The following is a 53,355-nucleotide window of genomic DNA, read 5'->3' as shown; positions in this document are numbered from 1 at the left end:
TATCTGTCATTCTGCCTCTCTCTCAAGCTTCCCTTGATCCATCCAAAAGTGGTAGTGATTAATGTTTTGTGTTGGCAGTCTAAAATGTCAGTTTCTCAGAGAAGGGTGACCAGTTCATAAAGGAACGGTTGTGGTCTGTATTAAAGACGTCTGTAAAGCAAGGCTGGCAGAGGATTTGGAAGTTCATCAGGAATTTTAGATGTTGGGTTGCATAATGTTTGACGGAGATGTTGGCTTCATTTACATACTCTTCAGGTTCTCTGTATGTATATGCATACTTGTGTGCATCTGAGTTCATCTCATTGTTGTTGTTGTTGTTGTTGGGTTTCAGTGGACACAATGAAACTAATCTCAACTCTATCTCCCTGTATCTGTGATTTGAAGCCCTTATCTTAACAGTCTCTGCTCTGTCAGGATTAGTCTTAGGCTCAAACATTCATGTCAAGATTTAATCAAAGCAGCAGACCTTGATTGCAGTGTTGACCATTCATAAACAATCAATGTTCACTACCAGCCATTCAAACTCACAGATTTGTCTGTTCCTTCTGTCTGTGGTCATTAGGATTATGTTGCTCGCACAAATAAGCAGACTTCTCAACTCGTTGTTTCAACTCTTGAAGCAGTAATCCCATTTATGAGAGCAGCTTTGGGGCTGTTATTTCCAAATCTCTTCACTGTTATGACTAAATCTTTCCACTGTTCTCTCTCTACTTCAGCAGATAAGTTTTACACACGTTATGAAAGCTTGATTCATGATACATACAGCAAAATGACAAATACTGCAAAAATATCTCCTTTAAAGTTACATTAATGATGATGACAGGGTGGTTTGTTTATGCTCCGATATCAGGTTAGGAGACTAGAATAGTCAATTTAAGTCAAACTTTATTCATATAACAGATTTCATACATGGGGAAACATGATGTGACAATACAATCGCAACACAATCATAGACGTATCTAAATATACAAAACACACACACACTGCAAACCTGCTGTTAAGTGTTCAGTCTTCAGGCAGGGCGTTTCATCTCCCTGGGACATACAGTAGATATAAGGGGCAGGCTCCCCTGCTTTAGAGTTGGTACAAGGGTTTGTGTCGCCTCACGTCACTTGAACACACCCCAAAGACTACAGCCGACGGCCAACAAGTAAGAACCTTTCTGCCAATACACCAATTATTGTTATGATTAAGCAGCATTTCTGCTACCACTCTTGCTAATATAGCCACTTCTAATCGAGAATAAAATACAGGATAATAATGGGAAACCATGCTAAATGGGTGCTTAAAAGGGAAACTTCTTAGTTCCTCTGAGACACCTACAGCCACATTTTGAATTACCTGTGAAAGACCATTACAGTAGTCTAATATACTTGTTAGAAACACATGGATTAATTTCTCAGTCTCCTTTTAAGAAAGCTCTTTCGTATCTAAGATGGTAGAAGGTTGATCTTTTGAGATAATCAATATGGCCCTTATAAATTGAGATTCCAACCAGATTTCCGGCTTCACTTTTGCTCTTCAGAGAAATTGCAACACTCTGGGGCCAACAATCAGTCATGATTTTCTTACACAACTGAAATAGGATGGAGGAGATCAATTGTGTTGGTCTGACACACAGACAAGATCGATAGGTAAACATACAGTCACACAGATATACAGATGTACACACTTAAAAAGACAGATATATATACATGTGTGCAAAGACCAGCAGATATGCATGCGTCCACGCTCATATACGCACACCTGATGCATGCGTATGTGTCAGTCTGCACATGTGCACACATATGCAGAAGAAGTCTTCATATTGTTTTGTCTTCAGATATAGTCTGTTTAAAATTCATTGTTAACTGCAGTGAACTGCACTTGCATGCATGAATGAATGAACTGCATAAAGGTTTTAGTTTTGGTTCCCACGTTACAAAAAAATTGCACAGTTTACTTCCTTTCATCAAAGCAAATGAAAACACCAATAATGGAGAAATCAATTCATATAAAATGAAACACGGAGGATATATTTGAAGAAAATAATAACCTTACAAAAAAAAAATCTTCTTTTAAATATTTAAGTTAAATATTCAATCTGGCTTCGGGTTCTTCGATTATATTGAACAATTTCTGCCACTGTAAATCAATAAACTTTGACCATATAGACCATAATAGACCATAATAGACCAAATAGACCATAAGATATTGTTTTGCCGTTGTGCCAGAGGCCGTGGGCCTCCAAGAACACACAGGCACAACACGCCCTCCCCACTTTCTTGGCAGTCGTGGATTGTGGCAGAGCCGTTGTTGCTTCACCTCTCCTCCAATTCCTGTAAATCTTCCCTGTCCATGCACGCTTCCAACAAGCCATGGGAAAAACCTCTCTGAGCCAGCATGCTCATTTTTCTGGTTTAACAGAGAACACACACACACACACACAAAAATAGTAGTCAGGCATGCAGGCACACACACAAGAATCCCTCTGCAGGCTGGATTATTAGGTCTTGTTTATTCCTGTAAACTTCCTTGGAAGCTTGGAATGTTATCTACGAATTATATACGCAAGTTGGGCAACTCTGTAGCCTCTGCAACACTAATAGTGCACAAGTAAGCTGACAGAGTTGGCTTTTCAGAAATATATAGGCTGGGGGACTATCACTGGTAGATAAATCCAAAGGTTGATGCCATTGTTTTGTTTGATAATGATTTAAGATGTCTCATGGATCCCTGTGTGCTTCAACAGGACCACCTTCTTACCACAAACATTTCACAGGAAATCCCTGTCATTAAGGTTTAATCAAACCTCTTTCCTCATACATCAGATCAGTCTGTGCAGCTGTGGAACTCGAGCCACCTAGAAAGCAAGAATCAGTCAATATGCACAGAAAGCACAGTGATTGACTAGATCATGAACAATTGTGTTTAACTTGCTGAATACATCTTGTTTTTATAGGAAATCATATTGACTCCTGACTCCACTCAGCATACGAGTTAAATAGGTCGCAGACTTTAACTATGATACCAACATCAAGCAAAAACTGGCTGGCAGCTTAAAAGGAGTATGAATTGTAACGACTCAAGCAAATGCCTCTCCGACCACAATCTGCTAGATATGGTCATTGGCTTTTCCACTATTAGATCATACAACACATTTATCACCTGTGTAATCTGACTAAAGAGCTGTTGCTATTCAGTGATACAGAGAAAGTATGAGCTCATCGCTGTCTGTGGCCTTCTCCCACTTTCTGTAGAACTCACTCCTATAAATTATATTATGGCTTACATTTCTGTGTAATTGAGGGCATTATGTCTTGCTGTGCAGTTAACTGTACTATCAGACCAGAGCACAGAGACAGACGCTGGTGTTTTGGAGCTTCTGGAGGAATAAACACCCGGAGTCAAGGAGAGCACAGAGTTTCTTTTTTAAACTTTAAGGGATTAAAAAGTGGATTTATCTTCCGTCTGGCTTCTCAACCTGTATGTAGCAACGGGCAACTGTGCTGCTGAAATCCACTGTAACATACTGTAAGTCTCTCTTATTTGACTGCTGAACAGAGGGGAAATGTACTATACTTCATGAATGTACAGAGAAGAGATGGCAAAAAGAAAAGACATTACCGGTTAACAGACAGAACTGGAGCCTCTGGTGAGTGCTGGCTTCAGTCAGAACCTTACGTTAAACTGAATACAAACACAGACACACACATCCTCGGTCCCTGCTGTTGGTCACTATATTAGGGCTAATTTAACTTGAATAAACACAAATAATACAAGGCGATCCACTTCTCTTTCTATTTAACACAGTTAGGTTGTTAGCCTCAACTAGCTTGGTAGCTTGGAGCTGCTTCAGCCTGTTCAAGTAACTAGGCTTCATTCCGCTCATCTCAGCTCCACCCACGCTCCAACTCTTTACCCATTTTTGATTAGCTGGGAGTTAGCCAATGTCTCACTTAGAGCTTCATTCCATTTCTCCAGAAACCTGAGATTGTCTTGTTATGCTGAGATTTGTTTCTCAATAAAACAAAACACCATATCATCTTAGTAAGAATCATAAAGAATCATATTGTGTCATGATGACAGACCAACTCATCTATAATTAAAGAAGATATATTGAATTGAATAAATCATTGTTACATTTTTGTATCTTATAATAGAAACAGATACCATAATCAACAACCACAGTTATGGTGACCCTGAGAGCTCAACGCACTGCAGCTTAAGAAAACACAAACAAGTTAAACAACATCTTGACAGCAGTGTCCATCTTCAGTCTTTAGCTTTTTGCGTCTCTGAAGTCACAATGTAGCTAAAATGAAGCAGTCATTTAAAGTGACATGACCACAAGTTGAACCCTGCAGGGGCATTGATTTCTGCCTATCCAAAAGTCCAATCGGGTTAGTGCTGAAATTCACATAGTGTGTGCAGGTACATGTGTGTGTGTGTGTGTGTATGTGTGTGTGCGTGTGTGTGTTGCACGGACATGCCTGCTTAGATTTGTTCTGTTTATGAGTGTGTATTTATTCACAAGTTATCCTCAGTGTACGTGTCTAAATGATAATAAAACAGGACTGAACATTTGTCAATCAATTGAGAGAGCACGACCACAGCAGTGAGTTCACACAGAGGTCACAGATGAAAGTGTATCAGCTTCAGTGTCCGGCTCAATCAGGTCTTCATGCGAATTGTGTAACACAAAGGTCGGCGTATCTTTTGGTCACTCTTGTTAGCTTCCGTCAAATAGAAAATAAAAATCTTTTTTTAAATTTTTTTTTCACTCCTCCCCTTTGACCATTAAAACGAAAAGCAAATAACCACTTATTTTTTGTCTCTAAATAACCGTTTCTGAAAAGAAAATTGACCATTAATTTTAAAAAATTAAAAAGGGCACCAGCTGTGTGCGGTGGGGCATTAAAGCACAGAAAAGTAACTGGTAAAGGCACCCTAGACGGCACTTTATCATGCAACCAGGGTTGGCGATTAGACATGGCAAAAAAAGGACTGTCATTCGCAGAACTGATAATTTCTCCATATTTCAAATGTCATAAAAAGTCCATAGGAGGTTAGAGGAGATTTTCAATGTAATCCTGCTTAAAATGACACTGACTATAATCGTATGAAGTTTGGAGATATTTTACTGTAGAGTATGTATGAATGTTATAATGTAATTGGAGATGACTTACCCACTTTTCTCAAGAACTGTACAGAAATATAACTCTAAATGTCACATGGTTTTAGTCAGGGTCATCTACATCTTAAAGAAGAAAAAAGGGTTAGGGTTAGGGTGTGTACATGTGTGTGTGTGTTTGTGTGTGTGTGTGTTTTTATTTCATAGACTATGCTTTAGCAGAAGGAAATTACAGAAGGAAAGAAAGCGTTAGAATGCTCTTAATGCTATACCTTGAATTGTAAACCCACATGATTATATATGTCGTCAAGAATATCTCTCTCTCTCTCTCTCTCTCTCTCTCTCTCTCTCTCTCTCTCTCTCTCTCTCTTCTGTCTCTGTAACTCAGTTGCAACCCCACCGGGTGTAAACTGCTTAGCCCAGCACTTTGTTCCCAGAGACATTTAACTTTAAATGCCATTTAGTGACACTCTGATGCAACATGTGTGACAGCAGGCAGTAAATGAGAAGTTTAAGCCTGATGACAGCATAATAGGTCGAACTCTGCTGTGTCAGTCAGGGTTAATCAGTGATGTTTCAGAGAGAGTGAGGTTTCCATTAACCTACATACAGAACAAGATGCATTGTGGGACTTAGAGGTTAGAGGAGACCACAAGCCAGAACTTGGTGACATGTTTAAGAAGAGACTTCCTCTACATCGGGAACCGCACTTCGTGAGTAATTCAAGTGTAAAGATGACGTGTGATAAGACAGATGAAGGACTTGTGCATAATTTCTTTCTGAATTCCCTGTAAAAACAAAAACATCCCCCATGGAATTAAACTGAAACCTGTTAGTATGTTACCAAATTTTTAAAAAGGCAAAAACAGAAAAACAAAGGCAATCTACAACTAACACCACTTTATTTTACCAAGGACTTCATTTATTCCTCTATGAACCATTGAATATTGTTCGATTGAGGATTCAATGACAATCCTTTTTTTTTTTCACAGCTGTAAAAACCACTGAGTATTACAAATGTGTCCTTGCTTAACATGTACATAACTATCTCTTTATCCCACCCCCCTCCTCACTTCCCAGGGCTTTACATCATGTTAATCCAATGGCTGCATTGGAGAAGGGGATGCCAAACTGATGTTGAACTGATCTAGTTTGTTTAACAGCAAGAACTGTATTCTCTCCATGAGAGAAAGTTCTACTTTTTCTTTCAACTATAATTTAAAGGTTAAATTAACATTTAACTATTTGCTAAGTAAAGATATAGTGGACTAATGGCGTCGGCCTGTGTATGTTGTGATCTGAGCTTCTCTGTTCTGTTTCGGTAGCCAGGACAGCCGAGCATCTATGTTAGTGCATGTGAGTCTTTATCTGTTGTCACCGCGTCCGTTTTCAACATGGTGGCCTGGCGACAGATGATCTCATCTTACAGCTAAATAGCATACTAAAATATGGTTCTAAAAACATTTTCAGTGAGAAATACACTATGCAACAACAGATCTTGATTCATATTTGATCAACACTGCCTAATTTTACAGTTTGATCTGAATGAGTGTCCAGATTTCTTTTTTTCTTTTCAACCTAATCGAGTAAACGATGCACAGATTTGTTTCTGGTTGGAGATGTTGGTGCTGTAATGTGATATCTAGCGGCAGTAAATGTATATTCCAGCTTGGAACCTTTTCCAGATAATACTTCCAATGACTTAGGTGATCTTTGAACATTTCATCTAGCGTCCACCAACAGGTCTTATTTAATGAACAAAAACCTGAAAACCATTATGCAGATTACCCATGGCTTTGAAAATATGTCACTAAAATAGTTGGTTAAGGGTTTGGGTCTGGGTTAGTGGTTCACTTGGACAAGATATTAGTGAGCAGCTCTCTCATCAGGTGTGTAATGAATGCATGAATGCGTGGAGAAGCTGTGGTTGTGGACTCCTTTACCTTTTCATGTTTTAGTGTTTTATTAGATATCTATAGAGAACCATATCTGTCCCCAGGAGCAGTCTCAGCAGTTTTAGACCAATAAGACTCGTAATTCCCATCATCAACTCTGAGCACATAATTTAAGAAAAGAATGTATCTGTGGCACACATTCAGATTAACAGACTCTGGTGTCCTGCCAAAATCAACCTGACTCTCAGTAAACTGAACAACCCTCACTTTTGCACTTTAGACCAGAGCAGGCTTTACACAGCAGCAGCCAAGGCCGGCGATGTGCTCCCTGTCCACTCTGCTCAAGCTGTGCAGTCTTCTATGGACTGCAGTAAAACCTAACAGGTCTTTCTATAACCTATGTTGCATCAGTGTACATTGTTTTACGAAGTCCTGGTCAATATATAGCTTTTTCACAGGAGGTGATGGAGGAACGATCTTCGTCTGTCTGAATTACTCACTCAAGGCAGCAGAAACCAAAATACAAAAAATCAAATTCCATTTTAGGTGGGAGTGGGGCGGGTTTGTGTGTTTTATTTTTTAGTAATATCTTTGGAAAAAAGAGTAGGAGCTGACTCAAAATGTCAGTTCAACAATCGTCCTCCTCAATAAGCAAGTCAGAACAACAGGTAGTAAAGAGATATCGTTTTTGACTTGTATGTATGTTTAAATAATGCAAATGCAAATATGTGCAACTATAAGCTTTGTTGATCTATGACCCAAGGAGAATCGTGACCCATTTTAACTTTGAGTGGTAGTTTGTGAAACTTTCTAAATGAGTCATCACCATCCCACTGCACTGTCTCTCCGTGTGGGAGATTCCACCAATAAGACCCACACCATTGTGTACCATCAGTATAGTTTTAGTTTGTAAAACGGTGTGCTCATTTATTCAGTCAGACACACAAAAACATTTCCCAACAAAGGTCATAACACTAAATCTGATTTCACACTTGAGGTTAAAAGTCAGCGTTATACAGTATCCTTCCAGCTCTGCCTGTTCTGCTGCCATCTCACGTGTTTCACGTTCAGTACGCTGGCATGAGCCCAGTTCAAATCAAAGGCCAGTGGTAGTGACCTGTTTCTGCTCCACACACTTGAACAACACTAAACTTGGCATAGGTTGCGTGGCATGTAATTAGGTTACAGTTCTTCTCAGTTTAAACTCATAAATATCTTTGAGAAGTGTAGTGATGTTTGTGTAAAACCAACTAAGAATCATTTTACAGCTGCTTGTCAGCTCGGTCACATCAGTGCTGATCTATGCTGAAATCCTCTTGCGTTGCAAAGTTTAATCTGGGTCATCTGTGCTGGAGATTCAGCTTGGCACTTTTTCAGAAAATGTAGTCCTTCTTATAAATGTGTGCATAGCCCCGTAGTGCTGCAGGCTGTGGCGCACAGAAGTTGAAACTATCTATTTCAGCAGAACTGACAATTCAAATATAAAATGAAACCGAAATGTTGCGCTGCAAGTTGTGCAAGACAAGAGTGTACAAGTTTCTATGTGCAGAATCCAACATTGATAGACAGATTTGTTAATATTCTACCAACCAGTACTGAGATAAATAAGATTAGCTGACGTGGCACTGGACATGTGCCACACTGGGCCCCAAAACACACAAGAAACGCAGCATATTTCCATCTCTCTTAAAGTGATTATTTCACTTTTAATAGACCATTAGAAAAGTATCTGATAGAACATAAGGAAATATCACTGGATTAGTTATTATGAGTTATCATGCCAGTAAATTCAAGTTAAAGGGGAACCCCTTATCAACCTGTAATCAGTTAATTTCCTGTGTGGTAAATCAGTCATTATCTACTCACACCTCTGCCAATGGAGAGCCAATTTACCTTTTCTTTCTAAAACAAGTCCCCATCTACTTCAGTTGTGTAAATGCTGCAACGCTGTTTTGCTGTGAAGCTCCAGAAATGTTTTGTGGACTACAAAACTTTACCTTTGTGACACCAAAGGACATAAAAACACATCAGAAGCATTAAAGGGCTTCATAAACTTTCCCCAGCGTGGGTGACGATGATGTGTTGATGACGCTGGATGATAATCATCAAAACTCAATGAATTACCTGTCAGTCTGTATGACTTAATGTTAACTCCTCTTAGTTCGCTTGGAAAATGTCAGTGTGAACGGGAAGTGGGCCAGACCAGATTAACTGAACAAGATGATGTCATTTATATGTTATAATGGCTGAATTTTCACTTTCTGGGTTGAACTATGCCTTTAAATGATGCTGTTGCTTTTTCCTAATTTGGTTTGGTGAATACTACACACATTGACTTACTGCATGTATTAACATAATGACTATTGGACATCTGTTTACCCTCCACAGCCAACACATCTGTTTTATTTGCACATTGCACATATTGTTAATACTATGACCACTTTCATACTCCTCATTCAAAATGTTGCTAACCTTTCATTCTCTTTGTTTTAATCACTGTAGAATACATATTGTATTGTATATATTGTTATTCACCTTAACACCTTAACACAATAGTAAATTCACTGTATTTGACAACCTACTTGTCAGTTTCTGATTCAGTTTTTTTAATGTAAAGCACTTAGTAACTATTTAGAAGTGCCATGTATATCGTTTGTTTTGTCTTTACAGAACAGATAGGATTGTGTATTATTAGTAACGGTTGAGCAACCTTTAATACAAAGCGAAAACACTTTCTTCGTGTTATAAAACCATTATAAAACCCACACTCACTCTCAGGAACGAGGCACATTTATCCTCAGACTCACTGAGATTAAAGCAACTTTGCAGTGGAAGAGAGCTGCTGTTTCATAACTAAGCTACACGTTTCGGGTGTATCAGCAAGTTTGGTAATGTGATTACTTGGTGAACTGTGTTATCGCCAGTAACAACGCTGCTATTAAGGTCAAGGGGGACTTTAACATTGTTTTGTTTTTTTAATTAAAGCAACACATTGCAATGAGTAAACAAACAACTAAATAAAATGCACATGAATAATTATGTTTCAATAATAAACATAACCATCAAACTTCATTAAATGATGGAGATTTTATATAGATCATAATGCTATTTAATGCTTGATGGCTTTCTTAGTAGTAGCACAAAGAACGGTTAAGGGACAGGATGTAAAAACCAAAAGTGTACGAGCTTTAAGATATTGCCTCAGAGTTTCACGAAGCAATTCAATCTGTTTCCCTAGATTAAAAAAAAAGATAGATAGATTTTCAACAGCTAATCCAGTATGAGGAGTAAAAATCCTGAAGTTGATATGATGAAAGATCAGGGAGCGCAAGAAAACAAAGAGTGGAATAAAAACAGTAAGGTTGAGAGATAGAACCAATTAACAATTTGCTCCACGTGCTGTGGAGGCACAAGACTCCCATGGTAACGTCAAGTCTAACGTCAAGAGCCGTAAGTGCTGTATAAACATGAACCACGGGAGCAGCTTGTACTTCAAATTCCAAGGAGGCTGATGTCTGTTCCCGCAATAAACACTTCCTGTGCACTGTGACTGTCAGCCAAAACAAGAGGCAAGAAGGGTCTTTTGGAAAACTGTGACAACTTTGCATGCCCATATGTACAATGACACTAATCATTCATCCTATTTGTTTGGGCCGTTTGAAGTCAATTCTACTCAAAACACCTTAGATAATTAGGTGATCTGACTTTGTTTCTTGGAAAAATTAAATGTACTTTAGTAGGTCCCATGTTATTATTGATAGTTTTATTTCATCTGTAGAAGATTTGGCAATTCAAGTATGCCCTCTTGTTTCTGTTGTAGCACGTTTTTGAAATGATGTGTCACGTGTGTCACACAGATTTGTGGGATATATTGTAGACAAAAACATTTTAGACTGAAGCTAAATGTCCAGTGTGTAGGATTCAGTGGCATCTAGCTGTCCTCTCACCCCCCTCTATGGTGGCCAAAACAAACGTGAAAATGTAGTGAACCTCAGTGAAGGTTGTGAACGCAACCCAGGTAGTCCAGCAAGACTCCTCCCTTAGCTCCTCCCCCTGCCCAGGTGCAATATATAAGGCCTCAGCTGGCTCAGTTCACCTTGCTGGTCCCTGGTGGTGATTGCCTGCTGAAGGTGGCTCACCTGCTGCTGTTCTGCTTTACTTTTGTTTTTGTTTTTGTTAGGAAGTTTCTTTTTGTTTCTTTCTTTGATTTCCAGTGTGGCCTGGGTGTCATCAGGTGGGAGGCTACGCACTGTGGTGAGAACCTCAATCCTGTTGCATGCAAGTAGGCACTGGGGCACTTTTAGTGCACGTTTTGTTTGTAGTTTCTGTAGTGTAGTCTGCACCCCAGACTAGTGAGAAGGGGCACTTTCCCAGTAGTCTGCCTCCCACTGAGGCCTCAGCCCACTGATTTTAGTTTTCCATTATAGTCATTAGAGTTTTAGTATTGTTATAGCTGGCTTTTTAGTTTGTTTCTGTTAAATAAATATTTTTTCTTATACTCACCTTGTGTTTGAAATCTTTTTTTTTTTCCAGCAGTTCCAGTTTTTCTCTTTTAAGGTTCAATCCTGATTTCTTCATAATATTTATTAAACAAAAATATTTGCTTTATTTATCTACTGTCTCTGCCTCATCAGTCTTGACCCTGTGCCCTTATATATTTTTTGCATCATCCTGGTTTATTTTAGTTTTCATACCCTGGGGTGCAAGTCCCCAGGTGGCGTTGTTGGTCCCTAAGTTAGTTTCCTTCCCTCCTTAGTTGTCTCTATTCCTCTATTCTATTCTATTTGGGTTTCACTATTTTGTATTTATTTTGTGTTATTTTGGGTGCTGCCACACGCATAAAAAACTTTGAAAAAAGACCATCCGTTCTTTTTTGAGTGAGATACAGATTTCTGACGGTGTCTTGCCTGCAGTTTCCAGATGAGCGAGTCAAATTCGGCATCGGTCACCGACGTCATTGACCGATCATTTGAATATTCCCACCCACAGTGTCTCCACCCACCAGGTACAGCATTACCATCTCGGAGATCCGCCATTACGCTATTGAAAGCACCATATTGAAGCGCAACAAGAAGTGTTCTGTTGTTGGTTGTAAAAATCAACATAAGTGCCTATATTCTGTCCCAGCAACAGAAGAATAGAAGAGACAGTGGTTGCGTTTCATTTTTAACGACAACGTGCCAGCTACGGTTCCTGTAAGTTTGTTTGTGTGTGCTAACCGCTTCACATCGGACTGCTTCAGTAATTAGGGTCAGTACAAAGCTGGCTTTGCCTCAACACTGACCCTCGTAAAAGGATCAGTCCCAACCATACGGGACCCAGCAGCTGCACCCGAGCGAGTAAGTGTCGCCACATTTTGAGAGTATTTACAGTTGCCTACGAGTATGGTGAAGTCAGCTTGAAATTGGCTAACTAGTTAGCTCTGCTTCGGTCCGCTATGCAGTGGCGTTTGGAGCGAGTTTAATGATAGTTAAGAGTTTAATAATATTACGAGGGAGCTTGGTAACTAAGTAACATATTCAGACGCACTAACCATTCTGAAACGTCCTGCTGCAGCTGCAGAGTCTGTATTTCTTCAGGAGCCTCTCCTTCTGGGTCCGATTCTGGGTCAAACTGGTATGGTTGAACAACAGCATCTCGGCGAGCAATAGCGATACATCCACCATAAACATTAGCGCATGCTACCGCTAGCGTCAGCGTGTAGCAGGACGGAGCTCATTAGCATTTAAAGGTGCAGGCACAGAAACAGCCCGCTCTCAGTAGAGCTCACTTGAGCGACTTTTAGACAGCTGACATTCAGGACCAGGATGGGTTTGGGGCAATACATTTCGAATACAGTGTTGATGGACCTCTGACAGCTGTGTGAAATTGATGAAAAACAGTATAATGTGGAACCTTTAAAGGTTTGCTCTGAAGGATGGTTTGAAACTAACAGATGTTTCAAAGGCAACAAATGAATTTATTCTAATATTTCTTTGTTTGCATCTCAGTATTTTTCTGCCACTTCCTCTGCTTTTTAACTATAACTTGAGCTTAAGCTATTACATAATCAAATACAATGAAATACAATCATTTTTTGTTGTGGAAGCACCAAAACGTCAACAATGGGTTCTCGGAGAGATAATTACAGTTACACTGGAAAATCAAATTGGAAAAAACAGTTGGTGGACAAATAGGTCACTTCCTGTGGCAATTGTGGTAGCCTAGTTTCAGAACCCAAAACAGACCCATATGATGTTTTGAGGTCTAAGTAAAAATAATAATAATAATAATAATTTTTAAAAAAGGTTTACTTTCATACTGTAGACATTATTCAAACTGAAATAATACAAACAACTTAACTGCAGCAGAATACAAAAGTACTTTGAAAGCTTGGACAACGTGACAAACTACAGGCTCAAACTGCTCTATACTCCATCGCTCGTCTTGATCTGCAGAAGCTCAATGAGGACATCTACTGGGCAGATGAGGCATGACACGTTCAGGTTCTCAGTCATCCAGGTCATGGTAAATCTAGGTGCTGTATTGTGGGCAACTGGACTTGTTTCAGTTTCTTAAAGACGTTTCACCTCTCATCCAAGAGGCTTCTTCAGTTCTAACTAACTGGAGGAGAGTTGCAGGCTTTTAAACTCTGTGTGGAAGTGTCCTTACAGAGTTGTGAAGGACACGTGTGAGCTCTGAGTTTCAGAGTCAGAGTCAGGGCCACTTGTGAATCGTTGGTCAAACCGGCCTTCATGTGGGTTTCTAGGGCTAGGTGAGCCCAGGTGTGAATGGTTGTTAAGCTGTCTGGGGAAGGAACTCAGTACTGCATTGTAGGTGGGTGATAAGTAATGTCATAGGCCACCTCCTGTTCAAAGACGGTCGTTCCAGTTTGACATAGATGGATTCCTTTACTCCTCTTTCAAACCATCTGTCTTCTCTGGTCAAGATGTTTACATTGTTGTCCTCAAAGGAATGATTATTCTCCTTCAGATGTAAGTGGGCAGGACACTGAGATTTAAGTAGAACAGCAATCACCTTTTATTGGTGAGGCATCTTTGCTGGTTGAAGCCAAGTACTCTGTAATGACATACTTCTTTGCAGGTGATCAGTGCAAATGCAGACTATTTGGTGATGAGGCTAACATTTTTAATAGTCTTTATCTCTACTTAGCTTACTAAGATACATATCAACATAACTGGTTGTCAGATTGTGTGAAAGTGTGAACCATTGAGCCCACAGCACTTCCCCAGCTTGTATGAGTAAATAAAGATTCTTCTGCTTTTCTTCTTCTTCTTTCTCTCCTTTCTCTTCGTCTTCTTCACTGAAGGCACACGTTGAAATAAAACAAGATATAACGAGAATTTATTTCAGGTAAGACAAGTTTGACAGCATTTCATTGCCTTAGAAAATATCTGAATATACTATGCAATTGCATTTACACAGGACACATGGGGATGAGGTAAAGTATCTGTCCGTGACTATGTAAGATTAACAACAGAAACATGATGATGCTGAAACACATTTGGACTCCTTATTTTCCTGATCCTTATTTTCATATTTACTCCCAATGTCTATTCTGTTTTTCAACCTCAAGCCCTCACCTGGATGGCCAGTTAGAAAATTTAAGGCAAAAAAAAAGTATTAAATATACAACATTAATAACAGTCATAACTAATACCATTACTGTCACTATCATTAAAATAACACATGCGATGGAGTTACAATGTTCAAATAAAAGTATAATGGCAGATATTTTCTCGAGATTCAAAGAGGCTTTACTCCAAACCTTCTAAAACTTTGGTGTCTCTTTGTCTCTCTGTCTGTCAGCCTTTCGCTCAATCATGCAACTCCTTCCCAGAAGTGGGTCAGAGGTTTTGACACATCACTGTCTTCTACTATCTGAGGGTAGTGATTTACAACATGTCCTAGCTTTACTTCCTCAATTTTTCAGTGATTGTGGTTTTCACTCTGATAATGTCGGGCTGCTCTCCAAAAAACAAAAATCATTTAGATCTGGCTATCTCAATTGTTTTAAACCAGTGTTTGCCAAACCCAGATTTCAAACTAAATGTCTGTTGTGCACTTCTGTCATGGCTCATCTACAAGTGGAAATGCCCATGCCAATGTTTTTGTAAAACTGGTTTCCCTAGAGTTGAAGAGGTCAACACAGATGTCATTGTGCCTCGTACAAAACACAACCATCAGCAAAGACATGAAGTTTGTTTTAAATTTGGTGTGTAAGATTTAGGCAGAAAATCAGCTCATGAAGAAACAATGGATTAATTTATTTTCTAGTGATGTCATCTCAGACTTCAGCCCTCTCTTTGGACTATTTCTCAAATTACCTTCCTCTCTTTCCTGCTGGTGTTCTTTGTGACCAACAGAGGGCGTTTCAGCTCGGTTTAACGATGGCATACCAGCCACTTCTGCAAGTCAACTCTTCAACTTTACAGCACTTTGCAGTTTGACTGCGGTCGTTGGCATCGTTTCAGTTGGAGTTGATCTCTGACAAGACTTCCAGATATTTTTACAAAAAAAAAATCAGTGAAATAAACCAGAAAGCTCACAACTTCATTAAGACAGGAAGACTGACCTTTGTTGACCTTACAGATGATTTTTGATGCACTCACAAGGAAGTCAAGTGCAGTAGAAATGTTGATTGATTTATGATAAATCATTATGATCTATGTATGAATAACCAGTACATTTCTGCAATTGTATATCTATATTTATCAGGCATCTTAAGCAAAGGGATTTTCATTAGATAAATAAGGTTTTAATTTGAAATCCCCTGTGAATGTTGATGTGCAATATCTGTTTTAGAATATCAGCTCATGAGGTACAATCAGCATTGTGGCTATTTTTATACACACTTACGGCTATGTTCAAGGTTTTGTTGCTGGGAAGTGTGAGTTTGTACATACTTGTTTAATTAGGACGGTGATTCCAGTAGAACCAGTTGGAACAGTGTTGTGGAATTTTCCTGTCATGTCATTTCCTGGTTTCATTAGTCCATGACGGACGTCATGTGTGTTTTTAAAGCTTTTTAAACTCTTGATTGGATTCTATTATTTGGACATTACATACTGCTTTGAAAAACATTGAGATTAATGAAGAGCATTTGAATTGATTTAAATGACGTGATATGAGGGACACACACATAAGTGAATGGTCATTTAAAATATCACGCTCAGCTTTATTTTGAAAGGTTGTAAGTCCTATAAATGTAGGGAATCTGACAGATTGATATCACTTCCTGATTGATCAGCAAATGAAGAGATGATGGATGGATATGGAAAAACTGGAGGGACATCGGGCCATACTTCCTGCGTACTGGCCTGATGCTGCAGATCTCTTCTTTTTCTGTCCTTCGTTCTTTGGGGAAGTAGAGTGAATGTGGTGTTTTTTAGTTTTTGCAGTATTAAATGCAACACAGCAGCTTTTATGGTGCCACTAGTTCTTTCAGTTTGGCCCTTCCACTTTCACACTGTTTTCTTCCAAAAGGTTGTATTCCTGCTCGCGTCTATTTTTGTGGGGAACTATTTTCTTTCTACCAAATCCCCACACAGAAGGAAGCATGCACATGCAAGCGTACTTTAAAGTCAGTTAGAAAAGTCTCAGCTGAGGTCCTTTATTAGCTGTCCTTGAGCTTTGAATGATATTACACAATTTTTAGAGTTAAGAAAGTTGAAGAACTTCTTGTCCATGCTGTTTCCATAAACTCAACCTCCAAGTCAACATGGACAAGAAGTTCTTAAAGTGCTCAGAAAAAAATAATTATCCGTAGAAATGTCTGCTTTCTCCTGACTATAATGAAACTAGATGCCACTTGGCTTGTGGAGTTCAAAGTGCTAAAAAGTATACATTTAAAAAATGCAACAGCAATATCTCTTTCCAGAAATGACGACCCTGTTACTCAAGAAAATCCACATAACTTGTTGTGAGCAGTTTCAGGTTGGAACTATTTCATGTGCACATGCAGGCAGGTACTTTAAAGTCAGTTAGAAAAGTCTCAGCTGAGGTCCTTTTATTAGCTGTCCTTGAGCTCTGAAAATTATGACACAATCTTTAGAGTTAAGAAAGTTAAAGAACTTCTTGTCCATGCTGTTTCCATAAACTAACATGGACAAGAAGTTCTTAAAGGGCTCAAAAAAAAAGAAAAATAGTACATCTCATTTTAACTTCTGAGAGACAGCATCATGAGAGATTAAGTGCATAAACTTAAACTTAATGAAGCTTTAATTTTGTTTTTGTCTCTTCCTGATTCAACTTCAGATTCCCAGAAGCACACACCTGAGAGAGAGATAAAAACAGGTGTGCTCATGTTCAGCTGTTAGTGGCTGTCAAAAAAGAATGTTCTGATGCGTGCGATGGGGAAGGGAGATATCGCTATTTAAGGGCCACTGTCACAGTGTCAGCTCATCCTCTGCTCAGGACTCTAGCTGGCTCCAGGAGCTCCCGACTGCAGGTGAGTTTAAGCATCTGTAGCTGCAGCTTTAAACAAAGTGGGTCGTAACTCTTTATTGTACCAACTTTAATAGTATCTCAGTGTGGCTGCTGGCGCTGATTATTTAAATTCTAATGATTTTATTAGTATTTACACAGATTTTAGTTCAGATTGTTGACTTACTGCTTCTAAAAACCAATTCATGTCTAAAGAAATTCATAGAGCTGTTGATAATTATATGATGATGATGATGATGATGATGATGATGATGATGATGATGATGTTTAATGAATTGGTTTCTGATTCCAGTGTTGTCTCTGGACTCCCTCACACATCAGAATGTTTTTCTTCCTGATCTTTGCTGTGCTCTGCACCAGCTCCGTGGCAGCACGTAAGAAACTGACTCAACTGTTGAGACCTTTTGACATCAGTTATATGCTTTATACTTTTATACACAACATCAAGCTTTGAAGAAGATCTTTTTACATGGGTTAGGGTAGTTAGTTAGTCCAGAAGCAGTAGCTTCCTCTTGACCATCACATTAAAGTTGTTTTAACCCCTCTAGCTGCCATGGTGCCCAACTCCTACTCTGTTGCTGTTGGAGGTGGTAGTGGCACGTCCTTCTCCACAGTGGGAACGGGAAGGATCACAGCGGTCAGGGTTTGGGAGATTCCCAACGCTTACATCACTGGGTCAGTCGCATATCCTTCTCGGCCATAGGTGCTTCGGGACTGTACGGAAATTATCAGTGGGTAGAAGGGCTCAAAAAAAGGGAGGGTAGTATGTATTTGTTTTAGCTGAAGGGAGGGTGGTCTGAAATTTTTGTAAGAGCAGGCATTAGTTTTTACTTTTGTTCTTCCCCCACATTAATATTTTAGCCCTCTCTTGACCTACAGCAAGCCTGTATCTAGTAACTGATGGTAGTCAAGACTGTTCAGCTTGGTTCAAAACAGGGTGGCTGGAACTATGATTCAGTGAGTTGTATCAGTTCAATGCTGTTATATTACTTTGAGATATTAGTGGGGATGGTGTTACAGATGATCTTGTAAGGGGGAAGTTTGAATAAAGATGAGGAAGGCATTCATTTATTAAAAAGTGAACCATTATGTTCAGCCACCCATCTCGCCAAAATCATTTTCATACAGTCCCTGAATGCTTCAGATGGTTTCAGTGTTTATCTCTGCTTTCTATGCTTTTGCTGTCTAATTGTTCTTGTTCATAACATCAGTCACAGTATGTATGGCTGTTCCTGTTGTCTCTCTGATCATTCTTCATACATTTAGTGCCTTCACGTCCTGTTGTCGTCTTTGGTGGTTAAGAGTTTCCTCTCTCCTGTGTCTTGCAGTATCCAACTGCGCTATGAAACCATTTGGTCTGCAAGGGTTGGTCGTGCATATAGCAGAGTGCATGAGCTGACCCTCTTTGACGATGAGGTCATTGTTCAGGTGAGGGATTTCACTGATGCTAAAATATAATTAGGTTATGAAGTATGATAAAAACACTGTGCCTCAGAAAAGAAACTTCCAGTGTTAAAATCTTTTTTCATTTATTTAACTATGTTCTTTTATTATCAAACCATCTAAATGTAATATGTATTTAATTGATATACATTTACAAACATATTTTAATACAGGTTCAGAAAATAATAGTTGTAGGGTTAGGGTCTTTTAAATTGGAAACACTGTAAACTGTATCAAACTATATTCACCCATGATTTTGTATAAAATACATTTGTTTACTTACTGAGGATGAACCACCCTAACAACTGTGTTTATGTGCTCACACTGTCTGTCTCAGATCTCTGGTAAATACCACCCCTCCCACTACATCTATCAGGTGATCTTTGTGACCTCCAGAGGGCGCTCTCTGGTCGTTGGCCAGCCACAACAGGTCTTTACCCTCTACCCTGTCCATTTGTTTCATTTATCGATAGTTATACTCATGATCATGTATTAATTGTTGATGCTGTGTTACAGATATCCTTTAACATGTACACAAACCACGTGGACTCAGAGCTCAGACTGCTGAGTGGCCGGTACAATGGCAATGGGATTACCTCACTGGCGGCTCACTGGGGAGTGCTCTACATGAATCAAGGCAACAGCAGCAGCACAGAATGAACAACTGAAATGATGTTTCTACTTGATTAGTGCAACATGTGTTGACAAATGTGTACTGGAACAATGATTTATTAACAATGATTTAAAAAAACAAAAACAAATTAATGGTGAGTGCTAAAGATAAACTCAGTTTGTGACCTTGGGTGATGCAGTTAAACACAGGATCTACTCAACATGCATATATCATAGCCAATACTTTTCATGTATCGAATGAAGGAGCTTCAATTAAAGCATTTTGCACATCTGCAGCATTGAAGGAAACAAAGTGATGATTTGTCGCACTTAATCAAAATCACACATACTCTGAGGAATGCTAACTGAACATCACCTGTGAATGTTGATGTGCAATATCTGTTTTAGAATATCAGCTCATAAGGTACGATCAGCATCAACACAGCAAAGAATAGGACATGCTGAATGTATATGCTGTATAATTCAATCAATAATAAACAAACCTACTGTTGCCATGATGGTTGTTTGTGAATTTTTCTTCTTCTACTTTCTCTCTGTTTGTAACTATTTTTTTACATACTTAAGGTCATGTCCTGCTGGGAAGGGTGAGTTTGTACATACTTGTTTAATCAGGACGGTGATTCCAGTAAAACCAGTTGGAACAATAGTCTGGAATTTTCCTGCCATGTCATTTCCTGGTTTTTATACTGTGTCACGCGTAAGTGAATAGTCATTTGAAAAATCACCCTTAACCTTGTTTTTAAATGCAAAAGAATTCTAACAGCACTGAAAATTAATTTGTAGAAAAAAAACAAAAACATTTGTCTTCTCTGATACACCTTTGATTGCATATTTTAACGTGTTTGTTCATGAGGAGATTTATAACAGTTCACTGGTTAATTTGTCAAATAGTGACACATAAGTAGAACTCTGATAAGCAGAATTATGTTATGCTTTGTGTTCCAGGATGTAAGTCCTATAAATGTAGGGAGTTTTGTTTTGTGTTTTGTGTGAAACCGCTCAACATACATCAACACCAATGTGGCCACCGCCTCAGCACAGAAAGAGTATGAACAAATCAGAATAAAACTGGCCACACAGACAGTTGCAGTTATGTGAAAGGGTAGTTCATCAGTTCTGTGAGCAAGCTAATATAGGGGACCAGCTTTATAATGTTTAAGTTATGGGTTTGGGGACCGTCCAACGAGACAATGTCACTAACTGGACTGTTGGGTGAGTAGTCCTTATAATCACGTAATTTCAGTCTTATATTTCATTAGTTTTATGACAAACTGCGACCTTCTCAAATTGTCTTTTAAATTGAAAAACGTGTAATTCGCGGCACAGTCCAAATGGGATCAAAAGATTATTTGTCCCTCACCAATTACCACCATACATATTTCTACCGAAATAAGGTCCCATGGTGGCCCACCGGAAGGGGCGTGACTTCAGCTCTCTATACCACATTTGAGTTTCCCACCCTGAGTGGGATTTCAGAGGAAAATGGCTGCCATGTCAATATAGTCCATTTCGTTGTCGTAATATTTTGTTTAATTGTTTTTAAACTTGACTGGTGGCAAATTCTGAGGTCTTTGCCAATTTAATAGCATAACTAAGAAAACGTTATCATTTTTTAGCTATTAGGGGCCAAAATCCTCTGGCCAATCAGGCAAACAATCATGTTATGTTGTTGTCCATTTACGATCAGCATCATATTAAATTTTTTTTAAAAAAAGAAATGGGGGTTGATTCATGTCCTTTCAGTCTGCCTCCATCAAAGTGGACTACCCTGACATAGACAACTACCTTATTGAATGTTCAGCTAATGTATTTCTGTTATCTGTCATTTTTCCTGTGAGGAGAGTAGAAAACAGGTTGGTGTTAGCCCCACTTCCTTCATTGAGCTTCTTACAAGGTTCAATATTTGAGGGTAAGTCTGCTAAATCTATGTGAATTATTAATGTTTGAACACCCTTTGCTCCAGGCGGTCTTTCAATTGGACAGGCTGTTAAACCAAACTCCATTCTAAAAGCAGTTGTTTTATTGCAGGTCCATATGTTTTTACAGGAAAAACTGTAGTTACATCTTCTCTAAGGCTCTTTTCTGATTCATTTCAATCTACAGGAACAATCTGCACACATGACATTTACTCAGTAACAACATTAACTAACGTGTGATGAAGTGTTTGTCACAACGGCCCAGTTAACCTTTTTCATCCTCTCTGTGGATGGCCTGAAGCCATAGATCTCTTTTCATGTACTTTCGTCTTTGGGAAAGTTAAGAAAATCATAAATTGGTTCGGGTTTTTTATTGTTTGATGTATTAAATGCAACAAAGCAGCTGTTAGGTGAGGTGCTAGCTTTGTCAGTTTGGCCCTGGCACTTTCACAGCATTTGTTCTCTCCCAAAAGGTTGTATGCCTGCCCTCGTCTGTTTTTTGGGGAAATTCAAGACTTTAAAGGGACAGTTCACTCCGAGATCGAAAATACATATTTTTTTCTTACCTGTATTGCTGTTTATGCATCTAGATTGTTTTGATGTGAGCTGCTGAGTTTTGGAGATTGTTTTGTCTTTGTCTCTTCCTGGTTCAACTTCAGGTTCCAGGAAGCACACACCTGAGAGAGAAATAAAAGGTGTGTTATTGTTCAGCTGTTAGCGGCTGTCAAGAAGGAATGTTCTGATGGATGCGATGGGGAAGGGAGTTGTTGCTATTTAAGGACCACTGTCACAGTGTCAGCTCATACTCTGCTCAGGACTCTAGCTGGCTCCAGGAGCTCCCGACTGCAGGTGAGTTTTAGCATCTGTAGCTGCAGCTTTAAACAAAGTGGGTCGTAACTCTTTTTAACGCTGTATTTACACAGATTTTAGATCAGATTGTTGAGTTGATACTTCTAATAACAAATCTCAGATTGGTTTCATGTCTAAAGAAATTCATAGAGCTGTTCATAATTATATGATGATGATGATGATGATGTTGTTTAATGAATTGGTTTCTGATTTCCAGTGTTGTCTCTGGACTCCCTCACACATCAGAATGTTTTTCTTCCTGATCTTTGCTGTGCTCTGCACCAGCTCCGTGGCAGCACGTAAGAAACTGACCCAACTGTTGAGACCTTTTGACACCAGTTATATACTTTATACTTTTATACACAACATCAAGCTTTGAAGAAGATCTTTGTACATGGGTTAGGGTAGTTAGTCCAGAAGCAGTAGCTTCCTCTTGACCATCACATAAAAGTTGTTTTAACCCCTCTAGCTGCCATGGTGCCCAACTCCTACTCTGTTGCTGTTGGAGGTGGTAGTGGCACGTCCTTCTCCACAGTGGGAACGGGAAGGATCACAGCGGTCAGGGTTTGGGAGATTCCCAACGCTTACATCACTGGGTCAGTCGCATATCCTTCTTGGCCATAGGTGCTTCGGGACTGTACGAAAATTATCAGTGGGTAGAAGGGCTCAAAGAAAGGGAGGGTAGTATGTATTTGTTTTAGCTGAAGGAAGGGTGGTCTGAAATTTTTGTAAGAGCAGGCATTAGTTTTTACTTTTGTTCTTCCCCCACATTAACATTTTAGCCCTCTCTTGACCTACAGCAAGCCTGTATCTAGTAACTGATGGTAGTCAAGACTGTTCAGCTTGGTTCAAAACAGGGTGGCTGGAACTATGATTCAGTGAGTTGTATCAGTTCAATGCTGTTATATTACTTTGAGATATTAGTGGGGATGGTGTTGCAGATGATCTTGTAAGGGGATCGTTTGAATAAAGATGAGGAAGGCAGTCATTTATTAAAAAGTGAACCATTATGTTCAGCCACCCCTCTCGCCAAAATCATTTTCATACAGTCCCTGAATGCTTCGGACGGTTTCAGTGTTTATCTCTGCTTTCTATGCATTTGCTGTACTGTCTTATTGTTCTTGTTCATTACAGCAGTCACAGTATGTATGGCTGTTCCTGTTGTCTCTCTGATCATTCTTCATACATTTAGTGTCTTCACGTCCTGTTGTCGTCTTTGGTGGTTAACAGTTCAAAATTCAAATCAAATCAAATTTTATTTATATAGCCCAAAATCACAATCACATTGCCTCAATGGGCTTTACAGTCTGTACAGTGAACGACATCCTCTGACCTTAGACCCTCGATTCGAGTGAGGAAAAACTTTCCAATCTTGATGGAAAAAAGACCCTTTTAACAGGGAAAAAAAAAAAAGACAATGGAAAAAACCTCAGGAAGAGCCACAGAGGAGGGATCCCTTTTCCAGGACGGACAGTCATGCAATAGATGTCGCATGTACAGAAAGAACATCAAATCACAGTTTACCAGTTACATTGACAGAAAATCTGATACAGTTTCCTCTCTCCTGTGTCTTGCAGTATCCAACTGCGCTACGAATACATTTGGTCTGCAAGGGTTGGTCGTGCATATAGCAGAGTGCATGAGCTGATCCTCTTTGACGATGAGGTCATTGTTCAGGTGAGGGACTTCACTGATACTAAAATATAATTACGTTATGAATTATGATAAAAACACTGCCTCAGAAAAGAAACTTCCAGTGTTAAAATCTTTTTTCATTTATTTAATTATATTCTTTTATTATCAAACCATCTAAATGTAATATGTATTTAATTGATATACATTTACAAACATTTTTTAATACAGGTTCAGGTTTTTCTTTTAAATTGGTCACACTGTAATTTGTATCAAACTATATTCACCCATCATTTTGTATAAAATACATTTGTTTACTTACTGAGGATGAACCACCCTAACAACTGTGTTTATGTGCTCACGCTGTCTGTCTCAGATCTCTGGTAAATACCACCCCTCCAACTACGTCTATCAGGTGATCTTTGTGACCTCCAGAGGGCGCTCTCTGGTCGTTGGCCAGCCACAACAGGTCTTTACCCTCTACCCTGTCCATTTGTTTCATTTATTGACACTAATACTCATTGTCATGTATTAACTGTTGATGCTGTGTTACAGATATCCTTTAACATGTACACAAACCACACGGACTCAGAGCTCAGACTGCTGAGTGGCCGGTACAATGGCAATGGGATTACCTCACTGGCGGCTCACTGGGGGGTGCTCTACATGAATCAAGGCAACAGCAGCAGCACAGAATGAACGACTGAAAGCATGTTTTCTACTTGATTAGTGCAACATGTGTTAACAAATGTGCACTGGAACAATGATTTATTGACAATGATTTAAAAAAACAAAAGCAAATTAATGGTGAGTGCTAAAGATAAACTCAGTTTGTGACCTTGGGTGATGCAGTTAAACACAGGATCTACTCAACATGCATATGTCATAGCCAATACTTTTCATGTATCAAATGAAGGAGCTTCAATTAAAGCATTTTGCACATCTGCAGCATTGAAGGAAACAAAGCGATGATTTGTCGCACTTAATCAACATCACACATACTCTGAGGAATGCTAACTGAAGGATCGGACATGTAGACCAGATTCACATGGCAGCCACTTGTCTCTGATATCACATTCAGGGTGGGACGCTCAAATGTCCTACTGCTGTTTTCTCAGGTGCAAATCATAGAAATATAGGCAATCTGACAAATAGTTATCATTTCACTGCTTCCTGATTGATTAACAACTGTAAAGCAAATGGATAGTTTAATCCTGAGTGACATCGGACCTTGAAATATGGCCAAATATGCCTTCAGATTTTTACTATCCATCATCCTTTCAGTTGCTGATCAACTGGAAAGCTGTAAAATGACAACAATTTGTCAGATTACCTATGTTTATATGACTTGCGACCTGGAGCACAGCAGCCTAACATTATCCCAGCATTCAAGTTTCCCACTCTGATGGTGATGTTAAGGAAAATGGCTGCCGTGTGAATAAGGTCAATTGAGTTTGTCACTGTTCCTTTTCTGTGTTATTATGTAAACAAAAATGAACATATGCTTTGTATTTCTGCACATTTCTAATGGTTGGAGAAATGTTCAATCTGTATCGTATTAAAATTTTGTTGCATGCAACATAATCTTGTATTCGACTTTTTCCTCTTGTGACCTCGCCTGGTGCCCCCACGTTTGAAAAAATGCTGCAAAAGCGTTCTCTTGGATGCCCCTATGGTAGCTCAAACATGTTAAATGGTGCCCTTCCAGTGGACAAAACGTGGTGACGTGCCCTCTCTTAACTATAAATATGTCATGACTTTCTGCACTCTGGTGCCCCAGTGCATATAGCCAGCAGCCCTTTTTACTTCTATCGCCCCTGCCATTCAAACATCCTGAGTCTGTCAGTGGTGTGTATACATGCCCCAAAACATGGAATCAGAATAGAACTTTTTTGACATGTTTAACATGGGTTCACCCACTGTGAAGCATCTAACCTGCAGGGAATATTAATTAATATTGCAGAATTGTGCAGAATTGCAGCCAGCTGACTGTTAATCCATATGTGTCACTGCAGTACATGCAACTTCAAAAATACAACAGCAAACACGCCGAAAATTTTACACTTCTGTAGAAATCTGTCAGATTTCACTTCTTGTCCTCAAAGTCCACAAAAGTTTGTTAAGAGCGAACCCCCCTGTGCCTGCTACAAAGATATTCCAGCAAGATCATATTTACAATTAGGATACAAGTTTAATTGGACTGAAGCCTTGTCCTGGTCTGAAGTCAGATCTCCAGGGTTTCCAGGCACGGTAGCTCGGGTAATGGATGAATTTCTTTTCTAGTGACGTCATCTCAGACTTCAGCCCTCTCTTTGGACCATTTCTCAAATTACCTTCCTCTCTTTCCTGCTGGTGTTCTTTGTGACCAACAGAGGGCGTTTCAGCTCAGTTTAACAATGGCATACCAGCCACTTCTGCAGGTCAACTCTTCCCTTTATACTATTTTTATGGTCAGGGACTATTGTGTTGTCTTGCTCTATTGCATAATAGACCTCAGTAATAATCATTTGTGGATAACAATAATAGTAGTTAGGGTGTAGTTTCATTATGCTGTGTACAGAAGCAATAATAATAATAATACATTTTTATAGTGCAAAACAAATCAGTGAAATAAACCAGAAAGATCACAACTTCATTTTAGACGGGAAGACTGACCTTTGTTGGCCTCACAGATGATTTTTGATGCACTCACAAGGAAGTCAAGCGCAGTAGAAATGTTGATTGATTTATGATAATCCATTATGATCTATGTATGGATAACCAGTATATTTCTATAACTGTGTATCTATATTCATCAGGCATCTGAGGAAAATGAATTTTCATTAGATATATAAGGTTTTATCTTAACTTAAAATCACCTGTGAATGTTGACGTGCAATATCTGTTTTAGAATATCAGCTCATGAGGTACGATCAGCATCAACACAGCAAAGAATAGGACATGCTGAATGTATATGCTGTATAATTCAATCAATAATAAACAAGTTGCCATGATGGTTGTTTGTGAATTTCTTCTTCTACTTTCTCTCTTTTTTGCAGCTTTTTTTTATACATACTTACGGCCATGTCCTGCTGGGAAGGGTGAGTTTGTACATACTTGTTTAATTAGGATGGTGAGTAAAACCAGTTGGAACAATAGTCTGGAATTTTCCTGTCATGTAATTTCCTGGTTTTGAAACTGTCACGCATAAGTGAACACTTTGTCTTGTCTCTGATACACCTTTGATTGCATATTTTATCATGTTTGTTCATGAGGAGATTTATAACAATTCACTGGTTAATTTGTCAAATAATGGAGTTATTATAACTACAGTTCAGGAACTGGACCACGCCACTCCTCCTCTCTGATCTGCCACCCAGGCCCAGCCAATCAAACCACCTGTGTCTCATCAACCTAACCACCTGTGTCTCATTAACTCGACCACCTATGTCGCCCTGATTCAATCACCTGTGAAATCTATATGGGCAAGCCTAGCCATTTCTTTCCATTTGTCTCAAGTTCCCCCCAGACCCTCTCCTTCTCCACTATCCACTCTCACAGGATCACCGGCAGCCCAGCCTTCAACATCGCCATCCCATGGCAAGAGGATCCTCCAGAACAGGGACCCAGGCCATTCCAGCACGGGAACCACATGGGGATGATGAAGCCACGCCAACCAAGACGTGCGCGCATCGAGACGTACCCCCACTCTGAGGCCGTGTCCAAATTCAGGGGCTGCAGCCCAGGAAGGGCGCATTTGAAGGCCAATTACGTCACAACGCTGCGCGAAGGCTGTCCAAATTCGAAGGCTGCGCCACATGCAGCCCACAAATGCAGCCTTCCCCACCCTCGTTTAGGAGGACGCACCGCTACTATCCTTCGCGGCCTCACATATCCCAAGATCCTTTGCGCACCGCTGCTCAGTCCCGAAACAGAAGAGGAAGCAAGAGAAAATGGCGACATCAAGTGGCGCAGACATGACATTTAAATTTAAGTAATGGGTTTATACTCGGTTTTTACTCATTTGAACATCCAACGCCAGATATGTTAAACTTCAAGAGACTATAAAACCTCCAAAGTTTAACTTTCAGTTAAAATACGTGAAGCTGGTAATGCTATGGTAAACATAGTTGTTATTCACCAATGGGTTCATGTTTATTTTGTAATGTTGATAATTCAATTCAGATTTGACACATTGTACACACACAAATAAATGTACACGTTTGATAGATTTGAACCAAAACAGACTTTAATGCATGAACACCTGGTGACGCAACCAGGAAATACTCCGAAGGCTAGACCGTCCCATTTAACAACGGTGGATGTAGCCTTCAAGGTCTCTCCGAAGGCCGCGGCCTTCGTGGACCGCTAAGGCCGCGGCCTTGAAGGCTGCAGCCCCTGAATTTGGACACAGCCCCAGTCTCAACCTCACTGGTTCCTAGACGGTCCAGCCAATCCACAGCCCTACTCAAACCCCCCTCTTCATCCACCATCCACCAACCTCAAACCCTTTCCCTCATCCAACAAGCAAGCTAATATAGGGGCCCAGCTTTATAATGTTTAAGTTATGGGTTTTGGTGACCGTCCAACGAGACAACGTCACTAACTGGACTGTTGGGTGAGTTGTCCTTAAAATCACCTATTTTCAGTCTTTTATTTCATTAGTTTTATGACAAACTGCGACCTTCTCAAATTGTCTTTTAAATTGACAGACATCATATGTGTAATTCGCGGCACAGTCCAAATGGGATCAAAGGATTATTTGTCTCTCACCATTCACCACCATACATATTTCTTTTGTTTTGGTGTGAGCTGCTGAGTTTTGAAAATATCAGCCGTAGAAATGTCTGCCTTCTCCTGACTATAATGAAACTAGATGCCACTTGGCTTCTGGAGTTCAAAGTGCTAAAAAGTATACATTTAAAAAATGCAACAGCAATGTCTCTTTCCAGAAATGACGACCCTGTTACTCAAGAAAATCCACATAACTTGTTGTGAGCAGTTTCAGGTTGGAACTATTTCATGTGCACATGCAGGCAGGTACTTTAAAGTCAACTGGAAAAGTCTCAGCTGAGGTCCTTTTATTAGCTGTCCTTGAGCTCTGAAAATTATGACACAATCTTTAGAGTTAAGAAAGTTAAAGAACTTCTTGTCCATGCTGTTTCCATAAACTAACATGGACAAGAAGTTCTTAAAGGGCTCAGAAAAAAAGAATAGTACATCTCATTTTAAAGTGACACTTTTAAGATTTACCGTATTTTCGTTTTCGGTTCAAAATCATTTTCAATTGCGTGCTAGGGGCAACATTAAGGTAGCATCAAAATTGCTATTTTTAAATCACTAAGAAGACTCGACACAACATGAAACTTTGCTCATAGTATCACCAGGGTCTCTACACATGAACACGAGCATTGAGAACATTGTGTACACAGAGTTTACTAAAAAGAAGGTTTTTGAACAACTCACGCTAGCAGTAGCTTGCTCCGCGTCTTCTTAATGTTTTAAAAATAGCGATTTTGATAATTGCTATTTTTTTTTTGGTAAATCTTAAAAGTGGCTTTTTTTGTCATAATTATGCTTTTACACAAAGGTTTGACTCGGGTTCCTTCACAAAAAAGCCTAGGTTGCATTTTGGCGATAGTTGCACTCTAACTTATGAGAGACAGCATCATGAGCGATTAAGTGCATAAACTGGTTTGAATCAGATATGACTGCCTTTTCTGTAGGCACAGTGTAGAATATGTTCCTGAATTACATGGAGCTTTAATTTTGTTTTGTCTCTTCCTGGTTCAACTTCAGATTCCAGGAAGCACACACCTGAGAGAGAGAGATAAAAACAGGTGTGCTATTGTTCAGCTGTTAGCGGCTGTCAAGAAGGAATGTTCTGATGGATGCGACGGGGAAGGGAGATATCGCTATTTAAGGGCCACTGTCACAGTGTCAGCTCATCCTCTGCTCAGGACTCTAGCTGGCTCCAGGAGCTCCCGACTGCAGGTGAGTTTAAGCATCTGTAGCTGCAGCTTTAAACAAAGTGGGTCGTAACTCTTAACGCTGTATTTACAGATTTTAGATCAGATTGTTGAGTTAATACTTCTAATAACAAATCTCAGATTGTTTTCATGTCTAAAGAAATTCATAGAGCTGTTGATAATTATATGATGATGATGATGATGATGATGTTTAATGAATTGGTTTCTGATTCCAGTGTTGTCTCTGGACTCCCTCACACATCAGAATGTTTTTCTTCTTGATCTTTGCTGTGCTCTGCACCAGCTCCGTGGCAGCACGTAAGAAACTGACCCAACTGTTGAGACCTTTTGACACCAGTTATATACTTTATACTTTTATACACAACATCAAGCTTTGAAGAAGATCTTTGTACATGGGTTAGGGGTAGTTAGTCCAGAAGCAGTAGCTTCCTCTTGACCATCACATTAAAGTTTTTTTAACCCCTCTAGCTGCCATGGTGCCCAACTCCTACTCTGTTGCTGTTGGAGGTGGTAGTGGCACGTCCTTCTCCACAGTGGGAACGGGAAGGATCACAGCGGTCAGGGTTTGGGAGATTCCCAACGCTTACATCACTGGGTCAGTCGCATATCCTTCTTGGCCATAGGTGCTTCGGGACTGTACGGAAATTATCAGTGGGTAGAAGGGCTCAAAAAAAGGGAGGGTAGTATGTATTTGTTTTAGCTGAAGGGAGGGTGGTCTGAAATTTTTGTAAGAGCAGGCATTAGTTTTTACTTTTGTTCTTCCCCCACATTAATATTTTAGCCCTCTCTTGACCTACAGCAAGCCTGTATCTAGTAACTGATGGTAGTCAAGACTGTTCAGCTTGGTTCAAAACAGGGTGGCTGGAACTATGATTCAGTGAGTTGTATCAGTTCAATGCTGTTATATTACTTTGAGATATTAGTGGGGATGGTGTTACAGATGATCTTGTAAGGGGAACGTTTGAATAAAGATGAGGAAGGCATTCATTTATTAAAAAGTGAACCATTATGTTCAGCCACCCCTCTTGCCAAAATCATTTTCATACAGTCCCTGAATGCTTCGGACGGTTTCAGTGTTTATCTCTGCTTTCTATGCATTTGCTGTACTGTCTTATTGTTCTTGTTCATAACATCAGTCACAGTATGTATGGCTGTTCCTGTTGTCTCTCTGATCATTCTTTATACATTTAGTGCCTTCACGTCCTGTTGTCGTCTTTGGTGGTTAACAGTTTCCTCTCTCCTGTGTCTTGCAGTATCCAACTGCGCTACGAATACATTTGGTCTGCAAGGGTTGGTCGTGCATATAGCAGGGTGCATGAGCTGACCCTCTTTGACGATGAGGTCATTGTTCAGGTGAGGGACTTCACTGATGCTAAAATATAATTAGGTTATGAATTATGATAAAAACACTGTGCCTCAGAAAAGAAACTTCCATTGTTAAAATCTTTTTTGATTTAATTATATTCTTTAATAATTAAACCATCTAAATGTAATACGTATTTAAACATGTTTTTATACAGGTTCAGGTTTTTCTTTTACACACTGTAATCTGTATCAAACTATATTCACCCATCATTTTGTATAAAATACATTTGTTTACTTACTGAGGATGAACCACCCTAACAACTGTGTTTATGTGCTCACACTGTCTGTCTCAGATCTCTGGTAAATACCACCCCTCCCACTACATCTATCAGGTGATCTTTTTGACCTCCAGAGGGCGCTCTCTGGTCATTGGCCAGCCACAACAGGTCTTTACCTTCTACCCTGTCCATTTGTTTCATTTATTGACACTAATACTCATGGTCATGTATTAACTGTTGATGCTGTGTTACAGATATCCTTTAACATGTACACAAACCACACGGACTCAGAGCTCAGACTGCTGAGTGGCCGGTACAATGGCAATGGGATTACCTCACTGGCGGCTCACTGGGGGGTGCTCTACATGAATCAAGGCAACAGCAGCAGCACAGAATGAACGACTGAAAGCATGTTTTCTACTTGATTAGTGCAACATGTGTTGACAAATGTGCACTGGATCATATTATACCACTTTTTGGATCAATTTAAAAAATACATTTATCAGGGAGCAATGATTTTTTTAACAATGATGAAATAAAACAAATGATATGATTTGTCGCACTTAATCAAAATCACACATACTCTGAGGGATGATAACTGAAGGATTGGACACGTAGACCAGATTCACATGGCGGCCACTTGTCTCTGACATCACATTCATGGTGGGAAGCTCAAATGTTGTACTGCTGTGTTCTCTGGTGCAAGTCATAGAAAGATGACAATCATGACAAATTGTCATTTCACTGCTTCCTGATTGATTAACAACTGTAAAGCAAATGGATAGTTTAATCCAGAGGGACATCAGACCATATTTCAAGGTAAAACAAGAGGTTTGGTAACAGATTAGCTCCATTCGGCAACAGCTAATGTTAGCATTCAACCACATTCGAGCTAAAGTTACTGTTTGATACAATATTCAGAAATATCATCACACATCTTGGAGACATTTTTTGGAAATGTAGTCTTGGAAATGAACCATACAGGACATAATGAAATGAAATGATTGGTTGAGGGAAATGGCCACCATGTGAATAAGGTCAATTTAGTTTTTTCACTTTTCCTTTTCTGTGTAATGAATAAAGTAAATCTTTTTAAAAATTAACTTTTGATTTTTATTTCTGCATATTTCTAATGGTTGGAGAAATTTTCAATCTGAATCATTAAATTCTGTTGCATGCAGCATACTCATGTATTTGACTTTTTTGACCTTGTGACGATAACCTAAAATCATAAAACAAGAAAATAAAATCAACTTGGTTGTAATAATATTGAAGCTAAACATTTAAAGCAAAACATTTTTTAAAAGGCTGACTCTGGACTTGAGTCTCACAATGTGTATACTGAATTACTATGGATACAAGGACAATATTGATTCAGTCTGACTGAAATCATTCTGATTAGAGAGTCAACCTTTACTGTTTACATCGATACTTAAAAAGTGATTAAAAAAGGGCCTGGGGGCTCCATGTTTGAAAAAAGTGGGAAAGTGCCCTCTTGGATGCCCAACATGGTGAAGGGCCCTCTCTCTTAACTATGAATATGTCACAACTTTCTGTGCGCTGGTGCCCCACTGCATATATTGGCCAACCATACTGACCAAGTCCACCACTGGTGCATATACATGTGTCACGTGGTCCTGCCTGCTGTGAAGTGCCTAATCTGCTACAAATATAATAGAAAAGGTTTGATTTTACCAGCTTTATTTAGCTTTATTTATTCATTCATTTATTCATTCTGTATTCAAAATGATACAGTTTATCTCTGTCATTATTTAAACTGACTTGTCCTCAATGAACTCAGCTTTACAACTGTGTAGTAACTGTGAGTCCACAAAGTTTGTTGAGAACGAAACCCCCCTCTGCCTGCAGCAAAGATATTCCATCACGATCATATTTACAGTCAGGATACAAGTTTTAATTCGACAGAAGCCTTGTTCTGGTCTGAAGTCAGATCTCAGTCAAGATGCCCGGAGAAAAGTCTGAACAATGTCTTGATTTTATTGTCCCTCTTCTGTGGTTTTCCAGGCACGGTAGCTCAGGTAACTACTTCCTGCATAGCACAGTGTGGTGAGAAATGCAAAGAACTGAAGGCATGAAAAGTGGAGAACAGATGAGAAAAGAAGAGCAAGAGGAAGTAGAGAGGGACAAGGAAACAGTGAGAAGGAATAAAAGTGACTTTTAATATGTTAAAAAACATTTAATCATTATCTACTCTCTGCAAGTCAAAGCACTGGTTAAACTTAAATGTCCACATAACACACAGGTAATGCAATAACAGTACATGGTAGCCTACTACAGAAGAACTGACGTGGCAGGTAAATGTCACATGTTTGAACCACTTCAGTCAGAAATGACAAAGTGAACCCTGGAGCTACAGAAGTCATTTGTTATTAACCAGGTGGTAAACAGCTCCTTTTGGTACAATGACAGAATGAGGACATTCCCCTCACTTTAGTAATTTACTGCTATGATGACAAATGACATGTTATGATATTCCTCTTTAAATGTCAATCTTGCTGTGGCATGACAACTTAAAGTTATTGACATTGTCACATCTGGCGTTTTGGGAGCCGTAAATAAAATGTTCCCATTTGTACTTCTTTATTGCTTTATTTGATTTGTTTAGTTTATTTCCAAGTGTTTGTGGACAATCTACACACTAAAAAAGGAACAGAAAATGTGCGACAATCGCAATACCTCAATGGCCATGACCTGACCAATCCACAAATACCCTTTCATTGTCAATATCATGATACAATTCAGGATTTGTGCCATCAGTAACATTCATTCCATCATGACAGGCCACTGACACTGACTGATTTTTATTCCACATCATTACGAGAACAAATTACAGCAGCACAACCCCACCACTGTAAATGTTGTCTATGGCCAACCAAAGCAGTGTTTATGGCCAACCAAAGCAGTCCAGTTTACACTTCACAAGGGATACTGCTCAGCGTGTGAAAGCTGCTACATAATGTTTTATGCGTCACATAACAGAGGTTTCCAAAGTCTGTAAGGTCAGCCTGTCATTATCAGTGAAATCACCTAGTAAAGATGCATTATGGGAAATGTAGAAGCTACATGTGGAGCTACACCCATACGAGACTAGTTAAGGATATCTTTGCTTTTTTATTAAAAACATAAGTCTCTTGTTAGTTCAAAAAATCTAATCAGCTCCAAAAGCCACCATGTCTCAGATCAGATTGTTCTGCTTTGGCACAGTGCAGTCACTTATATGCTAAAATCCCAGATTACACTGTGGTTGTTGTAACAATCCTCTTTTTTTTCTTGTCTTGTCTTGTTGTGTGTTATGTGAACCCATAAAACCTCATTTATATTATTGATACGTACACAAATAATGACAAAAACCTTCTTTTTAGATGAACATTTCCCTCCACACATCATATAAACAGGAGTGCTCTTACTGCAGATGCTGCCCAGCAGTTGTAGTTGTGTCGCCCCCTGATGGCCTGGTTGACTGAGAGAGCATCTACTACTGCTGTCACCAGATACAGAGCAGCAGCACTACAGTTCACACACAGTGACTGGGAGACAGAAGACATGAAGAGTAAAATACAGATAAACAGGACAAAGCAGTCAGACTTTTCTCTAAAACACGAAGCAGAAAACTGATAACGGTGTGTGTGTGTGTGTGTGTGTGTGTGTGTGTGTGTGTGTGTGTGTGTGTGTGTGTGTGTGTGTGTGTGTGTGTGTGTGCGTGCGTGCGTGTGCGTGTGTGTGTGCGTGTGTGTGTTACCAGGGTAGTCCAGGGGATCTGTGGTATCCTGTTGTGGACTCCAGTGAGGTAAACTATGAACAGGCAAATGGTCAGAACCCAACACACGACGGCAACAAACATCACCCAGCAGAGAGCAGACAGCAGGAAATACTCTGTACCCCCGACCAGAATCCACACCAACATACCACACACCTGGAGCACAATAGAGAAATTTAAGACCTTAAAATACCTTTCAATTTACTTCAGAGTGAAAGAAGGAAATGAAAAACAAACGCAGGTAAAAGATAAAACTAGAAACATGAGGTGAAAGAGACAAATGTGGTGTGACAGGTTTTTTTTGGTGTATTTTTCCATTGACTGGAGCAGAAAATATTTGGCACAGTTGTTCTCTATCTACAGTATATGTCTATGTATACGGGTCAAAGCTACAGCAGTTACTGTAGATCTTAGAAGGAGATAGATATGGGAAATTAAATAAAGCATTTTGAGGCAGTTATAGCCAGTAGAGTTATTACAAGAGTTATTGCATTTTTCATTCATTTTTGTTTTTATTTCATTTTTAATGTTTGTTTCAGTTCAGTTTAGCTTCAGAGTGGGTTTGCTTGTTGGAGATTTTTTTTTATAGTTTTAGTATAGTTTAGTATAGTGTTGTAAAAAAAGTACCCAAAAGTCATATTATATCTCACATTTAATGTACATAAGACTCAAAATTATACACTACATTGTATATATGTCGACCAATCATCAGTCTGGCCAATTATCAGTCAATATTCAGCATTTTTATGATCATCAGAATCAGTGTTGTGCAATTAGTTGTTTTTTTTTATCTGATTGCTAATCAAAATAATTCATTTTAATGTGCTACTTTGACTCTGATGAGTAAAAAGTCCAACATTTGCCTCCAAAATGTGGTAGAGTGGAAGAAGTAGCGGAACATGGAAATGCGTAAGTATAATGCACTGGACTTAAGAACATGTAGGGCTGCTTATATTCCATCACTGGTCTTTATAGCTTCAATGTTAGTTGTTTTGTTTTTGATAATATTGGGAAGAGGTGGGGGTATTCATCAGGATCAAGATTTAAGAAGTTCAGAATAGGTAATACAATACAAACACAGCACTTTGTGAAGCACCTCGTGCTTTATTTGACCAAATATCCTCTATACTTTAATTGTACGTATTTTGCAAAGTATCAATATTGTTTCAGTTACTTTTTTTGTTTTATTTTGTTTTAATTCCTGTTCTCTAAAATGTTTGTGGCATCTCATTTTAGTTTTTAGGTCAGTCTTAGTTAACTATACTAACCTTGCACCCAACATGCCTCCATCTCCTCTGAATCTGAAGTGTTGTGTGGAGGAACTAAATCTCTTTCCTCTTACGCTAAACCAAACCCACCCTTCCTGTTTCACAACAAAAGATTCCTGCTGGATGTTTCATATCCGAGAAGAAAACATTTTCTGGTGAAAAACATGAGTTTAATTTTGAGTTCTGTTTAAATGAAATCCCTCATAGGTTATCTGCCGAGTCACTGAGACGTTTCGGTGCACCTGTCATATTAATTTAACCCTGAATTAGCAGTCAAATGTGGTATTTTCAGGATGTAACTTTCATTTTACCATCTTCTAATTTATCTATGAATTGAAAGTTATGATCCCACAATCTGTTATATAAATAGACACGTTTAGAGTGTGTCTGCAATAAAATTTCACTTAAAACTTGTTGCAGTCATTTCCAATCAGATTAGTCTGACTGTGGCCTGCCCAGCCTCTGCATGGCAGCCAGCCAGACTGTATTTACAGAAAAACTGTCCAGACTTTTTCCCGCAGCTGATTTAGAAAGGAAGAGAGACAATGAGAGAGAGAGAGGAGGAAGAGTCGATTTGCTTGGCATGTTTTTGGTTAACTTCCTATTTTCTTAGAAAAAAAGGTTCATAGTTCTTCTGTAACTCCATTAAATACAGTCAAAGGAATGCTACATAAATCCTTTCATGCCATTTTTACTCATGTGAATTTCAGATCTTTTTCATAGAAAAGGATTAAAAAATCTCTTTTTTTCTAACACAGAACCACTTTATGTACTGCTGTACTACCCTAACAGAAACAAGCTTGTCTTCTCTATTCTATTATTGTCTCTCATAAACATTATATTTATTGCCACTTCCGGACAGTGCTCCTTAAATGTACAATCACTTGTTCCAAAATGAACTTCTTGCCATCAAATCAGGCACCGAACATCTTAAAATCCATATTCACACTTACTATCTCAGCCAGGAAGAGTAATCCTGTCGTGGTTGTAGTGAAGTGATGGTCAAAGGCCAGGGTGGAGGTTGAGATGTTGCATTCTGGTACTGAGGGAGTCCTGCGGGCCGACACCACCGCAGCTCTGTCCATGGTGCACTGGCGCTGACAGTCTGAGTGCTTTCAGTCAGGCTGTCGCTGGTGGAGAGGAAGCTGTGTTCCTGTCCCGGACTCTGACAAGGACACCCCTCTTTGAGCTGATAAATACTGTATATCAGCTCACATATTAACAATAATTGCCTAAATAAACATTTGAATTGTGCCCTGTCTCACTCACATTCATTACAAAATTACTGACTGAAGAAAAATGACTTTTCTCTATTGGGTGCTTTAAAGTGAACAAATCTACACTGTAGAGCCAATTTGGCACAAAAACAGCAGAAACAATAGAATGACAGAAGCCGTGCTGCTACATCACATGTTTGAATTGGCACAGAGGTGGCAATAAATAGGAAGGAAATGGAGATGATAGTCGTATAGAAGCTGATGATGACACATCTGCTACTGATGATAATTGAGGCTGATGGGCCAGAGGAAGAGGTGGTGTCTGTTAGGGGCCACAGTAGTGCTTCTTCTAGTACCCCAACTACAATGATTGATTATTTAGGCTGTTATGTCGCTGTTGTTTTCAGCAATACAGTGACATTCAGCTTAGCTTGAGTTAGCTAATGCACAACAATGAATGATTTATTTTTGTGGTGCGTTTAAGAATGCACAGAGGGCAGTTAAAACAGAAGGACAACATAAAACTACTGAATACAAACAAGGAAAGATTTAAAGGATAATGTGAAAACAGCCCACTAATCTTACTATTAATATGCTCTCATATGTGAGCTGGTGAATGGTGAAGCATCCATGAAGACACCAGCAGGGAACATTTTCCCTCACACCTGAATCACAATAAATAATAACGCGATTTTGAAAATAAGGGCGACACACTGTGATACATCACTTATCTCAAGGTTTAATGTGCAAATCCAGCAGTTTCAGTGAAATGAAATGAAACCAACCGAGATCAATTTAAAGATCTCCTCTGTGTTTTGACACAAGCACTCTTTAAATAACAATCTGTGTCTGATATGATTTCTACATCCCACTTAAAAGTTCAGTTTCTATGTTAAAGATTCTTAAAATAACATTTCAAGTTTAACTATAGAATACATTCAGAAAAGAAGAGATGCCCACTCTTGGTGTATGTGCACTGACACTTGTGTAAGTTGCATATTGGACCACCGTTGGCTCCAAACTTGTGATCATGTTCAAACATACACATGTTAAACTCAGATTTAAGTTGAGCACAGTGAAGCTCAAACATCCATGTGAACAAACAAACCCCCAAAAAGAGTCAAATCAATAATATTTATATAGCCTATAATCACAACTAACATTGCCTTAGTGGGCCATACAATCTGCACAGTGCACAACACACTCTGTCCTAAGACCCTTGATTCAAGTAAGGCAATGAAAACCCTTGTAGCAGGAGAGAAAAAAAAAGAAATGGAAAAAACCTCAGGGAGCGCCGCAGAGGAGGGAATGACGGACAAGCAATAAATTTCACATGTACAGAACAGACCAACAACATCAAACAGTATAAAAATTACAATGAGTTAAAATATCTGACATAAGTAGATTATAAAATATATGTGAAGAGAGTGAATTCAGGAGGATGAGTAGGCCAAGGTGTAGCCACACAACCTCCTCTCTACCATGGTGACTTGGAAGAGGACAGGATCAATAATTATTGACAAAATACGTGTACAGATGGAGATTTTTTTTACCCTTTTGTTCCCTTTTTTTTTTTTTAAGAAGATTGTAAAACAGAAGTAAGCAATGATCCATGAGGGGGCCCTGAAGGTATGAGGAGAGTGGGAGGTTCCTGGCCGTCTGAGTGGAGCATGAAACAGAAACAAAAACAGAAGTTAGAGAAATGCAGAGTTTCTCAGAAGCAACAGATTGTTGTGTTCTAGTACATGTTAGAGGAGAAGGGGGGACTCCTCTTGCTCAGAGTTTGCTGCTGCATTAAGTTGTTTTTGACCACTAAGAGAGAAGAAAGATATGTGGCCTAATTACAACCCTGCTGCAGTGCAGCTATAGGGGTAGTGAATGTCTTTGACCACTAGGGGGCAGTAGTCACACATCATAAGAAGTAAGAGGAAAAATGGGGACAAAAGATGCACGGTTGAGGCCAACAAGAGGCACTGTCATCACTGAGGGCGTGTAAATAGTGGTTTTATTTATTAATCATTTAGCAGTGTGGTTAAGATAACATGGCTACTACCACATACTCCCAACAGAAGCAGGCGTACTTTGGGCTCGCCTGCTTTTAACTTGGGTTAAAAGCCCAATACAGACCCAATACATAACTGCGCATGGGTCTGTGTTCTTCCAGGATAGAGTAGAAAAGGTTAGAACAGAGGGAAATAAAGTGTTCCAAGGTTTGTATTGATAAACACAAGATAACCTTATATGATGAAACAGATTTTCATTTCATTTGTATTTGAATTTAGTCAGTGAGATTATAATGTGTCAGCTCGGGCAGCAGATCCCCGCGGAGGCAAGTCAAGCTTTAACTCTGATTGGACAGCAGTGATTGAAACAACCAGGCGACTATAAACTATTATCATTAGTTTCATTACAACAAAATCAATTGTCATTGAAGCCACTGGAACTTTTTGGAGTATAATCAAAGCAGCTCCTCCTCCCCTTCAACACATGCAAACAAATAGACCAATAACCTTCACATTGAGATGGTGCAGTCAATAGCCAGGGCAGTGCATTATCTGACTGGATATTTTACATGCTTTATCTTATTCTACTCGATAGACTAATTCTGCCCTGATGAGCACATTCTGCTCTGAACAGCGATCCATCCACTGCAGCAATCTATACTCTCCGTTACTCTGTCTCTCCATTTACTGAACCAACAGGCCGGCTTTTCTTGACTATCCTGTGCTGTTCAACAGCTACATGTAGACAATACAGTAAACATAAAATGGCCAATCAAGGCATTTCTGTCTATGGATAGGCAGCCTGCACCCCAAGACATTAGTCTTTCTTGAGACCAATAGATTTTCTATATAAGCTGTCTAACAACTAATTATCACAGCAGGACTGGGGTCATTTCACTTTCATTCAATTAATTAAAAATGGAAACACAATCTCAATGTCATTTACTAATGTCAGAGCATATTCTTAATTATTTCTTGACAGATTGAGTGTGGCCACCTTCAGAAAGTTTTCGATTTTACTCGTTTAGGAATTCCCTTTGTCACATTGTGGTTGCAGTCTATGTTGTGTGTTATATTTGGAAGGTTAATTGTAGATGATTCCTTAATAAAAGATAATTAATAAAGCAAATGAAAAAAAGTTAATTATAGTAAATTCTATTTTTTTTTTTACATTTTTGTGCGTAATATTCTGGTGTAGCTGTTCAGTGGCTTTTATGATGAATTTTATATTTATAGGTAAATCTCCAATATATAGTTTGTACAGTTTATAGTACAGTGTATAGTTTGTATAGTGCCGTGGTCTGACACGAACACCTGCATGTGTTTGTGTTTCCACTCTGCAGAATGACACACACGCACACACACAAAGTGCTGCCAACACAGTATCTGTACTGAACGTATGAATAATAGAAGCCACTTGTCGATGTGCTCACATTTAGAGTGGACTCTCTATTCAGCCACACATGCAGGAAAACCTTGATTGATGACGCCGTTTGGGAGAGTTGCTGAAAGCATTGAATACAAGGTTGGTTTGAGTCCTTGTCCTCCTTGTCTTCCTGCTCCAGCTACTATAAAGCTTAATGACTCTTCTTTTTTACATCTCCAATCATCTGGTGCCATTTTTTGTCTACATTGCAGCCTTTATAACAATCTAGTGGGACTTCAGTTTACCATTAATCACTTGTAGCTTGCTAAAATAAACTTGCAATGCAACCTGGCTGCATGAATTTGAGTTTCATGTTTAAAGATTTTAAGAGATGGTTCAAGTTCTACAAAATGACAAAAATCTACAAAGATTTGATGTTTCTATTAAATCTTGAAGAAACATGTACAGTAGTTTGAAAATATATGGGTGAAGTGGAGGAAAACCTTTTTTAGTACCAGAAAATCCTCTCATCACCGCTGAACATACAGTTATTAGTGGGATGGATCATATCAGTGGATATCTGGCAGCCAGCATGATCTCCCATAGCCCTAATCATAATAAGTGACGATACAGCATCAATAACGTACTAAGTAAATATCATGCTCTTTTGTCTCAGCAGTTCAATTAAAATCCCACCAATTAAGACCACAAAGGCTCAGAAGCACACAGGTGATCAATGGTTATTTCCTGTTTTTTTTTGTAATCTTTCTCTGTGTAGGTTTGCACACACACATGCTCATCTCCATGGCCTCATCTGAGATTTGTGATCATTATAATGATAACAATAATAATAATGTTTTGCCTATTAATGTAATTATTAACCATATGTCTTATTAGGCTTTAGCCGACCTTAGCTTTAATACAATCCAAGTAGGAAACAACAGCAAACATCATGATACAGTTTCAAGACTTACGAGTAAGACAGAATCAGAGTCATACCTAAAGTAGATTAAATATGGGGCAGAAGTTCATTTCCTTACTAAAGTTATATAAAGTGAAATGAGAGAAAATAACTAAATAAAATATTTCTTGAAGGAAACCATAAATTCATGACAATATGTACATGAACTCATTGCAGGGACGTGCACAAGGCCAGGCTGAAGAACGGCCCACTTGCCCTCTTTGGCTGCAGCTGCCCTTCTGGTTTTATTTTTTGCTGTTGTGGCTGCATAAATACAAGTAGCCCTTGAATGCTGTGTGCTGTGGCCCTGAAGGTCCAAAAATCATTTTCAGAAAACACAACAACATTTCTCAAAAACACGACATTTCTCATAAACACGACATTACAGAAAACACATTTCACAAAAAAACAACAGCGCGTCACAAAAGGCAATGACATTTCAGAAAACTCAGCAACTTTACAGTGTGTGTTTTGTGACATGTTGTTGTGTTTTGACCTTCAGGGCCACTGTAAAAGTGAGACCAGATCGGAAATGCCTCAGTGAGGCACAGATTAGCAGATATGGCTGCTAAACTCAGTATTGTTGCCATTGTGTTAGGGCTCTGGGTGAGTCTTTTGAAGCTGTGGAAATAATTAATAAGGAATGGTATAACCAATTTGATGCCCTGTGAATAGTAATCGCCACATAGGCTTCTGAACAATTCACAGCTATATTTAAAAAAAAATGAAATTGGATTGCAAAGAATGACACACATCACTTCAGTCTCATTGGCAGAGATGTTTATTTTCCAATTTTTGCACCTACTTTCAAGTTTGAGCAACAGTTCCTTAAAATGTCTTTGCACGTCCCTGACTTAGTATTTCACTTCCTGTGTTGTTTCAATTCATTTAAATGGAATTAAAGTGAGCCCCAGACTACCAATGACTCACAAGCATCCGACAATTATTCAACCAGCCAAGTAATCACACTTCTAATTAAAGAAGAGACGATAAAATGAATAGAATTAGTTTTCCACAGACTCCAGGGGGAATTATGCAATAGACTAAAAATGTTCAGTTGTACCTTTTGTTCGCACGGTCATATTTTCACTCTACACCTTCTTTCCAGAGTGTGTGGAGAGAAAACCAGCGATGTCTCACATCTCTGCTGGAAACGGCGGAGCTTTTGTTTTATTTTTCTCCCCTACCTCCCAACCTTAAACTGTGTCTTTTCCGTTCTCACCATTGTCTACTTTGCCACTCTGTATTTACTCTGCTATCTTTCTCTCTAATTCTCTCTCCTCTGTTCTGTATTCTTCTTCATGGCGTGTGTTTGGATTCTGCTGCTGTGACACAAAGCCTCACCACTGCCACACACACCATGCACCATTTACTGAAACTCTGCATGCTAAGATGTAAATAACCTGAACTCCGCCTGAACCTCCCCATCCCCATCCCCTCCACACACACAAACATACACACACACACACACACACACACACACACACACACACACACACACACACACACACACACACACACACACACACTAATAAATGTGTGCAAGCCCAGATGCTGCACTGTAATTGGCCACTGTGGCTTCCTGCTGTGGTGAAGATATTTTTAATGCACACACTTAAAGACACACACAGACTAATCCTTGCCCCTGCAACATCTGCCACATCCCCCAACACATGTGCTGGTTAAACCACATACACATACACACACACACTCACACACCCATCATGCACGAACCCAGTGTCACCGTGCAGGCAGCCCCTCCCTGTTTAACCACCAGCTCTGACATCAGTTCTAAATAAAATCATGTGGTCGTTCACCGAAAGGCACAACCTCGCCCTCAGAGACTTTTTTCATCCTCAGCAGTGTTTTCCTTGGATGATTTTTCTTGGCTGTGTGGAAAACTTGTAGTGAAAGTAAATGAAAATGTTTTAAAAGGATATTGTGACACCAACATCTACCAGGGCCAAGTAACTATTTCTTGAAATGTGTGGGACAGCAAATAAACATTGTTTTCAGTCTTATGTCAGTCTTCTTTAAATTTCTCTCACCTTGATTTTCTCTCCTCATACTTGTCTTCTACTGTATCAGATGCAATACCTACAAACAATGCAGAGACACATCTTACTGGGACCTGTAAAAGGGGTCACCTGACAGGTTGTGTGATTAGAAAAATAAAAAAGGAATACATAAAATAGTGAGCCTTGCAATTGTGCAATGAATCGTGTATTATTCATATGTACTGTATGTACAATATATTCTAAACCACCTAAATATACCATTATATTTGCTGTCACGAAACCAGAATTTTAAACTGGTAAACATAGTATTAAAAAAAAAAATGTGATACCTCTTTCAATACCACAGCAAAAAGAAGAAAAAAAGGATATATTTTTCGTTGCACACAGTGCTGTACAGAAAAGTAACTAAACGTATCAAATACATTTGTAAAAATGTTAATATCTCTGCAGCCCTGGGTTGAAAATGTGACTTATTTTCTTCCTTTTATAATAGCTTTGGTATTTTTGATAATATCAAATGCAGATATTTGATCATTTTAATGTGCTTATAAAAAGTGTCAATGTATCAATACTTTTGTCAATCTTGTTCCATAACAGGATCATAAGGTTAAATTAACCATCATCTTGTCATGGCATATTGAGGAGAAAATGTTACTACTTACTAGAATGTTAAATGAACATATAATGCATAGTAAAAAAATTACCAATTTTTCACATGTAACTTCTGTCCAGTATGGAAGCCCAAAGCAGACTTTATTAAAATGATAATGTTAAGTTGCGAATGAAAATGTAATTCCACAATAGCATTATAATTTTCCACATATGAATCTTACGGGAGTAAATATTCAAATGAAAATAATCAAATTAGGGTTTTCATTTTCACCTAGCACCTAGTATTTATTGAGTTTACTTTTTTATTCTTTACAATATCGGCCTGCTTAACATCTTGCTGTTTTTTGTCAAAAAGACACAATTTCCCAAAAGATCATACCGGTGATGATCGGACAGAAGGTACTCTTCACTTATCTTTTTCTGTTGACCTTGACTGTTTCTGCTTGAATGTGTTTTACCTGCAGTGTTTGGCTGCAGGTAAAACAGGCTATAATTCAATAGAAAATAACTGTGATGTGATGTTGAACTTGCTGGTAGCTATATCAGGTTGGAGCTTAGAACCAAATAACAAATGAATGCCCCTAATTAGTAAATAGTTGAGGAGAAGCGATGGCAGCTTTCACATTGTCAACTCTGAGTTAATGAATAATAGAGTGAGCTGATATTAATTAAAATGGGTTCAACTTTCAGTTATTTTAATTAACATCATGAACAGGTATATATATATTGTATAAAAACTTCTGACAGTAGACAACATAATATTTAGCAAATATCATTTTAACCTCCTAATTTTGTAATGCAGCTTGTGTTTCTGAAATGTGATTAGAAATGACAGGATTTCATTTCCATTTTTTTTGTTTGTTCTGATAATATTTAATAGAGAGCTGATAGAAGATTACATGCATAAAATCTCTATCAGTATATCAATATATGTCATAATATTATACAATCAAAATATGTTGAGAACCTTCTAATTGATAGAGTGTCTGTTTCTGTCTAATCTAGTGAATTAGTAAATACCTGACAAATTAAGATATTCATCCCACTCGTGAAAAAAATCATTTAAAGATCCACTATTAACATACAGCTGTCCTGCGCATTGATCAGCAAACACCTATACACTGAGACATATTAAAACGATAGCCACCACGATTTAAACGATAAGACAAAATCACTGAAGGGAGACATATTTATATCATCTCCTGGTTCCTGGTTCCTGGTCCTATTAATTAGAAATTTAATTGGGCCAAAATATTAAACCAGGATGGGCCAGACATTTCAGCAGTTTATTTATAAACATTTGTTTTTTTTATCTTTTGGTAATGACAATTTTTACCCAAACACAAATGAAGGAAGTAGAAAGAATAACAGTGTTATTATATGATGACTACTATGTACACATCTATAAGAATATGTGTGTGAGACATATATACACTACTTTATATGTTGTTTACATATTTAGTCATATATCAGATTTATGTATGGTCGGCCACTCAGAGGTGGCCTCTGGGCTGGATGCGGCCCACAGGCCGCCGATTGCACCAGCCAGGCTCATAGCCTCAGTGTTGGTCATTTAAGACACTTAATTAGTATGCAAGTGAGACACGTATGCAGAAGCTTTGATTTCTAAAAGATTTGTTATATTTTTGGTAATATTGTCGAACACAAGAAAGCGGCGGGGCAGCACTACTTTGCCCTGGTTAGGCGAGAGATCGGCCCTCCAGCTCTGCATGAGCATTTACTATCCACTAACCTGACTAGTTAAGAAGAGAGACAGAGGGAGGCAGGGAGGGGGAAGGGGGGGTGGGGGCGAGCAGAGAGAGAGAGAGAGAGAGAGAGAGGGAGGGAGAGAGAGCGATGGATGTATCAAACAGCAGCCCCCTGCTGAGCGGGGAATGGAAAAGCTGCTGGCACCAACATGAATATTTCAGCAGATAGCTGCAGCTCTCTGTACCTCTCCCTCTCCCTCTCTCTCTCTCCCTCTCTCTCTCTCCCTCTCTCTCTCTCTCTCTGTCTCTCACCTTTTCCTTCTCTCCACTTCCCTCCCTCTTAACCCTCCACCAACCCCCCCATCCCTTGCTTTTCTACCTTTACTCTCTTGTGGAGTGGACAGTGATAATGAAGGGAGTGATAGAGGTGGAGAGAGCGAGAGAGAGAGAGAGAGAGAGAGAGAGCTGCACAGACTGAATTCTGGGTAGCAGAATCAGAAAATGGCTCCTGAATGTAAATCTGGGAGAGCAGCAGCCGAGTGTTGCCTCAACTTGGCTGCCTCCCCAACCCCCCAACCCCCCAGTTAGACACTTGTGATGGTTTGGCCTGGGGTAGTTAGACAATAAAAACAGAACGAATGGAGCAAAACAAATATCAGCAGGCGGGGAGTTTCTCCAGAGACCCTAATAGATTTTTAACAGTCTGTTGTTTTTTAATTTTTTTTTTTTTTTTTTTTTTTGACAATCATCTGTTGTTTATTTTTAGCAATCATTTCAATTTAGAGTGTGCGTTTATCTATATGTGAGCCTATAGAGCTGGTCTGTGTACTGGGGCGATGATAAAGACTAATGACTGATCAGTAGAAATCCCTTGATCAGTAATAAAATAGATCTAATAATTGCATATAGCTGTGATATGAAATTTGGATGCTGAACATACAATGAAGGTGAGCTGTAGCCTGGAGGAGCAGTCTGTGTGATCTGAAGTGAGAAAAAAAAAAGTAAAAATTTGTCTAGAAAGTGTATGTTTTAAGTTTGAGTAAAACAAGTCACTTGAGATTGGGAAATGTATTTGAATAATATTCAGACTTAATCTGTGCAGCAGGATCTAACTTGTATTTTTGGCATCATACCCAAAATAAACAAAACCCTTGGGTTGCCAGGAGTTTGTCATCAGAAACTTTTGGAGAATGGGGGATTTAAAGTGTCTCATGCATGTCGTTTAAAAAGCTCCTGTCACTGATGCGCTCAGGTTTATGAGGTAAGCCGTCACATAAAAAAATAATAATAAGGGTTGTTAATGATATTTCTCACATCACTATTGATGATTAACTTGTTATATATTTTTTTATATTTGAGATCTTGTTAAAGGTGCCCTATGGAACTTTTTTAGTAGCAATTTTGGTTACATAATTCTGTATTCTTGAACTTTAAAGGTGCAAAGTGCTGTTTTTCACTACACCCAACACATGGCTGCTCTTCCATGTATCAATGTTTGTTTACATGCCTTTAAAGAAAAGATGCACAGTGCACCTTTAATTCCTCAGGATGGGTATAACACCTGCAATGCCCTGATGCCTTTAGGCCATATTGGTTTCTAATGATGAATCTATTATTAGTTTGCTGTTGTTTTGTTGTATCAACCTAATGGATGAGCTAATTCACGCTGTTTCTGTTGGGACTGTAACAGAGGCCTCGCTGATAGTGCCAATATAAGGAGCCAGCCAAATAGCCTCCAACCTAAATATCCTGTACAGACGTGTTATTTGTTTATTTTGCTCCATCAGTGTTTGTGCCAAGGTATGTGAAGCTGGCTGACACTTAGTTGGATAGCAATAAGGGGATCCTACACTTCCCGTAATGCAAATAACAGCACCTTTTCCCTCCACGACCCTCCATGTGAAGAAATTACCTGTATCTTTCAAACTTTAAACCCCTCAAATCTGTCGTCTCAATGCCCGAGCCAAGGCAATACTGATGACGTCATCTTAAGCTCATGCCAGGTAAAGAATGCTTTCACAGGCTGAGTAGTACTTCTTACGATGAGTAAACTGATTGATGGAGTCCAGTTAAATACAGACAGTATATCACTGAAGAAAGCATGATTAAACTATATGTTGATTTGTAGGAAAACTGTTCCAATAAAGAAACTATCAGAGGTGAGAGTAACTAATAACAGCTGCTAAAATCACTTTTATTAAGTCTTTTTCTTTCTTTTTCCTTTTTTTTTTGGTACTTCAGTATTTTTTCAAGTCAGTCAATTACATTTACACCATGAAATCTACTATTTTTAAAAGAAAATTTTAAAATCATAAATGAGTACTGAGGACAATTTGAATGAATGTACCTGGAGTACAGATTTTCACAGTACTCTTTCCACCACTGGAAACTACAGCTATAAAATAATGATGAGACCGGTTCTTCTAAACGAATAAAACCAAAGGCTTCTAAATCCACTGTTGTTTGGCAGCTGACTCTCAACTGTCAGATTTTGGACCACAAATAAATTCTCAACCATCTTTTTAATGTTCCGAGTTTTAGTTGAAGGCAAACAATGAGGATGATGGACACTCACAAGCCTCATGCAGGTAGATAATTGTTGTCTAAATCTGAAGATTGCGATGTCATAAGTCAGTTATAATGGGCAACAGCATTGCTGAATTAAATTCAACTCAAGTGAGGTCATGATAGTATAACTGTTTGACATCCACTGTCTGGAAATTAGTGGAAAAAAATCTGCGTTTCTGTGAATTATGTTCTTGAATTTGAACTCATCTTTGGCCCTCCAACAAAACCCTTGTCAATAAAAAACGATTTGGTATGTTTTAAGCATGATCCAGATTTTTATTTTCCCATTTTTAAAAACATGCACTTGCCCAACACACCCTACTTCACTTTCTCTTTTCATCTGCCTTTTTTTCAAACACCCACATGCAGGCACAATGACTTCAGATTTTAGCCGAATAGTAGTGTTTTTGCAGCCTCGCTGGCCTTGTTTTTGTTTGAATCCTGTGCCAGTTTGAATGAATATCGCTCAGACTGCTCTTGCTTGTGTTCTTGGTGCCGCTCTCTGATTCATAGTTAATAACATGTTGAGTTTGCATCATGCAAAATGAAAAGGCCCCCACTGCTTCTCACATTAATACTGAACAAAAACACTCAAAGGAATCTGCAGATGTGCTGCCGAACGAACGCTCAGTTTAAATAATTAGTGCAAAGGCAATAATTAACTTTTGATAGAAACTACTCCAAAATTAAGAAGAAATGACAGCAAACGATGGGATATGGAAAACAAAAATCCATATTCTTTGGCTTGATGCTGATTCCAGCTTCACAGTGCTGCCTGCAGTCAACCTTGCTCCTGACCTGCCTGTTGGAGGGTGTGTGTGTCTTCACAGATCCATCATTGGGCTCCGACCAAGTTTTGAGTGTGTAGCGTGTGAGGCTGAGTGGAGAGCCATTGGCTGGTTAGTTTTCCATCTGCAGATATGGCTGTCATCATACAGGCCCAAGTGCTCACCCCTGGCCAAGATATGGACCAATAGTGACCTCCGATAACACCACTGCTATATGAGTATGTGTGTGTGTGGTGTGCGTAATTTTAACAGATAAGAGTGAAAGTGTGTGTCTGTATCTGGAAAGGATGGATGTGGATGTTTCTCTCTGTGTGTGTGTGTGTGTGTGTGTGTGTGTGTGTGTGTGTGTGTGTGTGTGTGTGTGTGTGTGTGTGTGCGTGCGTGTGCGTGTGTGTCTGTGTGTTTAATAGTCCGCTTAGTGTTTCATGGTGGTAAATCGTTCGTTCTGTCTCATCTCACACACCGCTGGACAGCAGAGTCTGCACTACCCTGATAACACACACATGCATGCACACGTTACACACACACACAAAGTCTGATGTACAAGCAGTAGCTTTCTCTCTCGCACACACACACACGCACCAAGGCCGTGCACAGCCTCCCACCTTGACTTTACAGACCAGTAAATACTGCAGCCTGTAGAGCATCAGCCAGTCTATTTGTCTGTCGGTCTGCTCCCTGCCCTGCCTGTCTATCCCCCGCTGCCAAGGTCAGTATTGTTGGGAAAAGCTTTTACATCTGTTAGCCACTGTTGCTCTGCGCTGCAGTGGGGTTATGTTATGTAGTAGGGTCTTTACCTGGCACACATATACATAAATATGACGTATCTTGGTATCGATTCATTATTATAACACTTCTAAAAACACTTATTACATTAAGTTCTTTACACAAAACAATAGAAACTAAGATAAAGGGGTACAGTTATAAGGCTGAAGGCCTAAAGGAAGCCAGATGTGCAGTGTAAAATAAGGAAAAGATGTCCATAAGACAAAGACTTTTCAGAGGGTAATCGATCAAATGACTTTGAATTAATTTGTTAGTAGAACATTACAGAGGTAAAACATGACTATGAGCTTGCTGACATGAGTGTCAAAATGTCTTGATTATCTATCAGTTGGTGTTAATAAGAAACAACATGGCTGCCTGATTGGCTGTTTTTATCCAGGTGGGGCTTAAGAAAGGAAACTTTACTGAATTACTAAATTAAGGGGTCAACTTGGCAATAAGGTGTGTTTAACATTTAAACATTTGATGCCATCATTCTTATGTGGATTTCCAAGAAAGAAAGAAAGAAAGAAAGAAAGAAAGAAAATATGTAGGATGGGAGAGGAAACAGATAAGCAAACAGGAGGATTGGAGGATTGATAAGAACAGAGGAGGTGGAGAGCGGCCGGCTGCAGGGAGCAGAAAATGGAGGCAGGAGCAGATGAGGAAGGAATAGATAGGTGAGCGGAGGAGATAGAGAGACCAATCAAATCTTTCCAACACGGAGGTTGTTAAGCTATTGAACTCACATAGAGCAGTAATAAATGGCAATGAACCGTGTGTGTGTTGTGTGTGTGGGTGGGTGTGTAAGAGAAAGAGAGTGTGTTGTATATGTAATAGAGGGGTAATACTGCTGCCTCTTAATGGTAATTTTGGCCTGTCACTCTTCTAAAGGCCATCGCTGTGGGCTATCAGACAGCCGCACACAACCACTGGCACACTGCAAATGTCACCATTATCACAGAGGGCTGTGCATGAGCATGTGTGTGTGTGTTATTGTGTGCAAGTTGTGTGAATTACTTTCCTGGTTTTTGTCCAATCAGTCCTTGTTTCTTGCTTTTTTCCTCCAAGTTTCTCCATGTGTCTGTCTGTCTGTCTGTCTGTCTGTCTTTTTCTTTGTCCTCACATTCCCTCGCTCTTCCTCTCATTGTATTGATGAGTCGGCTGTAAATATTTACATGCGCTGAAGCTCCGTGGATCGATCTCTGTCCACTTCTGTCTCCTATTGACAGGGATCACTTTCCCAGCTCTCTTTGTAATTGGCTTCTTATTTTTTCCAGCCATTGTTTTATTATTTATATTGTCTGTGTTTCCAACAACCATAGCTCCAATTTTAACATTTCTTTTAAGTAACTGACAGCCAACATTGTCTCTCATGTGTAGAAAATGTTTTATCACCATGGGGCCGGGCTAAACCATTGATAATGCATGGGAACATGGTTGTCAAGAGAGAATTCAGTTTTTCTCTCTGGAAAAACATTGTTGTTTCAGGGTATTTTGGGAAACTGGTGGTTTCTGCAGAAAATGTACATTACAGAGCTGTTTTAGATGGTTGTTTTCCAACTAGAGATGTATATATTTGCTGTTTTATGAGGCATTTGCAGTCACCTTAAACCAGATAATAAAAATACTCACATGGCAGACTTGAGAGTGAAGGTTTGTTCCCTTTAGGCCCTTGATTTTGTCCCATTTATCATTCACAGCCTCGCCGTATGTCACAAACTTTGAATATACAAGTAAAACATTTAGAACAGTCTCATTTTGGTTGTGGTACAAGGTCTGTACATCTTATTATTGAGGCTTTTTCACTTGGCCGTACTAATTAATTTCAAATTGTATTCAAGAACACACACCCACATAAGTGTTGAGATGTATCCTTAGACATTCAGCATTTCAGAAACATATGGCATACATAATATAACACTTAATAAACCGATGTCTTGGGTGCATTATGGTGTCAGTTAATTGATTAAAATGTCAGTTTTATATCAGTATTATGAAATTATTGTTTTGCACTTTTAAGACTGTCAGGCCGGTGCTTTCCTTTAGGTCAGTGAAACAGGTAGAGACGTCTTAAAGATACAGGTCACATTTATTCTGATCTTCTTTGCCATATGTAAAACAACTGTATTTACGACATGGGTAAACCTTTCATTTCAGTGGCTACCACTCTTCTTGACTTATGTGAAAGTATGACTGTGGAAATTACATACACATTAGGTTTATTACTGAAAGTACTCAGCTATGTTGTGTAAACTGGCTGCCAGACATGTGATTCAAACTATTTTATCCAAGTCTCAAGAAAGTCTCAAGTCATTTTTTCTTGGCCAGGTCAAGCCAAGTCAATTCGAGTCCTTAGTCAAGACAAGTCCAGAGTCGAGTCACTTTATCCCACCTAAAATACTGCATCCTTACCCGCAGTATCTGGTCTGGTAAAGAGAACTGACAGGGTATTAGTAACTGTGTGATAATAATATTATCATCTAACCTGTTCAAAAAGTATGAAAATCAACTGGGTTGTCATTATTTGTCAATAATTAAAATAATATAATAAAAATCCTACAAACACAAACGCATCCTAATAACACATGAAAATGGCCAAAGAAATGCAAACTGAACAACCTTTGTGTTTACTCTGACTGACCTATAACCTCTGCTTTCAACTTTGACCCCATGATAAAAGTATACTAGACGATGGAGGGGATGCTGACATCTTTTTCAAATGTGCAATTTAGGTTATGAAATAGTCATGAAAGAGAGCCAAAGGAATGCATGGTGGTTATGTAGCCTGATGTGCTGTGTGGCATGCTGGGTAATGCTTCC

General features: G+C 39.1%; 4 protein-coding genes across 5 annotated transcripts; 3 read left to right on the top strand and 1 right to left on the bottom strand.

Annotated features, from left to right (window-relative positions):
• Window positions 1-17,370: 17,370 nt before the first annotated feature.
• On the top strand, window positions 17,371-19,557 carry LOC141012050 (zymogen granule membrane protein 16-like). Its single transcript, XM_073485430.1, has 6 exons — window positions 17,371-17,458; window positions 17,747-17,828; window positions 18,003-18,129; window positions 18,783-18,882; window positions 19,235-19,327; window positions 19,414-19,557. Exons 2-6 carry the CDS (start codon window positions 17,777-17,779, stop codon window positions 19,555-19,557), a joined length of 516 nt encoding a protein of 171 aa, XP_073341531.1. The 5' UTR covers window positions 17,371-17,458; window positions 17,747-17,776.
• A 2,700-nt stretch (window positions 19,558-22,257) lies between these two features.
• On the top strand, window positions 22,258-24,626 carry LOC141012525 (zymogen granule membrane protein 16-like). The gene is made up of 6 exons (XM_073486032.1): window positions 22,258-22,295; window positions 22,513-22,594; window positions 22,765-22,891; window positions 23,873-23,972; window positions 24,304-24,396; window positions 24,483-24,626. The coding sequence occupies exons 2-6, from the start codon at window positions 22,543-22,545 to the stop codon at window positions 24,624-24,626; spliced, it is 516 nt and encodes a 171-aa protein (XP_073342133.1). The 5' UTR covers window positions 22,258-22,295; window positions 22,513-22,542.
• A 3,866-nt stretch (window positions 24,627-28,492) lies between these two features.
• Window positions 28,493-32,660, top strand: LOC141011452 (zymogen granule membrane protein 16-like). 2 transcript variants are annotated; one of them, XM_073484613.1, is made up of 7 exons: window positions 28,493-28,524; window positions 29,706-29,900; window positions 30,112-30,193; window positions 30,365-30,491; window positions 31,150-31,249; window positions 31,555-31,647; window positions 31,734-32,660. In XM_073484613.1, the coding sequence occupies exons 3-7, from the start codon at window positions 30,142-30,144 to the stop codon at window positions 31,875-31,877; spliced, it is 516 nt and encodes a 171-aa protein (XP_073340714.1). In that variant the 5' UTR covers window positions 28,493-28,524; window positions 29,706-29,900; window positions 30,112-30,141; the 3' UTR covers window positions 31,878-32,660. The 2 variants fall into 2 exon arrangements, with proteins under 2 accessions (XP_073340714.1, XP_073340715.1); XM_073484614.1 differs by lacking the exon at window positions 28,493-28,524 and having other exon boundaries at window positions 29,694-29,900.
• Window positions 32,661-33,163: 503 nt separating this feature from the next.
• cmtm8b (CKLF-like MARVEL transmembrane domain containing 8b) lies at window positions 33,164-37,610 on the bottom strand. The gene is made up of 4 exons (XM_073484615.1): window positions 37,479-37,610; window positions 35,240-35,413; window positions 34,908-35,027; window positions 33,164-33,563 (listed from the first exon to the last, which is right to left on the bottom strand). The coding sequence occupies exons 1-4, from the start codon at window positions 37,608-37,610 to the stop codon at window positions 33,477-33,479; spliced, it is 513 nt and encodes a 170-aa protein (XP_073340716.1). The 3' UTR covers window positions 33,164-33,476.
• Window positions 37,611-53,355: the final 15,745 nt, after the last annotated feature.

The sequence above is a fragment of the Pagrus major genome, chromosome 17, assembly GCF_040436345.1.
Source record: "Pagrus major chromosome 17, Pma_NU_1.0".
Taxonomy (NCBI): Eukaryota; Metazoa; Chordata; class Actinopteri; order Spariformes; family Sparidae; genus Pagrus; species Pagrus major.
This window is presented reverse-complemented; position numbering and strand designations above follow the sequence as displayed.

Coding starts and splice junctions, on each gene's coding strand:
- LOC141012050 (XM_073485430.1), top strand. CDS start 17,777: ATGTTTTTCTTCCTGATCTTTGCTGTGCTCTGCACCAGCTCCGTGGCA. Junction 18,130..18,782: donor CCCAACGCTTACATCACTGG/GTCAGTCGCATA, acceptor TGTGTCTTGCAG/TATCCAACTGCGCTATGAAA. Junction 18,883..19,234: donor ACGATGAGGTCATTGTTCAG/GTGAGGGATTTC, acceptor TGTCTGTCTCAG/ATCTCTGGTAAATACCACCC.
- LOC141012525 (XM_073486032.1), top strand. CDS start 22,543: ATGTTTTTCTTCCTGATCTTTGCTGTGCTCTGCACCAGCTCCGTGGCA. Junction 22,595..22,764: donor CACCAGCTCCGTGGCAGCAC/GTAAGAAACTGA, acceptor TAACCCCTCTAG/CTGCCATGGTGCCCAACTCC. Junction 23,973..24,303: donor ACGATGAGGTCATTGTTCAG/GTGAGGGACTTC, acceptor TGTCTGTCTCAG/ATCTCTGGTAAATACCACCC.
- LOC141011452 (XM_073484613.1), top strand. CDS start 30,142: ATGTTTTTCTTCTTGATCTTTGCTGTGCTCTGCACCAGCTCCGTGGCA. Junction 30,492..31,149: donor CCCAACGCTTACATCACTGG/GTCAGTCGCATA, acceptor TGTGTCTTGCAG/TATCCAACTGCGCTACGAAT. Junction 31,250..31,554: donor ACGATGAGGTCATTGTTCAG/GTGAGGGACTTC, acceptor TGTCTGTCTCAG/ATCTCTGGTAAATACCACCC.
- cmtm8b (XM_073484615.1), bottom strand. CDS start 37,610: ATGGACAGAGCTGCGGTGGTGTCGGCCCGCAGGACTCCCTCAGTACCA. Junction 35,414..37,478: donor TACTCTTCCTGGCTGAGATA/GTAAGTGTGAAT, acceptor ATTGTGCTCCAG/GTGTGTGGTATGTTGGTGTG. Junction 33,564..34,907: donor ACTGCTGGGCAGCATCTGCA/GTAAGAGCACTC, acceptor TCATGCCTTCAG/TTCTTTGCATTTCTCACCAC.